General features: G+C 37.7%; 4 protein-coding genes across 9 annotated transcripts; 1 reads left to right on the top strand and 3 right to left on the bottom strand.

Annotated features, from left to right (window-relative positions):
- Window positions 1-13293: 13293 nt before the first annotated feature.
- On the bottom strand, window positions 13294-54615 carry sik2b (salt-inducible kinase 2b). 4 transcript variants are annotated; one of them, XM_089121264.1, is made up of 15 exons: window positions 54188-54615; window positions 51484-51600; window positions 48516-48579; window positions 36524-36685; window positions 32115-32239; window positions 31515-31638; window positions 27737-27957; window positions 27480-27632; window positions 27215-27373; window positions 22758-22989; window positions 21935-22219; window positions 20780-20904; window positions 17312-17422; window positions 15894-15976; window positions 13294-15814 (listed from the first exon to the last, which is right to left on the bottom strand). In XM_089121264.1, exons 1-15 carry the CDS (start codon window positions 54323-54325, stop codon window positions 15262-15264), a joined length of 2652 nt encoding a protein of 883 aa, XP_088977390.1. In that variant the 5' UTR covers window positions 54326-54615; the 3' UTR covers window positions 13294-15261. The 4 variants fall into 4 exon arrangements, with proteins under 4 accessions (XP_088977390.1, XP_088977391.1, XP_088977388.1 ...); XM_089121265.1 differs by having other exon boundaries at window positions 15894-15973; XM_089121262.1 differs by having other exon boundaries at window positions 20744-20904; window positions 54188-54614.
- A 1077-nt stretch (window positions 54616-55692) lies between these two features.
- laynb (layilin b) lies at window positions 55693-59931 on the bottom strand. Of its 3 annotated transcripts, none has more exons than XM_039671255.2 (7): window positions 59690-59931; window positions 58783-59071; window positions 58545-58702; window positions 58364-58411; window positions 57368-57454; window positions 57082-57199; window positions 55693-56978 (listed from the first exon to the last, which is right to left on the bottom strand). In XM_039671255.2, the coding sequence occupies exons 1-7, from the start codon at window positions 59763-59765 to the stop codon at window positions 56672-56674; spliced, it is 1083 nt and encodes a 360-aa protein (XP_039527189.1). In that variant the 5' UTR covers window positions 59766-59931; the 3' UTR covers window positions 55693-56671. The 3 variants fall into 3 exon arrangements, with proteins under 3 accessions (XP_039527189.1, XP_039527191.1, XP_039527192.1); XM_039671257.2 differs by having other exon boundaries at window positions 57082-57187; XM_039671258.2 differs by lacking the exon at window positions 57368-57454.
- A 4983-nt stretch (window positions 59932-64914) lies between these two features.
- LOC120478833 (zona pellucida-like domain-containing protein 1) lies at window positions 64915-68923 on the top strand. The gene is made up of 10 exons (XM_039670988.2): window positions 64915-65035; window positions 65120-65346; window positions 66050-66240; window positions 66333-66405; window positions 66493-66590; window positions 66681-66764; window positions 67012-67183; window positions 67275-67383; window positions 67504-67533; window positions 67919-68923. The coding sequence occupies exons 1-10, from the start codon at window positions 64915-64917 to the stop codon at window positions 68074-68076; spliced, it is 1263 nt and encodes a 420-aa protein (XP_039526922.2). The 3' UTR covers window positions 68077-68923.
- Window positions 68924-68966: 43 nt separating this feature from the next.
- Window positions 68967-70850, bottom strand: LOC120478834 (uncharacterized). The gene is made up of 3 exons (XM_039670989.2): window positions 70630-70850; window positions 70434-70527; window positions 68967-70022 (listed from the first exon to the last, which is right to left on the bottom strand). Exons 1-3 carry the CDS (start codon window positions 70676-70678, stop codon window positions 69230-69232), a joined length of 936 nt encoding a protein of 311 aa, XP_039526923.2. The 5' UTR covers window positions 70679-70850; the 3' UTR covers window positions 68967-69229.
- Window positions 70851-71361: the final 511 nt, after the last annotated feature.

Below are 71361 nucleotides of genomic sequence, written 5' to 3'. Positions count from 1 at the left end.
GGAAGGGTCTAGAGCCTCCATTTTTGCACTCAGGTGAAAGTCTCTTGGCCCTCTATCATAATCCAGAGTTTTGAGAAGATTGGAGAAACGTAATTTTTCACCCAAAAATGAAAAAAAAAACGAAAGGGGTAACACTGTCGTTTTTTTTTTCGGGTCGAAATTTTGAAATTTGATATCTCAGCTCTGGAAGGGTCTAGAGCCTCCATTTTTGCACTCAGGTGAAAGTCTCGTGGCCCTCTATCATAATCCAGAGTTTTGAGAAGATTGGAGAAACGTAATTTTTCGCCCAAAAATGAAAAAAAAAACGAAAGGGGTAACACTGTCGTTTTTTTTTCGGGTCGAAATTTTGAATTTTGATATCTCAGCTCTGGAAGGGTCTAGAGCCTCCATTTTTGCACTCAGGTGAAAGTCTCGTGGCCCTCTATCATAATCCAGAGTTTTGAGAAGATTGGAGAAACGTAATTTTTCGCCCAAAAATGAAAAAAAACGAAAGGGGTAACACTGTCGTTTTTTTTTCGGGTCGAAATTTTGAAATTTGATATCTCAGCTCTGGAAGGGTCTAGAGCCTCCATTTTTGCACTCAGGTGAAAGTCTCGTGGCCCTCTATCATAATCCAGAGTTTTGAGAAGATTGGAGAAACTTAATTTTTTGCCCAAAAATGAAAAAAAAACGAAAGGGGTAACACTGTCGTTTTTTTTCGGGTCGAAATTTTGAATTTTGATATCTCAGCTCTGAAAGGGTCTAGAGCCTCCATTTTTGCACTCAGGTGAAAGTCTCTTGGCCCTCTATCATAATCCAGAGTTTTGAGAAGATTGGAGAAACGTAATTTTTCACCCAAAAATGAAAAAAAAAAAACGAAAGGGGTAACACTGTCGTTTTTTTTTTCGGGTCGAAATTTTTAAATTTGATATCTCAGCTCTGGAAGGGTCTAGAGCCTCCATTTTTGCACTCAGGTGAAAGTCTCGTGGCCCTCTATCATAATTCAGAGTTTTGAGAAGATTGGAGAAACTTAATTTTTCACCCAAAAATGAAAAAAAACGAAAGGGGTAACACTGTCGTTTTTTTTTCGGGTCGAAATTTTGAATTTTGATATCTCAGCTCTGGAAGGGTCTAGAGCCTCCATTTTTACACTCAGGTGAAAGTCTCGTGGCCCTCTATCATAATCCAGAGTTTTGAGAAGATTGGAGAAACTTAATTTTTCGCCCAAAAATGAAAAAAAAAACGAAAGGGGTAACACTGTCGTTTTTTTTTTTCGGGTCGAAATTTTGAATTTTGATATCTCAGCTCTGGAAGGGTCTAGAGCCTCCATTTTTGCACTCAGGTGAAAGTCTCGTGGCCCTCTATCATAATCCAGAGTTTTGAGAAGATCGGAGAAACTTAATTTTTCGCCCAAAAATGAAAAAAAACGAAAGGGGTAACACTGTCGTTTTTTTTCGGGTCGAAATTTTGAATTTTGATATCTCAGCTCTGGAAGGGTCTAGAGCCTCCATTTTTGCACTCAGGTGAAAGTCTCTTGGCCCTCTATCATAATCCAGAGTTTTGAGAAGATTGGAGAAACGTAATTTTTCACCCAAAAATGAAAAAAAAAACGAAAGGGGTAACACTGTCGTTTTTTTTTTCGGGTCGAAATTTTTAAATTTGATATCTCAGCTCTGGAAGGGTCTAGAGCCTCCATTTTTGCACTCAGGTGAAAGTCTCGTGGCCCTCTATCATAATCCAGAGTTTTGAGAAGATCGGAGAAACTTAATTTTTCACCCAAAAATGAAAAAAAACGAAAGGGGTAACACTGTCGTTTTTTTTTTCGGGTCGAAATTTTGAAATTTGATATCTCAGCTCTGGAAGGGTCTAGAGCCTCCATTTTTGCACTCATGTGAAAGTCTCGTGGCCCTCTATCATAATCCAGAGTTTTGAGAAGATTGGAGAAACGTAATTTTTCGCCCGAAAATGAAAAAAAACGAAAGGGGTAACACTGTCGTTTTTTTTTTTTGGGTCGAAATTTTGAATTTTGATATCTCAGCTCTGGAAGGGTCTAGAGCCTCCATTTTTGCACTCAGGTCAAAGTCTCGTGGCCCTCTATCAGAATCCAGAGTTTTGGGAAGATTGGAGAAACTTAATTTTTCGCCCGAAAACGAACAAAACGAAAGGGGTAACACTGTCGTTTTTTTTTTCGGGTCGAAATTTTGAATTTTGATATCTCAGCTCTGGAAGGGTCTAGAGCCTCCATTTTTGCATTCAGATCAAAGTCTCGTGGCCCTCTATCATAATCCAGAGTTTTGAGAAGATTGGAGAAACTTAATTTTTCGCCCGAAAACGAAAAATAACGAAAGGGGTAACACTGTCGTTTTTTTTTCGGGTCGAAATTTTGAATTTTGATATCTCAGCTCTGGAAGGGTCTAGATCCTCCATTTTTGCACTCAGGTCAAAGTCTCACAGCCCTCTATCATAATCCAGAGTTTTGAGAAGATTGGAGAAACTTAATTTTTCGCCCGAAAATGAAAAAAAACGAAAGGGGTAACACTGTCGTTTTTTTTTGGGTCGAAATTTTGAATTTTGATATCTCAGCTCTGGAAGGGTCTAGATCCTCCCTTTTTGCACTCAGGTCAAAGTCTCGTGGCCCTCTATCAGAATCCAGAGTTTTGAGAAGATTGGAGAAACTTAATTTTTCGCCTGAAAATGAAAAAAAAACGAAAGGGGTAACACTGTCGTTTTTTTTTTTCGGTCGAAATTTTGAATTTTGATATCTCAGCTCTGGAAGGGTCTAGAGCCTCCATTTTTGCACTCAGGTCGAAGTCTCGTGGCCCTCTATCAGAATCCAGAGTTTTGGGAAGATTGGAGAAACTTAATTTTTCGCCCGAAAACGAAAAAAAACCAAAGGGGTAACACTGTCGTTTTTTTTTGGGTCGAAATTTTGAATTTTGATATCTCAGCTCTGGAAGGGTCTAGAGCCTCCATTTTTGCACTCAGATCAAAGTCTCGTGGCCCTCTATCATAATCCAGAGTTTTGAGAAGATTGGAGAAACTTAATTTTTCGCCCAAAAACGAAAAAAAACGAAAGGGGTAACACTGTCGTTTTTTTTTCGGGTCGAAATTTTGAAATTTGATATCTCAGCTCTGGAAGGGTCTAGAGCCTCCATTTTTGCACTCAGGTGAAAGTCTCGTGGCCCTCTATCATAATCCAGAGTTTTGAGAAGATTGGAGAAACTTAATTTTTTGCCCAAAAATGAAAAAAAACGAAAGGGGTAACACTGTCGTTTTTTTTCGGGTCGAAATTTTGAATTTTGATATCTCAGCTCTGGAAGGGTCTAGAGCCTCCATTTTTGCACTCAGGTGAAAGTCTCTTGGCCCTCTATCATAATCCAGAGTTTTGAGAAGATTGGAGAAACGTAATTTTTCACCCAAAAATGAAAAAAAAAACGAAAGGGGTAACACTGTCGTTTTTTTTTTCGGGTCGAAATTTTTAAATTTGATATCTCAGCTCTGGAAGGGTCTAGAGCCTCCATTTTTGCACTCAGGTGAAAGTCTCGTGGCCCTCTATCATAATCCAGAGTTTTGAGAAGATCGGAGAAACTTAATTTTTCGCCCAAAAATGAAAAAAAACGAAAGGGGTAACACTGTCGTTTTTTTTTTCGGGTCGAAATTTTGAAATTTGATATCTCAGCTCTGGAAGGGTCTAGAGCCTCCATTTTTGCACTCATGTGAAAGTCTCGTGGCCCTCTATCATAATCCAGAGTTTTGAGAAGATTGGAGAAACGTAATTTTTCGCCCGAAAATGAAAAAAAACGAAAGGGGTAACACTGTCGTTTTTTTTTTTTGGGTCGAAATTTTGAATTTTTTTTATATCTCAGCTCTGGAAGGGTCTAGAGCCTCCATTTTTGCACTCAGGTCAAAGTCTCGTGGCCCTCTATCAGAATCCAGAGTTTTGAGAAGATTGGAGAAACTTAATTTTTCGCCCGAAAACGAACAAAACGAAAGGGGTAACACTGTCGTTTTTTTTTTCGGGTCGAAATTTTGAATTTTGATATCTCAGCTCTGGAAGGGTCTAGAGCCTCCATTTTTGCATTCAGATCAAAGTCTCGTGGCCCTCTATCATAATCCAGAGTTTTGAGAAGATTGGAGAAACTTAATTTTTCGCCCGAAAACGAAAAATAACGAAAGGGGTAACACTGTCGTTTTTTTTTTCGGGTCGAAATTTTGAATTTTGATATCTCAGCTCTGGAAGGGTCTAGATCCTCCATTTTTGCACTCAGGTCAAAGTCTCACAGCCCTCTATCATAATCCAGAGTTTTGAGAAGATTGGAGAAACTTAATTTTTCGCCCGAAAATGAAAAAAAACGAAAGGGGTAACACTGTCGTTTTTTTTTGGGTCGAAATTTTGAATTTTGATATCTCAGCTCTGGAAGGGTCTAGATCCTCCCTTTTTGCACTCAGGTCAAAGTCTCGTGGCCCTCTATCAGAATCCAGAGTTTTGAGAAGATTGGAGAAACTTAATTTTTCGCCTGAAAATGAAAAAAAACGAAAGGGGTAACACTGTCGTTTTTTTTTTTCGGTCGAAATTTTGAATTTTGATATCTCAGCTCTGGAAGGGTCTAGAGCCTCCATTTTTGCACTCAGGTCGAAGTCTCGTGGCCCTCTATCAGAATCCAGAGTTTTGGGAAGATTGGAGAAACTTAATTTTTCGCCCGAAAACGAAAAAAAACCAAAGGGGTAACACTGTCGTTTTTTTTTGGGTCGAAATTTTGAATTTTGATATCTCAGCTCTGGAAGGGTCTAGAGCCTCCATTTTTGCACTCAGATCAAAGTCTCGTGGCCCTCTATCATAATCCAGAGTTTTGAGAAGATTGGAGAAACTTAATTTTTCGCCCGAAAATGAAAAAAAACGAAAGGGGTAACACTGTCGTTTTTTTTTTGGGTCAAAATTTTGAATTTTGATATCTCAGCTCTGGAAGGGTCTAGAGCCTCCATTTTTGCACTCAGATCAAAGTCTCGTGGCCCTCTATCATAATCCAGAGTTTTGAGAAGATTGGAGAAACTTAATTTTTCGCCCGAAAATGAAAAAAAACGAAAGGGGTAACACTGTCGTTTTTTTTTTGGGTCAAAATTTTGAATTTTGATATCTCAGCTCTGGAAGGGTCTAGAGCCTCCATTTTTGCACTCAGGTGAAAGTCTCGTGGCCCTCTATCATAATCCAGAGTTTTGAGAAGATTGGAGAAACTTAATTTTTCGCCCAAAAATGAAAAAAAACGAAAGGGGTAACACTGTCGTTTTTTTTTCGGGTCGAAATTTTGAATTTTGATATCTCAGCTCTGGAAGGGTCTAGAGCCTCCATTTTTGCACTCAGGTGAAAGTCTCGTGGCCCTCTATCATAATCCAGAGTTTTGAGAAGATTGGAGAAACTTAATTTTTCACCCAAAAATGAAAAAAAAAACCGAAAGGGGTAACACTGTCGTTTTTTTTTCGGGTCGAAATTTTGAAATTTGATATCTCAGCTCTGGAAGGGTCTAGAGCCTACATTTTTGCACTCAGGTGAAAGTCTCGTGGCCCTCTACCATAATCCAGAGTTTTGAGAAGATTGGAGAAACTTAATTCTTCGCCCAAAAATGAAAAAAAACGAAAGGGGTAACACTGTCGTTTTTTTTTCGGGTCGAAATTTTGAATTTTGATATCTCAGCTCTGGAAGGGTCTAGAGCCTCCATTTTTGCACTCAGGTGAAAGTCTCGTGGCCCTCTATCATAATCCAGAGTTTTGAGAAGATTGGAGAAACTTAATTTTTCGCCCGAAAACGAACAAAACGAAAGGGGTAACACTGTCGTTTTTTTTTTTCGGGTCGAATTTTTTTTTAATTTTGATATCTCAGCTCTGGAAGGGTCTAGAGCCTCCATTTTTGCATTCAGATCAAAGTCTCGTGGCCCTCTATCATAATCCAGAGTTTTGAGATGATTGGAGAAACTTAATTTTTCGCCCGAAAGCGAAAAATAACGAAAGGGGTAACACTGTCGTTTTTTTTCGGGTCGAAATTTTGAATTTTGATATCTCAGCTCTGGAAGGGTCTAGATCCTCCATTTTTGCACTCAGGTCAAAGTCTCACAGCCCTCTATCATAATCCAGAGTTTTGAGAAGATTGGAGAAACTTAATTTTTCGCCCGAAAATGAAAAAAAAAAACGAAAGGGGTAACACTGTCGTTTTTTTTTGGGGTCGAAATTTTGAATTTTGATATCTCAGCTCTGGAAGGGTCTAGAGCCTCCATTTTTGCACTCAGGTGAAAGTCTCGTGGCCCTCTATCATAATCCAGAGTTTTGAGAAGATTGGAGAAACTTAATTTTTCGCCCAAAAATGAAAAAAAACGAAAGGGGTAACACTGTCGTTTTTTTTTCGGGTCGAAATTTTGAATTTTGATATCTCAGCTCTGGAAGGGTCTAGAGCCTCCATTTTTGCACTCAGGTGAAAGTCTCGTGGCCCTCTATCATAATCCAGAGTTTTGAGAAGATTGGAGAAACTTAATTTTTCGCCCAAAAATGAAAAAAAAAAACGAAAGGGGTAACACTGTCGTTTTTTTTTCGGGTCGAAATTTTGAATTTTGATATCTCAGCTCTGGAAGGGTCTAGAGCCTCCATTTTTGCACTCAGGTGAAAGTCTCGTGGCCCTCTATCATAATCCAGAGTTTTGAGAAGATTGGAGAAACGTAATTTTTCGCCCAAATATGAAAAAAAAACGAAAGGGGTAACACTGTCGTTTTTTTTTTCGGGTCGAAATTTTGAAATTTGATATCTCAGCTCTGGAAGGGTCTAGAGCCTCCATTTTTGCACTCAGGTGAAAGTCTCGTGGCCCTCTATCATAATCCAGAGTTTTGAGAAGATTGGAGAAACTTAATTTTTTGCCCAAAAATGAAAAAAAAACGAAAGGGGTAACACTGTCGTTTTTTTTCGGGTCGAAATTTTGAATTTTGATATCTCAGCTCTGGAAGGGTCTAGAGCCTCCATTTTTGCACTCAGGTGAAAGTCTCGTGGCCCTCTATCACAATCCAGAGTTTTGAGAAGATTGGAGAAACTTAATTTTTCGCCCAAAAATGAAAAAAAAACGAAAGGGGTAACACTGTCGTTTTTTTTTTCGGGTCGAAATTTTGAATTTTGATATCTCAGCTCTGGAAGGGTCTAGAGCCTCCATTTTTGCACTCAGGTGAAAGTCTCGTGGCCCTCTATCATAATCCAGAGTTTTGAGAAGATTGGAGAAACTTAATTTTTCGCCCAAAAATGAAAAAAAAAACGAAAGGGGTAACACTGTCGTTTTTTTTTCGGGTTGAAATTTTTACATTTTGATATCTCAGCTCTGGAAGGGTCTAGAGCCTCCATTTTTGCACTCAGGTGAAAGTCTCGTGGCCCTCTATCATAATCCAGAGTTTTGAGAAGATTGGAGAAACTTAATTTTTCACCCAAAAATGAAAAAAAACGAAAGGGGTAACACTGTCGTTTTTTTTTCGGGTCGAAATTTTGAATTTTGATATCTCAGCTCTGGAAGGGTCTAGAGCCTCCATTTTTACACTCAGGTGAAAGTCTCGTGGCCCTCTATCATAATCCAGAGTTTTGAGAAGATTGGAGAAACTTAATTTTTCGCCCAAAAATGAAAAAAAACGAAAGGGGTAACACTGTCGTTTTTTTTTTCGGGTCGAAATTTTGAATTTTGATATCTCAGCTCTGGAAGGGTCTAGAGCCTCCATTTTTGCACTCAGGTGAAAGTCTCGTGGCCCTCTATCATAATCCAGAGTTTTGAGAAGATTGGAGAAACTTAATTTTTCGCCCAAAAATGAAAAAAAAACGAAAGGGGTAACACTGTCGTTTTTTTTTCGGGTTGAAATTTTTACATTTTGATATCTCAGCTCTGGAAGGGTCTAGAGCCTCCATTTTTGCACTCAGGTGAAAGTCTCGTGGCCCTCTATCATAATCCAGAGTTTTGAGAAGATTGGAGAAACTTAATTTTTCACCCAAAAATGAAAAAAAACGAAAGGGGTAACACTGTCGTTTTTTTTTTCGGGTCGAAATTTTGAATTTTGATATCTCAGCTCTGGAAGGGTCTAGAGCCTCCATTTTTACACTCAGGTGAAAGTCTCGTGGCCCTCTATCATAATCCAGAGTTTTGAGAAGATTGGAGAAACTTAATTTTTCGCCCAAAAATGAAAAAAAACGAAAGGGGTAACACTGTCGTTTTTTTTTCGGGTCGAAATTTTGAATTTTGATATCTCAGCTCTGGAAGGGTCTAGAGCCTCCATTTTTGCACTCAGGTGAAAGTCTCGTGGCCCTCTATCATAATCCAGAGTTTTGAGAAGATTGGAGAAACTTAATTTTTCGCCCGAAAACGAAAAATAACGAAAGGGGTAACACTGTCGTTTTTTTTTTCGGGTCGAAATTTTGAAATTTGATATCTCAGCTCTGGAAGGGTCTAGAGCCTCCATTTTTGCACTCAGGTGAAAGTCTCGTGGCCCTCTATCATAATCCAGAGTTTTGAGAAGATTGGAGAAACTTAATTTTTCGCCCAAAAATGAAAAAAAAAAACGAAAGGGGTAACACTGTCGTTTTTTTTTCGGGTCGAAATTTTGAATTTTGATATCTCAGCTCTGGAAGGGTCTAGAGCCTCCATTTTTGCACTCAGGTGAAAGTCTCGTGGCCCTCTATCATAATCCAGAGTTTTGAGAAGATTGGAGAAACTTAATTTTTTCGCCCAAAAATGAAAAAAAACGAAAGGGGTAACACTGTCGTTTTTTTTTCGGGTTGAAATTTTTAAATTTTGATATCTCAGCTCTGGAAGGGTCTAGAGCCTCCATTTTTGCACTCAGGTGAAAGTCTCGTGGCCCTCTATCATAATCCAGAGTTTTGAGAAGATTGGAGAAACTTAATTTTTCGCCCAAAAATGAAAAAAAACGAAAGGGGTAACACTGTCGTTTTTTTTTCGGGTTGAAATTTTTAAATTTTGATATCTCAGCTCTGGAAGGGTCTAGAGCCTCCATTTTTGCACTCAGGTGAAAGTCTCGTGGCCCTCTATCATAATCCAGAGTTTTGAGAAGATTGGAGAAACTTAATTTTTCACCCAAAAATGAAAAAAAAACGAAAGGGGTAACACTGTCGTTTTTTTCTCGGGTCGAAATTTTGAATTTTGATATCTCAGCTCTGGAAGGGTCTAGAGCCTCCATTTTTGCACTCAGGTGAAAGTCTCGTGGCCCTCTATCATAATCCAGAGTTTTGAGAAGATCGGAGAAACTTAATTTTTCGCCCAAAAATGAAAAAAAAACGAAAGGGGTAACACTGTCGTTTTTTTTTCGGGTTGAAATTTTTAAATTTGATATCTCAGCTCTGGAAGGGTCTAGAGCCTCCATTTTTGCACTCAGGTGAAAGTCTCGTGGCCCTCTATCATAATCCAGAGTTTTGAGAAGATTGGAGAAACTTAATTTTTCGCCCAAAAATGAAAAAAAACGAAAGGGGTAACACTGTCGTTTTTTTTCGGGTCGAAATTTTGAATTTTGATATCTCAGCTCTGGAAGGGTCTAGAGCCTCCATTTTTGCACTCAGGTGAAAGTCTCGTGGCCCTCTATCATAATCCAGAGTTTTGAGAAGATTGGAGAAACGTAATTTTTCACCCAAAAATGAAAAAAAAAAACGAAAGGGGTAACACTGTCGTTTTTTTTTTCGGGTCGAAATTTTGAAATTTGATATCTCAGCTCTGGAAGGGTCTAGAGCCTCCATTTTTGCACTCAGGTGAAAGTCTCGTGGCCCTCTATCATAATCCAGAGTTTTGAGAAGATTGGAGAAACTTAATTTTTCGCCCAAAAATGAAAAAAAAAACGAAAGGGGTAACACTGTCGTTTTTTTTTCGGGTCGAAATTTTGAATTTTGATATCTCAGCTCTGGAAGGGTCTAGAGCCTCCATTTTTGCACTCAGGTGAAAGTCTCGTGGCCCTCTATCATAATCCAGAGTTTTGAGAAGATTGGAGAAACTTAATTTTTCGCCCAAAAATGAAAAAAAACGAAAGGGGTAACACTGTCGTTTTTTTTTCGGGTTGAAATTTTTAAATTTTGATATCTCAGCTCTGGAAGGGTCTAGAGCCTCCATTTTTGCACTCAGGTGAAAGTCTCGTGGCCCTCTATCATAATCCAGAGTTTTGAGAAGATTGGAGAAACTTAATTTTTCGCCCAAAAATGAAAAAAAACGAAAGGGGTTACACTGTCGTTTTTTTTTCGGGTTGAAATTTTTAAATTTTGATATCTCAGCTCTGGAAGGGTCTAGAGCCTCCATTTTTGCACTCAGGTGAAAGTCTCGTGGCCCTCTATCATAATCCAGAGTTTTGAGAAGATTGGAGAAACTTAATTTTTCGCCCAAAAATGAAAAAAAAAAACGAAAGGGGTAACACTGTCGTTTTTTTTTTTTCGGGTCGAAATTTTGAATTTTGATATCTCAGCTCTGGAAGGGTCTAGAGCCTCCATTTTTGCATTCAGATCAAAGTCTCGTGACCCTCTATCATAATCCAGAGTTTTGAGAAGATTGGAGAAACTTAATTTTTCGCCCGAAAACGAAAAATAACGAAAGGGGTAACACTGTCGTTTTTTTTTCGGGTCGAAATTTTGAATTTTGATATCTCAGCTCTGGAAGGGTCTAGAGCCTCCATTTTTGCACTCAGGTCAAAGTCTCGTGGCCCTCTATCAGAATCCAGAGTTTTGGGAAGATTGGAGAAACTTAATTTTTCGCCCGAAAACGAAAAAAAACGAAAGGGGTAACACTGTCGTTTTTTTTTCGGGTCGAAATTTTGAATTTTGATATCTCAGCTCTGGAAGGGTCTAAAGCCTCCATTTTTGCACTCAGATCAAAGTCTTGTGGCCCTCTATCATAATCCAGAGTTTTGAGAAGATTGGAGAAACTTAATTTTTCGCCCGAAAACGAAAAAAAAACGAAAGGGGTAACACTGTCGTTTTTCTTTCGGGTCGAAATTTTGAATTTTGATATCTCAGCTCTGGAAGGGTCTAGAGCCTCCATTTTTGCACTCAGGTCAAAGTCTCACTGCCCTCTATCGTAATCCAGAGTTTTGAGAAGATTGGAGAAACGTAATTTTTCGCCCAAAAACGAAAAAAAACGAAAGGGGTAACACTGTCGTTTTTTTTTTTCGGGTCGAAATTTTGAATTTTGATATCTCAACTCTGGAAGGGTCTAGAGCCTCCATTTTTGCACTCAGATCAAAGTCTTGTGGCCCTCTATCATAATCCAGAGTTTTGAGAAGATTGGAGAAACTTAATTTTTCGCCCGAAAACGAAAAAAAACGAAAGGGGTAACACTGTCGTTTTTCTTTCGGGTCGAAATTTTGAATTTTGATATCTCAGCTCTGGAAGGGTCTAGAGCCTCCATTTTTGCACTCAGGTCAAAGTCTCACAGCACTCTATCATAATCCAGAGTTTTGAGAAGATTGGAGAAACGTAATTTTTTGCCCAAAAACGAAAAAAAACGAAAGGGGTAACACTGTCGTTTTTTTTTTTCGGGTCGAAATTTTGAATTTTGATATCTCAGCTCTGGAAGGGTCTAGAGCCTCCATTTTTGCACTCAGATCAAAGTCTTGTGGCCCTCTATCATAATCCAGAGTTTTGAGAAGATTGGAGAAACTTAATTTTTCGCCCGAAAACGAACAAAACGAAAGGGGTAACACTGTCGTTTTTTTTTTTCGGGTCGAAATTTTGAATTTTGATATCTCAGCTCTGGAAGGGTCTAGATCCTCCATTTTTGCACTCAGGTCAAAGTCTCACAGCCCTCTATCATAATCCAGAGTTTTGAGAAGATTGGAGAAACTTAATTTTTCGCTCGAAAATGAAAAAAAACGAAAGGGGTAACACTGTCGTTTTTTTTTTGGGTCGAAATTTTGAATTTTGATATCTCAGCTCTGGAAGGGTCTAGATCCTCCATTTTTGCACTCAGATCAAAGTCTCGTGGCCCTCTATCAGAATCCAGAGTTTTGAGAAGATTGGAGAAACTTAATTTTTCGCCTGAAAATGAAAAAAAACGAAAGGGGTAACACTGTCGTTTTTTTTTCGGTCGAAATTTTGAATTTTGATATCTCAGCTCTGGAAGGGTCTAGAGCCTCCATTTTTGCACTCAGGTCGAAGTCTCGTGGCCCTCTATCAGAATCCAGAGTTTTGGGAAGATTGGAGAAACTTAATTTTTCGCCCGAAAACGAAAAAAAACGAAAGGGGCAACACTGTCGTTTTTTTTTTCGGGTCGAAATTTTGAATTTTGATATCTCAGCTCTGGAAGGGTCTAGAGCCTCCATTTTTGCATTCAGATCAAAGTCTCGTGACCCTCTATCATAATCCAGAGTTTTGAGAAGATTGGAGAAACGTAATTTTTCGCCCAAAAACGAAAAAAAACGAAAGGGGTAACACTGTCATTTTTTTTTTCGGGTCGAAATTTTGAATTTTGATATCTCAGCTCTGGAAGGGTCTAGAGCCTCCATTTTTGCACTCAGATCAAAGTCTTGTGGCCCTCTATCATAATCCAGAGTTTTGAGAAGATTGGAGAAACTTAATTTTTCGCCCAAAAATGAAAAAAAAAACGAAAGGGGTAACACTGTCGTTTTTTTTTCGGGTCGAAATTTTGAATTTTGATATCTCAGCTCTGGAAGGGTCTAGAGCCTCCATTTTTGCACTCAGGTGAAAGTCTCGTGGCCCTCTATCATAATCCAGAGTTTTGAGAAGATTGGAGAAACTTAATTTTTCGCCCGAAAACGAAAAATAACGAAAGGGGTAACACTGTCGTTTTTTTTTCGGGTCAAAATTTTGAATTTTGATATCTCAGCTCTGGAAGGGTCTAGATCCTCCATTTTTGCACTCAGGTCAAAGTCTCACAGCCCTCTATCATAATCCAGAGTTTTGAGAAGATTGGAGAAACTTAATTTTTCGGACATGCTTAATGGACACAGGGTCTGAATAGGTTGATTTCTTTGTATTAATTAAACACTAGTAAACTTATGTCCAATGTTCTTTTTTATTTTTTATGAATATAGGATTTGTATTACATCTATATTCATTATAGGCAAATCGAGAATCTAATCAGGAATTGAGAATCGAATCAAATCGATCTGAGAGCTTTCGAAATGAAATCGAATCGAAATTGAACATGTGAATTGATACCCAGCCCTGAAATTGATGTCCCCGTCCCCACCAATTTCAAAATCAAACCTACGCCACTGGTGTGAATTGTGTGAACGACCAGCTCGAATGTGATTTGTGATAGTGAAAATCCCACCAGGAAATAAAGACACAAAACGCGAATTCAATAAACCTTTTTTAATCTTAATAACACATTAGCTTATGTGTGGTCAACAACCATGTTGAAGGTAAATGTAGAATAGTAGAATGTCCAAGGAATGGTGTTCGCCAGCAGGTGTGATTATGATATGGCAACACATTCACTAATATGTTCTTTCTGAACTATTCATAAGAACTATTGCTATTAATACTTTTCAACGGCATATACTGATTGACAAAAAGAAAAAGCACATTTACGAAGCAGTCCAAGAAGCTCCAAACTCCACATGGTGGGGTTATACAGGAACATTTCTGAGGGGACTTTGGTTTTGTACCTGTGTAAAACCTGGGTCTACATTATGTCCTGTAACAATACAAACAGAAACAGAATCAAACTGAAAAACAAAGTTATTAAAGAATAATTCACCCAAAAGAGAAAATGTACTCTCATTATTGTCATTACTTACTTGCCCTCTGGTCGTTCCAAACTCATATGGGCCACTTTCATGATAGTTATATGTCCTTTTTGAGGCTTTTGAATTGTTTCATGGATGAAAGTCAGCCATTCAAGTTTGGATCAAGTGAGTAGAGTATAAATGCACACAGAGCGTTAATTTTTAGGTGAACTATCCCTTGAAGATCTTAACTAAAAAGAACGAAGAAAAGGCACACGGAACACTATCACATTAAATACAATGCATTTTGAAAGCACTTCCAAAGTTTCTAACCCCTATGTTACACAAAACAATCGCCAAGTCGCGCTCTCTCGAATCCTTCTTTGAGAGAGTGCCAGCTTGTGGGGAGCAAGTTATTGGAAAGAGATGATTTTGTCTCTTATTTGACAAAACTAGCAGAGCAGGTTTATCTTACCAATCTGCCGTCTCTTCAGCTACATTTACTTTAGCTTCCATGACAAAGTGCTCCAGTATATTATCTGTTCTGTTAAAAGCCCCGAACCTTGCGATCAATTTGCGTCACGATCGTTCTCTGTAAAGTATCTGAAATCTAGGTTTAGTCACAGACTGTCATTTCAAGTAGAACAGATTTACTAAGTGCTGCTAACAAAAACAATCTTTGTTTTGTCTGTCGTAAATGCAATGAATTGGCCGAACAATCCAGTGTCTTGTGAATAAACGTGAATGCTGATGTATTCTTTAGTGTAAAGGGGTAAATACCACCAAAATAATAATTGAAATCTCTAAATCATTAAAATGCATGCCGACATCGCCCATGGAGGTGATAATGTCACATGACGCATCCCTTCACAGTGCACCAATTTGAGTGCAGATTCTGAAGAACTGCAATATTAGCGAACAAAATAACACTGTTGTGGCTTGAGTAGAACAGTTTGTTATTTTCAGGGCCTTTAGGATGAGCGTGAGGAGGAAATCCAGTGAACAAAAATAATCACAGCTTCATCCACAAGTATCTGTGGATTTAGACTTGAGCCGTTTAGAAGTTGAGAAACATCCGGTGGCAGCAGTTTTGGGTGGTGCAGTTCCTACTTTTTTTTATATTGCTTCAATATTGCCATGTGTTTAAAACTAGCATTGCACTTGTCGAGTGTCTTTCGCAATCAAAGTCAGTCGCTTCGATTGACTTTGTTCAGTACAAAACTTGTCAATATTTTGTTGTGCTGTCGATCAGGCTCTGTATTGCAGATCTAGGCTGTCTTTGTGCTACATGTGGCGCGTAGCGAGCAGCTCCTATCCTGCGGTCAGCTTGGAGGCGATGAGGCGAGCCTCCGACGCAACTGGCCCGAACACCACGCCATCCGGCACTCTATTGTGAGAGAGCAGCAGGTGGGACCACTGGAGAACGAGGAGGGAGGTAGGGAGGAGTTTCGTAAATTATAAAGATCACAGCTCGCGTTCGCAACAACCTAAATGTTGGACGTACAAAACTCGATCCGTCCCTGTGACGTCATCTCATCCGTCAGTTCATCCGTAGTGAGTCGGATATCAAGGTAATACTGGTTATTCGAGTCTCAGCCTAGTTCACCAGTACGAAACCGTGCTGGGGGTCCACGGTCTCCATTTCGCTGTCCAGAAACGGGTCGGCCAATGCCAACCCTTCGTACCCAGTCGCGCCGCCCTCCGCGGGTGGAGGCGGCTGCCCGGGATCAAGCGGATAGTCGTATTGCTCCGGGTACAGTGCTTCTCCTGAGGGGGAGTGGCTTGGATCGCAGGCTGAGTAGGTGTAGTTGAGGGGTTCGGGCTGTTGGGGCTGCAGCTGAGCGGAGAAGCTTTGTGGTAGAGGCTGCATCTGAGAGTAATGTCCCAGGTAGGGTTCATATGCTAGGGCTTCTGGGTTGGGCTCCATTAGGTGACCAAGTGGCTGTGTATGTGCAAACAGAGGTGAGGTCTGGGGGTTCTGCGGCTGCTGATGTGCTGGTGCGATCAAACCCGCTGGCTGAGGTGGGGCTCCGGGGTCCTGGTGGCCCATGGTTGCACAGGGAGCGTAAAGGTCCTCCACAATATGCATCTGGTTAAAGTATGTCTGCATTTGAGATTGTTTATGAAGATATAGACGTTTTTGTTGCAGCCTGCGTATCGAACAGAAGGGGTTTAATAGACGGATCACTTGTTTGACATAAAAAAAAAGGCCGCAGTAAAGGGTAGTACCTGTGTTCCTGCAGCTGCTGCTCCAGACTGCGAGGAGTTTCTTTGCAAAACATCTGACAACTGCTGGGGCTGTTGGCCATCTTCTGTGTGGAGATGTAAAACATCAAGGATTGTGTAATGCAGAGCTCTAACAATCGTTCAGCACTGCCATGAAAATCTTGAGAAATACTGCAGTTCATTTTTGGCCTTTTATCACTTTTATTGAGAGAGATCAAGACATGGAAAGAACAGAGCTTAGCGCCAACAGCAGAGAAGTATTAAATAATATATTTAAACATCTTTGCAAACGTCAAAACTTATTGGCCATTGGTATTGTGTGGCTGCTAACATGTTTTATGTGGTTGCAAGCATTTTGGAATATATTTGCCAGGGGTGGGAATCTTTTGGTACCTCGGTTAGATTCAGATCGATTTTTAATCAAATTTTGATATGTGCATACTGCATAGATTTGATTGTTATTTCCTGTACTTATTTCAGTGTGGTGGACAGTTTAATAGTCCAAATGAATTTAGTTTTTTGCCCCCCCCCCAATTTTTATTAAAAAAAATTCCCGTTAAGCTAACTTCAATCATTACACAGTCTTCTGTAATAAAGCAAGGCAGGGAATTTTTTTATATATATATATATATATTAAAAATAGTAACAAAGCAGCACATTACAAACAATAGGACAAATCCAATAGAAAACAATATAGAAATTAAACAAAACTTAAGTTTTCTAGGTACAGTAGCATAGATTACTACTTTGTCTTCACTGTATGAATTGTATGAATATAAATTGATTCATATTAAAGAAAAAAGTGATTCAGTCAAAAGCAGTGAGTTTTAAAAAAATTAACTTTAATGAAACTGATGGCAACAGTTTATGAGGCTGCTGTCCCTTTAAGAATGAATGCACGCATCTAATAAACTGTTACACATCCGATTCTCGTAGAAAAAATAGTCTCCGTTTACAGTGAATGCTCCACAGTCCACACAATGTGCATTTTGACATAATTATGTGTAGCTGTGAAAGAGAACTGAATGAGCCTTGTGGCTTATTGTGATTAACATCAATAACTAATTAGTAACTGTAAGTAGTACTGCAAGTCAAAGAAGTGTACCACTTTACAAGAAAAATATTTTTGACATTTGTGAATCAATGCAAATCGATTTTTTTAAATATATGAATTGATTTTTTCAGGATTTTGATTTTCTGGATGGTTGCTAGCATCTTGCCATGTTGTTCATCAAGGTTTCAGACTCAGACTACTGCTGTCTGAGCAGTAGTGATATTTATGCTGGTCTTAAACTATCATTACTAGGCAACTATTGTAGACCATGAAGCCTAAAAAAATTGCTTTGTAAGCATACACACATCTCAGATGGGCTATAATGATCATTAGCTGGATGACGTTGGCAGAAACAAAGGTGCGTCACCTGTATTCTGTGAGAGAGGTATTGCGGCTCCAGACTCTGTCTCCTTGACAACAGTGCGGGGTGTGTTCCACCTGAGCATAGAGCCATGTCATGCTGGTGACCTCTTTCCTCCTGCACAAACCATGCATACACAGAAAACATGTCAGCGCCTCAAATGACACCTCAGCTGTGCACTCAAATGCATAAATTCATTACTTGGTTATGAAAAGGCTGAATAGCTGTCCAGTGACCCAGAGGGAAAAAAATGTCAATCCTACTCAATGGCACAGGATCATATTTTTCACTGTTCTTTTTTCTACTATATTAGCTCAGTCAAATGAACATGATTTAGAGCAGATTTTTTTTTCTTGGACTTCATCTGGACACTGGCGCCTGCCCTGTGCGGTACCCCTCAGTGGCCAGGATTTTTTCATAGGGGTGGCCAGGCAGGGGCCAGCAAACAGTCTGGGTGGCACATAAATCTTAATTATTTTAACATAATAATTAGTTTAAATAATGTACTGTTTATTTGTATTCAATTGTAATTGAGAGAGTAGTGAATTAGGAATCATGGAATACTGAGTGAATTTGATTTTTCTTTATTATTATTAGCTACTTAACACCTAATAAAAGGGACACTTGCTAAAGTTCTTAAATCATATAGTAAACTTGTGCGGTTAGCTTGGTTCTGGTTCTCAAAACCCCCAACATTGTTGCACCTTCATGGATGAGACATGCAGATAACTAGTTCAACTTCAAAGATTTAACCTTCATTGAATTTTATATTTCTTTTACTTTATATCTCTTCAACTTTCTATTTTAGCGGTCAAAATCAAGAATCTAAATCGTTCTATCATACCTAATTAAAAAGGGGGGAACATCTCTTTTGAATCCCTATGTGCAAGAATGTGAACAAGGCGGAAGTCAACATGCACATAAATGGCCGAATGTAAAATTAGTTATTTTATGGATTTAAAAATTATGCATTTTATTTTGACCTTTACAAATTAACAAAAAAATACTGCCTATCTTCTAGTACAAATGCACACATTTACAAGTACAAGTGCTCACATTTATTTGTACTTAAAAAAAAACCACATAACCTATTAGTTTGTGCCTCCTATCGCCTCCTTTGATCGCCTTTTCGATTATTTCATGATTAGTTAATTGACGACAGAACTACGGCTACAGCACGCCACATTTGCGCATTATATGCAAGTAGGCCTACAGTACAACATCTGACAAGACAGTAAAAAGTTAGTTTAAAAGTAAGTTAGTAGTTACTGACATTTGTTGACCTTGCATCTTACATCAGATAGCTTACTGATTCAGGATAACAAACTTTTCTCTGCATCTGACACAAGCGTCACAAGCTTTCAACACAGATCTTTCAAAATAAAAGTACAATAAAAAAATTAAAAAAGAGAATTACGTTGTTATTTCTTAGACTGGACATCTCACTCAAAACGCTCTTACAACCCTCCAGTTGAGGAACATCGACTCTATATTTACTATGCTCCGATCACAGCTTATTCAGCACCACCTGTACTGCACTTGTTTGACTTGCGCCTGGTGCTAAGGTCTCACGTTTTTTGTGGCCTTAAAATACGGTTCTGTGTTTTAAAAAACGCAATTCTTGTAAAAATAAATAAATAAATAAGATAAAAAGAGAGAGAGAGACAGAAACAGCAGTTGTGAGAGCGGTGGCCAAGCTTTAGCCAAGTGTGGCCATGGCCACCCCCTGGCTCCGCCACTGGTACCCCAACTAGTTATTCCCATACGTGTTTATTCATTGATTCATACTAAATCTCTGTCTTCGGCTTGCATGGAGCAATGGGCACCAGCCACCAGCCTGTTACTCAACAATGGCTGCATTCAGCGGGCTTACCGGATGGACAGTAAACAACTGACAATTGGCTGCTTCTTCTCCAGTCATTACATAAGCGGGCTGTCTGTGTGTCAGTAGAGAGGTTAGAAGGGTAGCAGAGTTCAAGTAAGGGTGTTCTGGAACTTTTTAACCAATGTAACACGCAGTCTTTCTCGGAGTAATACATTTCCCAATAACGTTTTAACCCAACACTCATAGTTCAACTATTTCAACTGTGACCTTTTTACCGCCAATGGAATGCAGACAATAATTACTGAGGGTCTCTTCAAGAAAGTATATTATGTGGAAATAACATATATATATATATATATATATATATATATATATATAGAGAGAGAGAGAGAGAGAGAGAGAGAGAGAATAAAAGTGAATTAGTTTTTATGTTTTGATCAGAGATATTTCTCGTTTGCGGGAGTCCCGCAAATCATTTTATTCTCCCTCAACCCGCACACACACAGTGAGTGAGTGCATTACCTCGCACACTCCCTCTTATGTTCGAACAAACTTCTACAAAATTCGCATTTAGGAGATGTAAGTTTTGAATACTTACAGTCTCTCACTTCCACTAAAATGGATCACGGATTTTCTCTAACATATCTCAGTTAGTGAATTATTGGAGTTACTGGAGTAACATATACTCCGGGATATTGGTTTATTTTGAGTAGGAGGGACTGTCAGGAACGTACGAAAGTGAGTAACTTTAGAAAACTGTGGATCAGCGCTGACTCAAGACGCAAACTGTTTTGAACGCTTCAGTTCGATTTGGTGAACTGGTTCGACACGTTAACTAAGAAGAATGAGTAAACATTATGGGAAGCGAGTAAGCCAGACAGATTTTAAACTTTGTCGGTCTGAAGACTCAAGTTTGGTTTGAAGATGAAAAATGCACAAAGCACAATGATCTCTCACCATTCCTGATTTCTAACACCCACTCACAGCATTTGTCATGGTCTTGCGGCTGTCAGAGCATGTGTTTTTCCATTGACTCCAGGCACGTTCATATGTAAATTGCCTGAGCTTATTTTATCCATTATATCGAAATATCTGAAAAAGCCCATACATTTACCCACCCATAAACCTTCCCCTCAAAGAAATCAAGACAGAAGTGGTTGAAAGTGGACAAAATAGACAGATTCAAACACCAGGTGTAAACACCTGAACCCTTCTTAATACCAGGTGTAAACAAGGCCTTAGATGTTTCCTTGAGGGGCTACCACGTCCCTCTTCTTGCAATCTAGAAGAATGTCCAATGTCATTCTTTCTTTTTGGGGCTTTTCTAATGACAGTTCAAAACACGGTGCTTCGGTAGCCATTGTTTGTACACTCACAACACGTCAGTTGATAGTTCCTCAATCTCGATGACATTACACATGTTGTTAAAGACAGCAAGCAATAATTGGTCGGGAAGCAATGTTTTTTTGTCCACAACATGATTTTAGGAGTCAAAATTGCATATCTGACACAGTAATTATCGTGTAGTCTGAAACCAGCATTAGAGACACTACAAAAACAATTTTAGGCCAGCTCAAATCTGTTCTTTCTAGTAGCTCCCCTGGTGGACTGACCTGTAGTGCAGGGTCCAATAAGCCATGTGGATGTACCTGAGGGCTCAGCAGCCCCAGGGAAGGGGTTTCTCCAGAGCCCATCTGCTCATACACCTTATTTAGCTCCAGGATACCTTTGGTCCGTGCCAGATTCTGTAGGTGCTGTCTAAAGGCCACCAAGCCTACATGGAGAGAGGAGTAAGATTATGAATAATAGCACTATTATTTCCAAATGATTTACACATCATCAGATGATATTCCACCACCTGTGTCATCATGAATTCTTACATGGGAGTGTTAGAACAGAGGAAGTGACACATTCCCTCAAGCCCACGCCACCTCTGGCAGCTCCTGTGTGGTTCTACCATGTGACCTCTATTAAAGTTGCTAATCAGTCTATTTCAGGACAAGAAATGTTCAGTCATGGGTGCAAATGCTTTATTCATCGTTCAAGTGCACATTAAAATGCTGTTTAGTGGCTCTTGACTTCTCTGCAGCTAAACGGAAGAGGGTAGATGGTTTGAAAAAAGGGACTCTCTGGTTATTTTAGGCTTTCAAGTGATTAAGGGTAATTATTCAGGCCACAGGATGAGAGAACTCAATAGGACAGAGTTGGCCTAATCTTCAAAGCGTTCCCTGATTCACTCAATGAATCATCTGACACGGGGGTGGGGGTGAATTTAGAGGAGGAAAACAAGAGAAACAGGGAGAGAGCGTGTGAAAATAACAATAAGGGCAAGAGAAGACAAGAAAGAGCAGAGAAATATTTTAGTCTAATGCATTTACCACAGTGCGGTTCAGACGTCTGAGACCACTTTTAAAAACTTTAGTTTACTTCATATTTTAGTATGTTTTATTTTTTAAAAACATTTATTAGAAATTATATCATCAGCATAACAAATTCAAATGTCACATGGTCCTTCAGAAGTCATACTAATATGCTGATTTGATGCTCAAGAAACATTTCTTGTTATTTTCAATGTTGAAAGCAGTTGTGCTGCTCAATTTACTGGAGACTTTTGTGTAGCTTTTTTCAGGATTCTCTATGTATCAAAAGTTTTTAGTAACAATATAAAAGTCTTCACTGTCACTTCAAATCAATTTAATGTCTTTGTTGAATAAATCTATTAATTATTTCATAAAACACAAAAGTGTAGGGACAATAAGAATTTTGTTTATTTATTCTCATGGACAGCACAGGATGTTGCTCACCTTGTGTGAGTGAGGTGTCTGATGCCCTGCGGCCCTCGCGGAAGCTGATGGGAGAGCGGTTGTGTGTCTCTCTCCTCTGGGTGCTCAGCGCTTGCATGGTGGGGTTAGCGGGACGAGCGCTGACGAAGGGCGGAGTCAGGCGGGTGACGGGTGTGTTGGCCAGGACAACCTCGTTAAGAGAGGGCGCATCCTCAAGCAGACTGAAGTCACTGTGCCCAGAGCCCATGTCATACTCGGTGTCCACGCTACCCAGAGAGGGGTTATGACCCATGCTGAACAGTTTACCTGGGTAAAGAGAATGAAATGACACACATTTATATTTTTTATTTATATTAAGTCCCCTGTGGTGAAAATCAAACTTTTAATGAGGTTTATATGTCTATGCGGTGTTTTTAATATCCATTAAGACAAACCATGTGCAAATGCATAAGTCAACATAATGCATAAGACTGTCTCAAAAACGCGGTTTAAAATCGCTGGTGAATCTGACGCCACAGACTACCTTGTAACCAATTGGGACAACGTGTGATCGTCAACGAGTGGATCTCTGAGCTGGTGTGAGTGAGTGGAGGCAGAGCTAATTTGCATACTAATAGAACTGCATTTACTAAATGAGGCAAGGGTGTAGTTACATTCAAGCTATTTTAAAGCATGAAGAATTTTTTGTCGAAGAAAAATCATTTAATTATGTAATTTTTGTAATCAAAGATGAGAAATGATTAACTACAAGGGTACTTTTGAAATAGTAGATTATTTTTATTCAAATTGATTTATTGACAATGAAGAGGGGTTTGAACCTAGGTTAGCCCTAAGCCACACCCACCTCCACTGGTCACGATTCCTGGCTGATTGGTGACCTCAGACAGCGTGTGTCTGCGCTGACCAAAGCGGGCCGTCTGATAGGCGTTGAAGACATGGGTATGATCATCCTCAGTGTCCAGCTCCTCCGTCTCGATGCCTTCGTCTATAGACATCTCCATCATGTTGCTGGGGGACGAGGCGCTGGATTTGCGAACGGCCACGGGGGGCAAGGGGTCCAGCATGCAGCCGTTGACCTGGAAAACAATGTAAAGATCTCTAAATAAGATGTGGCGAACAGTATTTGAGGTGTTTTATTTTTCCAGTAGAAGTGAGAGGTTAGTGAAACAAGTGATTTAAACCATCTCTTCCAGTCCACACTGGCAACATTACATACTTGGGTATCAACATTTCCCCCAGACTGTCAGAGTTGAATAATCTTAAGTATATTCCACTTTAAAAAAAAAAAAATTGGAGATAATTTAAAACATTGGACCAACCTACCACTATCACTTATCGGTCGCATTGCTACAATTAAAATGAAAATTTTACCACAAGTCAATTATCTGTTCTCAATGCCTCCAAGAACAGTATTTGAATGATGCTACTGCCATCAGCCATGTTGGTACATCTAACACCTGGTACACATTGTAGGATTTTGTGCTGTCCCAGATGAAAGATGACCAATCGTGGTAATTTCTGTGATCGTGGCTCCTAAACAGTGGTCCAACATCTTACAGCTGCGACCTATGTCAACTGACTAGCCAATCAAAATGCAACATAAAATGGTGGTATTGGTATTAATACCACCATTGGTATTAATTATGGTGTTAAAACTTAAAAACTACTTGGCATGTCATTGTCAATTTTGCAAATGATGCTTGAGGCAAGTTGTTCTCTTTTCCCTAGCCATGACCGTGTCCATATTCTCCTCTTTCACTTCCTCCTCTTTTTTTCATCGAACATCAAAACAACAATTGCCAAAGTGCGATTCATCTGGTTATATTTGTTTACAACAGGCGTATGCTGATGATGTTTTATTCTTCTATACTAACTTGTGTTGTAGCCTACAATTCAATAGGTGTCATCATTGTACAGTCTACATACATGTCAACAACAAAAGTTTATTACATCCATGAAATCCAACAGTCTGTAGCAGGCATTATGGAAAGCCTTCCCTGAATATATTCCCTTGATATTGCAACTGGCTGGTAATTTTTTTAAATGAAAAATAAAATGTAAATGCGAAATATATTAAGCCCAATTGTGAGAAAGTTGTTTCTTTATTACTCTGAAGTGGAAGTCTAGTACATTCAACACTAAACCGACTTGAGCTGAATAATGACACTATTATCAGCTATAGCTGTTTTACAGCAGAATTAGAATCTCATATTTGATTCAGTTTGCATTATTAGTTATTTTATATTCCTGCTTATTACTGAAAAGCTGAAAAATTGTATCAAGCGCTATAAAAATAATGGCAACTTGACTAGTGTATATGCAATTTATATATTCCTTTAAAATATTTGGTAGATGACAACTTTTCAGGATGTTTCTTTCTATTACTTTGCATGAACTCTCAATTACACTGGTGTTGTAGATAAGACATTTCACCCACATGCCTCCCAGCACTGTATTTCCTGTAAACTTGTTCTAATCTCCAATCAGCCCTAACAAGTCACCCACAGTCCTGAGGCACATTTCCACTCAGTCAGCACCAAGCACATGTACTTTTACGTGCTGTACGACAGGCAGAACTTGATGAACACATTCCCTAATGATTTTGGGACTTAGTGAGAGTAAACAAAAGCTCTGCAGTCTCTCCCTTTTTGCCTCTTTTTATTGCTCCCTCTCTTTCACTCCTGCATTTCGTTCAAACGAATGAGTGAGCTGAAGAGGAGGGGGTGGAAGTCTGGAATGCAGGGACAGGAAGTGTGTTTTGGCTGAGAGGGCTGTCAGAGCCTCATGCAGACAGAGTACACTGAGAGAGACATGCCATCAAACACACACACTCAAACCAACATGGATCATCTGGATGAGTTGAGTTTCCTGCAGCATGCTGGGCTAGGAATGCTGTTATCCCAACATACAGTTAAAGACCAGCCACAGATCCTCTTTTTATTATTTCTTCTTTTTTTGCATTTCAGCCCATCTTTGTGCTCTGTTATTCACACACTAACGTGATCATTCGGACTCTGAACAAATTATGTAATCTCAGCGGTCCCCTCCCCATCAGTGGTTGTGTTGTACTTTTTGAGATCAAGCTCCAGATTTGATGATCTCGTACTGGAAAGAGTTTTCAATGCTAAAATACTGAATTCGGTCACACTTTCTCAAAAAAGTGTTAAGACAATAGCTTTTTGACAATCTCAAATAGTAAGTTTGAGTCGGGGCTATCTGTTTGTTCAGCCAATAGCACACAGGGACATGTTTAAGAAACCTGTGTGGAAACATACATTATTATTATTTTATTATTATAACACAATGCTGAAAAATGACTTTTTTGCTGATGTCACAAAAAGTTCTCCCATCTATCCTCCAATCATATGGGCTCACAGATTTTTTCTTTTATGACCTGAACAATTCTTGAACAGGGTTAATCTCATTACCTAAAACTACAACCATAAAAATTTTTTTTACTTAATAAAATGTAAAACTTATTTCCAAGAGAAAGATTTTTATGTTAATTTAGTTAACCTTAAAGTAACAAAATTACTAAAACTAAACGTAAACCATAAGAGGATTTTCTTTTACATTTTTTATCAAACACAATGTTAAAGAGAGGAATTAGCTAATAAAGTGTTCAGTATTAAAGCCATGAACGCTAAATTACTCCACATTTCCGAAGATGATAAAATAATGAAACACAGTCTATGAAAGAGTGGGATGACTAAGCCGGAGCGAATGGACAGCTGTCACGTCCAATGTGTCTCACTGCCAGAGACGTCTACAGTCTGACCCCGCTTATGTAAGCCAAACAGCTGTGGACGGCCTCAAGGGGAAACACTCACAGTGTACGTCTCACCTCACCACCAGATCCATAATGACAAAAATGACTAAGGCTACCAAAAACCATCAGTTTTTCCCTCATCGACACAGAATGCAATAAAAACAGTGCGAGTGTGAGTGAAAGAAGAGTCTATGAGAGAACAGATTACTCCTCCTCAAAGAGACAGATAAAAATGAAGACAGCATAACTAGGTCTCGAGTGAGTGAAGTAGCTACGAGTGGCAGAGCTGGTCGGCTCCTGTGCTGTTATTCCTGTTCTGTATGCCAAGCTGGCAGCCGATCTGGCCGTCTGTCAGGATGGTTCTGAACAAAAGCTCCTCGGGGAGCGGGCATGATGAGAAGGCCTGAGCAAACAGCCAGGCCCACTGCCTGACCTTGGAAGGACTAACGTTGCTTAACAGCAATGTAGGGAAGGAGTGTAAGAGCACTCAGCATACTGAAGTCAGACTCACCTCTGTAACAACAGCTGTTTGTACCAGCCTCTCAACAGCCCTGCAGCTTGTACTGACGCTGCTGTATGAGAACTGAACAGAGCTGGATGATGACATCACTGTTTTCTGCAGAACTGCTTTGTAGATGAAATTAACTAATTGAATAATTGATGATCTTCTTTACAATGGAACTGAATCAACGCTGAACTGACTTCAGCTGAACAACAGCCGAAATACATCATTTTTCTGTTCTCATTGTAAAGCTGCTTTGAAAATCCGTATTATATGAAGTGCTATATAAATAAAGGTGACTATATCTACCGCTAGCTACCTACCTACTAGGGGTGTAACAATATATCGTGCCACAATATATCGCAATACAAAAATGCAACAATACGTATCGTGAATACCGACAGTCCCCCCAAAAATAAAAATTACTGTGTGAAGTTTTCACAGTTTTAGTGTTTTAGTACTACATTGAACTAGCATATATAATGTTGATTATAATGTATAATAATGCAATGGGGGAATATTTGTGGGTTCTGAGAATGCCAAATGTCTGATGTTACCAGTAAAAAGTGGCTGACATTATTTTAAATATATCTATATGTCAGTGTAAGCATGCAAGCATATTCATCTACAATAACTCAGTATTTTCAGCTACAGAATCATGAATATTGTTATTCTGGTGTCACTATTGTCCTTGGGTTACAAGCAACAAGTCCAAGCCTATTCATTTAAACCTACAATGTAATATCAAATTTAGCGTTTTAATCAACAGTACATTTTTTGTTAACCTTTTACCATATGTCTTGGAGGATCGCAATAATATCGTATCACGAGTTCAGTATTGTGATATGTATCGTATCGTGACATGAGGGTATCGTTACACCCCTACTACCTACCTATTTATTTTAAACATTTGCTACTCTTCAGTGAAAACTCTAGTTTTCATAGGAAAATCAAAGGCCTAAACAAGCAACAGAGAGAAACACAAGGTTCCTTTCCCTATAATTGAACATTTAATCCATTTCTCACTCACTTTGGGAGTCCCAACCTCCTCCTCCATGAAACTGTGCTCAGTAGCAGAGGTGGACTGTGGGAATGTGAAGGAGTCCGCAGAGGCTTGAGGCATAGCTGGGGATCGCAGGAGACGCATGTTCTGAGGCAGGAGGCTCACCTGAGGAGCAGCGTTGCTCGTCTGCGGTGAAGAGAAACAAATACGGAGACAGTCAACAGTTTGGCCAACATCATACTTGCACTGCTGATAACAATTTTATTTTTAGAGGGAATTTGAAGAGTTTTACCTTAACGACAGTCTGCTCTGCAATCGTACTGGGGCGTCTCTGGCGGGCGTCGAGTCGGGGCTCAACTGGAAAACTGCAGCGGTGGGCCTTTAGCCTCTCAACCAGCAAATAGTAGATAGCAGCAAAATGATTGTAACTCTTATTCTGAAGAGACTGCAGAACATATGGAGAAATTATTAAAAAGAAGGGCCATTAGTCAAGCTTGTATGAACATTAAGGACGTAATTTCATTTCTTAAAATCAGAGTAATTTCTCACCTCAATGGTCTTGTGCTGGTCGATGCCTAGGCTGTGCATCAACCTGAGCACCTGTTCACTGTATTCTCCCACACCGGCCTCCCCCTCTGCAGTCTGCTGATATAACATCGGCCGCTGCACAGGCACCTCCATCAACATCCACTTGTGCTCCTTTATTTGTCCTATAGACAGGCGTTTAGAGGGGTCTAACACCAACATCCGTCTGATCAGATGCTCACAGTCTGCACATAAGAGAGGAAAATGAAAAAGATAAACATGACACGTCCTGTGCCCAGTAATTGATGGGGAACTTTTTTTTTATAAAGTTTGGGGTCAGTAATATATTTTTTTTAAAGAGATACTATAATAACAACGCAGTGATTGTGTTACAAAAAAAATGTATATTGAAAAGATATGCTTTTCTTTGAGACATTCTTTCACAAAAGATAAACATTACACGGACAGTGGTGCATGTTGTAGGGGGAAAAGTCTTGGCAGAAGAACTGTTTATCCTGATAACAGTTATAAGTAAATTATTATTATTATTGGTCAAGTAGTATCATAATTGTGGGAGCAGTTAGAAAGTTATGTGCTTGTCTCAGCAGTGAGAACAGAAGCTCTGTACAATCTCAACCTGAAAAGGTCACAGTTTGTTTGCTTCACAGTAAACACTGCTGCATCTGAGACATACGTACACTCAGCAATGGTGGCAGCCTGTACCCTCCACTGCTTAGGAAAAGATCTGTCTACAGTCCCTGCAGAAAACTGTCCAACAAATGCTGCACTGTCAGACCAACACAAACCTTAATTACATTATGTCATCCGAGAATGCACAAGGTCTTCGGTCTGTCCCTGTGTCCTTGACTATTGACCACGTCTGACTCAGCTGGGCTGAATGAAACTGACGTCACAGGGCTGGTGGTGATGCGGGCGTGCTTAATGCTCCTGTTGCTCATTGCTGACTATTTTTTTCGAGACTTGTTCATCCTGTTAATCTGTCGCATTTATGGTTGCTGGAGAGCCTGTGAGACACGAGAGCGAAGAGAGGGAGTCGCACGGCTACAGTCTGCTTGTTGGAAACATCCTCCTCCCGACGGCTCCCTCATTTTAGAATCAGTGAATCTTATTGATATATTCATGTAGAAATCATAAGCATAAATACAACTGTGAAGAACACTGGCTATACCTTGATTTTAGGATGAATGGTTCTTGAGATGCAAATTGATCTGAGATTTTTCACCATTAACTTTACTGACCATTCAATTTAAGCTAGATTTCTATACTGATATTAATAGATTTTTAATCCCTACTTGCTTTAAAGACAAAACTTAAGACAAATTGTATGAATTAAAAATTTGAATTCTGTCATTTACTTGGGAACCGGAACTGTCTAGCATCAAAAATCATCCTTAAAGTAGTCCATTTGACTCGGGCACTATAGTAAGCTTTTTAGAAAGTAAAAAATAGGTTTGTGGAAGGGATAGACAAAATTGTAGTTTTTATTCACTGAAAATTTCAACAGTTGTTGAAATAATAGTTTTATATCACACCATAGGCCCACCTAGTGGCGTTCAGTCACTTAAAGGTAGGGTAGGCAATTTCGAAAATGCTAGCAATAGCAAGCTAGCTTTGAAAGCATAAGATCCCACCCTCCCTTTAGAGCGCTTTCTAAAGCCACGCCTCCTTCAAAACACATGAACACATCCTGCCAGAACAGTCTGCAGACAAAGAGACGGCGTTAAATTGCCTCATCTCTCAAAGTACATAACATGACAATTATAATGACCGTAAACAACTTAGAGCTTTGACTTGTACCACCTGACTGCAACATTTAATTTAAGTATTGATAGTGTTGCCACAGAAATGCATAATTCCAAGTCCGAGGACGTGAACAGCTCTAAGTATGAATATCATGGGTTGACATCTCAAAACTACGTTTATGACATAGCGTGAGTGCAGCATAAGCTAGTTTTTTTATGGTTTTAATTTTTAGTTATTAACCCAGGAGTAAATTCAAAGATATAGCCTTGGTTTTGATAAGTCAGCACAGAAGACTATTTTAAAGGCAATAACAAGGAAGAATAAAATAATAAAACAATAAATTTAACACGGTATGTTGTTCAGGGAAGAAGGCGGGAACTGGCGAACATTCAAACACTTTAATTATACCAAAACAAAACGAAAGAAAAAGTGTCAGCCCCTCATGGACGACTGCCGCACACATATAAATAAACAGTAACGTTATGTCTCTTTTGTTCTTCACTGTCTTTGCTCCTCCTCTTATGGTTCAGTATCTCTTTTGTGATATTTAAGGCTGGTAGGGTGCACATGTGACGCTCATTATTAAAATCCCGCCACTGGTCTCTCTCACGGCTCTCAGCCCCACCCTTCTTGCCACAAATAATAATAATCTTAATTTAAAAAAAAAAAAAAACAAGATTTTTTTTTTAAAAGACTTTCAAATGTACTTGTGATAGAAATTCTAAAATTCTCCCTAGTGACATCTCTCTAAAAAACACATTCTCCTAATTAGTATAGTAAAAGGTACATCTTCGTCAATCATACTTTTATTTCACCTCAAAGTATCAAAGGGCAGAGAACTTGTCCTACATGCCCTAGAAGATAATGTCATTACTGTGCAAGTTCCTGAATGTTCCATGTCATCTTGTGTTCTCATTAAAGCTACCAGGATAATTCTGGAAAAGTACTTTTCCTTCACTGAGAAATAAGCCAAAGTTCCCTGTATAGCACACTAGGCTCTCGTAATCTTTCCCAACGGTGCGTATGCTGTATTCAATGTTTGACGTAGTGTGAAGCATGTTGTGTGTGGTGTGTGCAAGCAGTCTTGGCTGAGAGCAGACTGAGGTGGGGTGAAATCCTGTGTGATGAGAGCATTTGAGAAAAAAAAAATGTAAAGGAAACCCACATACTGTTCTCATTTTGGTGGGTAACAGTTTCTTTTGGGGACCCGCAAGGACATGAGTTTTAGGCTAACATTCTTAAAGTGGCTTAATTGTTTAAATGTCTTGAACAAAGTCAACTGCCCCCCCTACTACCGGCCCCCTCCCCCCAAATCAGGGGCCATCCTGGAAAGACAGGCAGGTTAACATGTGTTTGCTCTTCCTCAGGTTACCTGATCCGTGCTTAATCACAGTGAGCAAAGCTTTTGAAAAATGAACAAATGTGACATTATGACTTAAGTCAAAAGCGGACCACCCCTCCCTCTCAGAGTCTGGCATGAACTGGCTCCCTGCCATCAGAATAGTCTGAACTTTCTAGCTTCTCAAACTTTGCCCGATCACTTTATCTCTTTCTTTTCTTGCTCTCCTTTCTTTTTTACTCAAACACAATTCTGCCCTTCATGGCTCACATTAACAAATGTGACATGGGTCACATTTAAAAAAAAAATGTATTGGGTATATTTGGACAAAAACAGTAATTCCTGGTTTATCATCAATAGAATGTAAATAATTAATTGGCTTATTGGCATCAACCAGAATTGTAATATCAGTGCAACCCTACCAGTCAATCTCACTAATAGACTATGACGACTAGTTTACAAGTGGACCCTCATAACTAATTTCAAAGGGATATGTTCCACTGCTCAATGTCTCTGAGCAGTTAGAGCCATTCCTCTTTATCCAGTCCAGACACACACAAACTGTAGCCAAGCACTTATGGAATATTTTAATTGACCAGGCTTGAATTTCATGACAAAAAAAAAAAAAAAAAAAAAAAACACCACTGCCGCCAACTACCTCTCCTGGTGGCGGCTTCGTGCACTAGGAGAGTGTCTCACCTTCTGTCATGAAGTAAGGGATACGGAAACGGCCTTCCAGAACACGCTGCCTCAGGACGGGGAGAGAGGGCCCATCAAAGGGCAGGGCACCACACACCAGCACGTACAGAACCACCCCCATACTCTGCAGGAACACACACACACACACAGCGTCAGCTCAATGGTGAAAAACAAGATTATAATGTGCAAATGTACAGGTGGCATGTGGCATTACTTACTTCCCCTCATGTCGTCCCAAACCTGTATAACTTTGTATTTTGTGGAACACAAAGTGAGAATTTGTATGTGAAAATGTCACCTAGTTAAAAAGCCAAATGGGTTTGAAAACGACTTGAGGGTGAGTAACTGACTTCCAATTTTTGGGTGAACTCTTCCTTTAATGGCAGTAAAAAAGCGAGCAAGAGAGATTTCACATGATCTGATCTCTATCTCTCACATGAACCGCAGGGTGTTTGGTTTACCCTTTGACGTCAGTCGAGTTCTCAAAGGTTGCATAGGTGGTAACACAAACAACGGTCAGCTGACTCACTAATCATTTACTGTCAAACACACTGCAGTGTGAACATGCACGGATACATTGACAGTGCAGAGTGGTATTACCCAGATGTCTAGCTGAGGTCCCTCATACTGCTGCCCCTCAAACACCTCCGGGGCTGCATATGGAGGACTCCCACACCATGTGGCCAGGGGCTTTCCCGACTGGAAGAAATTTCCAAAGCCAAAATCTGCAAAAAAGGAAAAAAAAAAAGAAGAGAGAGAACAGTCAAATAAGAACGAAACTGACAGGCTTGGCTATACCCGTGGCTGTGCTCAATATTGATTGTACTATCAAGGTTCCCACACCAAGTGACCGTTGAACTTGTTTTCTAGTTAATCATGACTGGTGTGTTTAAAAAAAGCATTTAATAGAGACTAAACTCACTAAAAGAGATATCTGTAGCTTATTTTCTAACTTATTTAATTTTTTTGGTAAAATATGATTACAATTTAAAATAGCTGTTTTCAATTTAAAATAACACTCTACCTTTTTTTGAAATCGAGGTTATTCAATTTCCCCTACATTTAGATAGGTCTTAAATTTAGATATGTCTTAGTCTGGCAGCGCCACCGCTAGCTTAGCTTAGCACAATGAAAAGAATCCTATGTTGCCGGGTAGCATGTCGTCAGTAAAAGTGATAAAAAAAAAATTAATTACTTTGTGTGGCCTGCATATTCACAATGAGTACAAATAGTAATGCAGATTAAGACTAGGTGATTTCCTAGATTTGGGACTATATTGAATAGCACATTTTCATAACTTTACCAGGACTAGAAATTACAAATTTAAAATTCTTATATGGATATTTTTCTTAGTGGATAAAATTCTTAATGGATATTTTTCCACAAAGAAACGAACATTGTTATTAATATGTTTTGATTGATACCGTGAAGCTGCTTTGACGCAATCTATATTGTGAAAAGCTCTATATAAATATACTTGACTTGACATATGAATAAAATACATTTATTCATAAAACTAATGGCAAATACAGTTTCATGACAAAGAATGTTAATGGCGGTTAAATGTTCTCATTTTACCTGAATTTGGCAAGTGTGGAAAAAAGGTAAATAATGTATCCTGTAAGTGTGTGGATCATTTGTCATCAATTGTCAAGAGTTGAGAAATATAATATCATTCCAACTACATATCATAATTTCTTTGCAGATTACGTTTACTGATGAACCAGAGGTGCAAAGTTTGCCTTAAAATTACCCATGCCCCTGACAATACAGACACTGCAAAAACATCCTTCTCCAATATCCTAAGCCAAAAACACATTTCCTCCGAGTCCACACATCCTCAAAGCTCACAGAATTATGCTTTTGCTGCCCACTTCTTTCTACTTCGATGACTAATATTAGTGTTGTACTTACTGAGTGGCTATTACCCAAAAAAAAAAAATTCATTCCCACACAAACTTTGCTGTAAGAGTGTAAATTGCCCGTAGTACAGTCAGACAGGATTTTTTAAAATATATTTTTAGATCCCATTAAATCAAAAATAGAGTTTTGTGACTTAGCCCATGTGTGTTATGAGATCATCTAGATACAGGTGAAAATTAGGTAAAGCATTTACAGCATTAGAAACAGATGACTCATTCTGCACTACACAGATTTTTGTCCAATCAAATGCCATCTAGAAGGAATATATCAGTTTAACTAGAAAATAGTAAATTATGTTCATGGCTGTGACTTAACTAATACCTAGTGCCTATTTTGTAAAAGCGGCAAGCCCTTTAAAATGTTGCATATGAACTTCCTCTTTCAATAGGAAATACATCAACACAGAAACAAAAACTGAACTCAAACAATTTCTTGATGAAAGGAACAAAACATGATTCTGTGATTTGATTTACACTTTGCCTAACAAGCTGGAACACTGTCTGAATGACCAGAAAATCAGACTGCACTACATAAGATCACTTAAATTTTCTAAGCGACTAAGTTGACATGATACCACACTACGTCTACTGACAAATTTGTTTAACCAGGTATGCTGACAACATTTAATGAAGGAATAGAAGGATGCTAAGCCATCACACAGGCTGAGCAGCAACTGTAACAGGGCTTAGTGGATCATGCTGTGCAAACCTTGTAGACAGAAACCGTCATCACCACCTCACCCTTGCTTTAATGGGCTGGAAAAGCTTTATAAAGTGCTCTGAGATTAGATACAATGGCCAAAACTGCCAGAAATCTAAGACAGTGGTGCAAGATGGCCAAATATGGCTTCAAATGTGGCTCTAAGAAAAATCTGATACTGCTTGTGTATAATGGTCAAAGTTCCTTTGCATAGATTACAAGTCAGTATTTGTTCAAAACATTGTGCAAATACAAAAGCACAAACCCGAGTATGTTGTTTATAACAAATAAGCTTATAAACAGAATAACAGATCTAACTTAAAACCGGGAGAAAAAAACAATCATAATTGTATTATGATAAAATCACCCTGAATTACTAAGTCCACCCTTATAATTATCTAACACAGCAAACAGTCTTAATGTACGTGTATGCAGGTGTGTGTGTGTGTGTGTGTGTGTGTGTGTGTATAATACAATTATATACAATAATTATATATAACCTTGCATTTATAAAAATGTCATTTTTTACTGTGTAGGATGTCAAATCATCTGATTTAATTCAAATTCCGGTGAGTATTGAGAGTTTGTCTACAATCTGAGCTTCAGAGACCTCATAAAATGAAAATGAGAACCTTAAGGAGAGATAAAAAGCAGCTGTGGTTACATTACACTGTGACTGATGTAAGAAGCCGGTATGAGTCCATATCAGTTGAGCTGACCCACTTCATGAGTTGAATGCTGAGCAGAAGGAATTGACGTCAATGCTCTAGGCAGTACAGCGGCAGACATTGCAGGAGTGAGCCTCAACATTCAATACAGGAATCACTCAATATCATCCGGCCCCAGAGCTTAACTCCTGCAGCTTGGAAAACAGTGGCTAGTGCCATATTTACAGGCAGGCAGACCCAATCTTTTTGTTACTTTAAATAAAAGCTTTTTTTGAGGTCAATAGCTCTGGCTCTCATAATTTCGTTAAGCAGTGGATGTGTAACACACTGTGCATTGGATTTGTGCTGGAGGTTGATTGTGTAAAGGTCTCTAGGGATCCAATCCTAACCATTTTTTATCCGGTTTCCCAATCATTGGCCAACCCCAGAAAGTCTCCCACTCCCACAGGTTTTCTCATTCAACACAAATTAACAGAAAAACAGATCTTTTCTTGCTTCAAGCATTGAGATTTTAATCTGTCATATAAATCACAATGCAAAAACACTGTGAAGTGAAATGTATATATTGCTCAGTGTATCTACAGTATCGGTTTTCATGGTTAAAAGATTAGAGTGTCTTCTGCTTTATCAAAACCTCTTTTTTTTAGTCATGATGACACGGGTAAAAAAATGTTTGAAGTGGAACATAAAAGGCCGATGACCTTTCTTTGAGTGACCCAGCCCTGGCCATCTTCTAAGAGGCTGACTGTGCATCAGTGTGAGGGCTAAAGGAAAAAGGACCTTTAACAAAACCTTGTGGGACACCCCTCTGTGACTGGCCACTGCATTACTTGTTGTACAAAACATCACAATCTACCATCATGACAGTGGAGCTTGGGCAGAAAGCAGGTTGAGGTGTCAGGAAAACTGAGTGTTTGAATATGTGATTGTGTGTACATGTGTGTGGGAAGCTCTCCTTTCACAGAGAGCCTTGGATAGCTGCGATACTCAGCGTCTGGCTCACTTTATATTGCAAATTGCAAATGAACCTTGGTCTGCACGTATGGCTCATCACAGAATGCACCTGTGTCCTCTTGATGCAAGTCATAGCTTTGCCAACTGAGCAGTACCTGAGTCATCATCCTGAGCATTACAGCTTTGATTATATAAACTGTCCATCACACCCTATAATTAACTATAATTAACTAACAAATATGTAGGTGACATTTTTGTTACGGCAAGGAAAACTCCCCCCAAAAAAGTACCAAACCATTGGATGAAAAATTTCAGCTGTTTTGTGGTGCTACAAAACTAAATGTACTATATTTAATTTGTGCATTTATTATATTGTATAAAATTATACATTATATAGTAAAATATAATTGATTATAGTGGTTAAAAAAATAAAATTATATAATTATTATTATTTTTTTATTTTAATATATATATTAGGTATTCATTATGTATCTCATGTACACTGTGTTATTTATCTAATGTAGGATGTTATAATGTATAATGTTTTCGTTACTATATGTGGCCTCATTAATTGCCCCTTGGGGACAAATAAAGTGTTTTTAAATTGAAATTGAAATATATATATATATATATATATATATATATATATATATATATATATATATATATATATATATACACATATATACACAAACACAGACATTATGCATCTGACTAGTAATGTTCCAAACCCACATTTTGGATAGTGTAACAATGAACTATTACCAGCAATCTTGATGTTCATGTGTCCGTCTAATAGTAGGTTCTCCGCCTTTAAGTCCCGGTGAACGATGTTACGATTGTGGCAGTACTCAACAGCAGACAGAATTTGCCAGAACTTGCGTCGTGCCTCTGGTTCGCTCAGCCGTCCATGCTTGGCTAGGTAGTCTAAATAAAGAGGAAGTGGGGTTAACTAAAGATCACAAAATACACAATCAATTAAACATTCTGCATGGGTACTGTAGTGTAATATGGGTTATAATAAAATGTGACTGGACAAAAAAACCAAAAAAAATAATAATAATTTGAAAACCCTGACCACACGTTGTACCGGGAAAGGCTCTGGTGGTGTGGTGTGGCTAGTGGCAGAGATTGATGAGCCACAATAAGGAGACTCTGTGGTGTGTGAGTAGGGTAAACATCCCCTGGATGGTGTAATCATGTGGTCACCACACCCTAGAGTGCTGGGTCAGCCCCTGGGCCTTGGCCCGTGGCCAAACCTACAGTCCTCACACATTCCATTCCATACTCGCCCTGGGATTATGGGTTGGCAGAGTGACTGTGTGTACATGGCAACATGTTTAAGGTGTCATTCTCTGCATAAGTTGTTTTTCTAATAGCAGGGGCAAAAACAATTATCAAAAACAGAATTATTAATGATTGCAGAATTACCTTGTATAACCTAGTCTAAAGAATAGAGAAGAAAAACATGCGAAACTAAAAAAAGCCACATTGTGTCCACACGTCATTTAAATAGGCTAAGCCTATTTATTTCATGAATTTGCTGTGTGATGCATGCATTTTAATGAATTTATTTTGTGCAAAGAATGCATATTAGCTACTAACTACTAACTTATTGAATTTGTAAAGGGTTCATATATATATATATATATATATATATATATATATATTATGTTCATATATATATATTATATATGAACATAATATATATATATATATATATTATGTTCATATATATATATTATATACACACACATAATTAATGATATATGATATTTGTATAATATACTTATAATAATATAATACTATTAATAATGATATAATAATATGGAACCATTTTATTTTAAGAGGGCGTAGTTAGATATTACTACATGCACTGACTAAAGTAATAACAGTAAATTGTGCATACAAGTAACCAAACCCTAACCGTAATTCTATTGTAAGTACATGTAGTTCAGAAACTCATTAATTACAATGTAAATACTGTACGTCACCTTAAAATTACGTGTAACCTAATAATATATCTAATTTATTATATACATTGTAATTTTACTACAATAATAATACCTTTACAGTAATACCAAATGTAAAATTCATTGAGCAAACCAATTAGATAACAGATGCAACATTCTGAAATTGTGATCCGTTTAAAAAGAATTTTTTAGGAGTATGTTGCTAATCAAAAAGCACACCTGACATAGGAATGTCTCATATTTATGTCAACTGGCCGGTGGGAATCTACTCCGAGATAAGGTGTACATACACTCTGCTCTATACCCCTCAACCGTCTGTAATCAACCCCACTAAAACTGTGGACTTTGGCCAACAGAACACAATATCAGTCTGGTGCCAGCATACCAGGTACATTGGTGCTTGATATCCTTGTATTTCTCTTCTTCTGATTAGCATGAACAAGACAGACCTGAAAGAGCCTGAGTTGGCCAGCTGACCTAATAAAAGTTGCTTCAACTTTATAAGTTGTACAACTGAATTTTCTCTCCACTGATCTTTACAAACCAGAGCAGCAGTCACACCACAGTTGCATGGACTGACTAACTGAAGAGGCACACGAAGAGGAGAAAAAGCATTTCCTCTTCCCAGCAAGAGCATTATCTGAAGGACTTGTGTACTACTAGGGGTTTTATAACATGAACTAGCTGAACCTTGTCCTAGCAGTATTGTCACTTACAGATAGGGAATATAAGGTTCAACATCTTTAATTCACTGAAATAAAATATCTAAAAATATTTTAATAATCACAACAACGTGTTAGTTTAATAAACAAGGTATTTTAATAATAAAAATCGAATATTTCATAGTCTGCATGCCATATAGGTTTAAAATATTTAGAAAAAAACTCAAAGAAGATTACCATGATATTTTCTAATTCTTCTTTACTTAGATTTCCATTTATTTTAAGCTTTTTACCATCTTTAAGCTTTTCGCCATCTTTCTTTTGCTGTGTGACGTTTTTTTAAATATAAAAAAAATCTATAAACTTCTTTAAAAAAAGATTTCAAACAGTCTCTCAATTAATGAGGTCATACTAACTACATATATAATAATACTGTGGTATTACTACTACGGTGAGTGGATTTCTGCACAAATATTAAACCAAATTAGACTTTTTACAACATAAAAATACATTTCTTCTGGTCTTGAAACAAAAGTATACTATTTATGAATTTTCCTATACCACAATTACTAATGCTAAAACCTAAAATTGACAGATTAGGAATAGAGCCTATTACCCATACTACACATATTGAGGGTAAAAGGCAGGGATTGGGACGCTAAGGACACGGGTGTCAAGACTGATCAGCTCCCATGTTGAAAAATAACCTTTTCTACAGCTCTGTATTTTTCTAAAATATGCATGGCCTACATTTCTCCTCTCCACTTCCAAAATTCAAATCAATGTCCCTTAGCTTTTCCTCTCTCTCCTGCTTTGCCTGTGCGTTTTGCAGCTCCTGCTTATTCGAAGTTGACCCAGTTTCCAGGTCCCTCTAAAGCTTCGGCACTGATCTGCGGTGCTGGTGGAGCAGACAGGCTCTCGTGGTGGGCTTCTGCACTGCTAAGCTCCACCACAGGGGATCGAACCCAGCACTTCACACAACACCAAATGCTGCTCTATCTCTCTCCTCTCTTTTATCCCTGTGAAGATTATCTGATGGAAGTGAGTGCCTGTGTTATGTTAGGATAGCTTAGGTTTAGTGTGAACTAATCACTAATGGGTTTCCGTTTTGTGGGATGCAAGCAAAAAAAAAATGTTTCTTTCATAACTTTGTCTTTATAGGAATGGAACATGCTGTAAATAATTTGCATAATTATATTGTATATTGTATATTAAATTATATTTATATTATATCAATCAGAGAATCACTAAAGCTGGACAACATGGCCTCTCAGTACCACCAGTAACTATAGGGTAATCTCTACAAAAACTGTCATGCAAGTATTTGTCATGCTATGTTGACAGATCATTTTATGTGTTTTTAGTTCTTTTATTTGCTTGACCTCTGCAATCTCATTTCAAGTCTCTGTGGGAGTTTTGGATGTTATCTCACCCTGTAGCACACTTGGGCAGGAACAAGTCATTTGGTTTGCTTCAGCCACGACATTCCTCTTTATATCGCTTTCAAAACAGACGCTGTTGTCACATCCAACACCAGGGTCATGGTGTCCACCACACAACGTACACCACAACCGCGAGATGGATTTAGCATCACGCTAAATGTCTGTTTGTTGTCTAGTAATAAAGCACTTTGCTGGTACAACGTACTGATTGGTGGCTGGACAAGCAGAACTGTCATGACAAATAAGTTTATAAAAAAACAACATGTATCCAAAGAAAGTAGTGTTAAGTAATTTGTTAAGCGTGTTGCACAATGCAGAACAACAGCCAATGTGAATATATTTGTTGAATATTGATGTTGAATATATAGTTTTGGACCAATAGGATTTAGCTTTGGGTGGGGCTATATTATATAGTATTATTATATATATATATATATACACACACACACATACAGGATATTTCCTGTAAAGCGCATCAAAACTCTAGCCGCTAATTTCATTTCGCTCCTGTAGTCATTCTGAGATAGCAGCCTATCTTTCAGTTTTCCAGCGGCCTTCGGACGGCCGGCCAATCAACGAACAGAAGTAGATGCTAAGCACCGAGTTTTATATTGTAGGTTAGAGAAATTGAATGGGAAACGAGACACGGGATGTTAAGGAAAACATGGAGAACATTTCGGGGTTTTTCAAACTGAAGCCAGAACAAGAAGAGCGTTTGATAAACCTTTTAAATGAAGGTGATGTTGTGGCCCTACTCCCGACTGGTTTTGGGAAAAGTTTAATTTATCAATTGTTACCGTTGGTTACGTCCGTCTACGAAGTAAAGTGAAGTACTGTAGCAGAGTCTGGTATTACTAGGCTAGAGGAACAAAGCACTGTGTTTAAAAGATCTAATCATAAATTAGAGAGTTGGCTACAAATATTTTCTTGTTTCACTCAGGCAAAAATAAGTTTAGAGGCCATGATTGTACTGTGGATGCGTAATTTAACTTCGCATAATTTTCAAAAGTCGTTTACAGCCATGTCTGTGGTTCGATGCGACTGTGAAGGCGCATAACATATGTCATAAATAAACTTATCTGATTTTTATAAACTTATCTGATTTTAAACATCAGACAAGCGCCTCCTAGCGAGAGAGAAAACACTTCTCTATTATGCCATTCCAGACTCTGTCTACGAAGCAAAGAAGTAGGAGAGGCTATCAAAACTCTAAATGCACGTAAAAAAATTCTGAATCCTTAGGGTAGGAATAATTTCTTGGTAGCTTCATAGGTAGGTTTCTTCATATCACATTGCCATGTACTGTGAAACAGACACTGTTACGTAAGAATAATGTGTGAGGATTGTGTGAGTTTTCACAGGTGGTAAACAGCAACTGCTGCTACAAAGTCAAAAGGATCAGTCAGTGCAAGTGACGTAGTCTACTCTTAATGCACATTCAAAAGTCACCAACAAGGGATTTTTAAATAGTTCAACTAAAAATTAAAATTCTGCAATCATTTACATCCATGTTGTTCCAAACCCATATCACCCTCTTCTGCATGAACAGGATTCTGCCTACTCTTCAATATAATAAATATGAATCACTACAGTGGTGACAATCACTATTTGCTGATTATTATCTCTAACAGACAAACCACGTCATTTTAATCACAATCTAAACAAAGATGCTACATTCATGTAGCATGAGCAGTTGTTTTTGATCTAGAACAAAAACAGAATGGTCTAAATATTTTTGAAATTGACTAAACTAAAACAGCAGACAGATTGAATGAAAACAAATTCACTCTCTGACAGTAGGTTGGGCTTATGGAACAACAGCTGTTTCTTATAAACACTACTTTATACAGAGGTAAGAGGAAAACAATGACAATCAGTTCACTTTTATGTTGTTCTGTCGGATTACTCGATTTCACTGAATAGGACCAAAAAAAAAAATGTTGCCGACGGCAGCTTTAAGCTTTGTAGAGAACCTGTTTTTTAGTAGAAAACCTGCCGTATTTTCAAATTACCATGCTTTCCACCCTCATATCCCCCTGAGATGAGAGATTTATGTATTTTTTGTCTGGAAAATATCCTCGGATGACGCAAAAATCGTCATTTTGCGTTATCTGAGGATTTTTTGGTCAGAGGCTAAAGACAACAGTCAGTAGTAGGGACAGTCCCGCATGTTTTTAACCCACCCATAGAGGGTGGGATCTCACTCACAGAATGTACATATAGTGTCAGCCATCTTTTTTTGTAAGCTAAGCTACAGAGTAGAAGGGGTTACCATCTACCTTTTTCCCGGACATGTCCGGCCGTCTTCAAACAACACTGTCTTGCTCCCTCTCCCTCGCGCATATTAATCAAATCAATTGACACGATGGTAAACGGTTGGAAAACTGCAGTTTAACGTGAAGCATTTGGAGATTTTCAGAGATTAGAGACTCAATTAACAACACTAAATTATAAAGGCCGGTCTCATATAGACACCCGTCTCAAATACAAACCGGTGCATTTCGACGATTTGGGGGGGGGGGGGGAAACCCGGGCTATTATTTGAAATTTTATGGTACATTCATTTAACCCCCCCAATTCGATATTTATATATTATATTTTTTTTCTTCCTAGATTTCAAGCATCACGAACTGTAAGCTTGCAGTATCTGGAACAGTATTTTCTCTGCTGGCGCGTCTGCGTTCTCCTCTTTGCGTCTGTCTTCAGAGTCCCGTCTCTGGCATGTGTTAACGTCCTGTTTACAGATTTCTTAATATTTCCACACAAATTGCATTTTGGGAAATTATTGCAATGCAGTTTGTGTGCAAGTCCGGAATAGAATTCGGCCAAAATAAAACTAAAAACCGGTTGCCGATCATGTGTTTGGAGCAAAAACGGTCCGGTTCTGATTTATAGCGGGTCGTAGGCCATGGCTACACTAAACAATATCATAAAGTGATCTATATAACTCCTTCCCTGTTTTCTAAAGTCTTCTAAACATCCTATAATAGTTTTGTAGGACTTTTGTCCTACTTCTGTTCATTGGCATGTTCATAAGAGAAACCGCAATGTCCGATTTGTGAACAAACTGTTCATTTAAAATGATATTTCTTCCATTTTTCCTATGATACGGCATTAGAAGCAGTGACAGGAAGTGATATGAAAGAGTGGAACAGTATTGAAAAAGAACCATGAGCCACTTCCCACAAGGCTATGTTCTTTTCATATCAGATATTTTCAAAGATTCGGTTGATCTAAGTTACCTAACTGACTCAATGATCGGAATGATCGGTAAAGATGATAGAGTGAGGATCATAAAGGTTGTCTGGAAGAAATGAATGTGGAAAACTCTGCCAGGAGCGAACAGAACAAACGGAATACAAGGTCAAAGTCAAAGATAAAGTTGAACGCACAGGAACAAGTAACCCCGATAAGAGTTATGACTGGAGTTGATAAACAAGAACTGTCGGAGTTGATCCGCTCGATTATGAAGGAGGAAATTGCTGTAGTGCTGACCACACTTCAACCACAATTGAATTCTCTTAAAGTACAAATGGAGGAATGTGGTCGGAAACTGGATGACGTGGAGAAAGGTCTGGGTTCCATGAATGAGCGTGTTTCTGTACTGGAGGAGAATATGGAGAAATGCGATATGGATGTAAAACAATTGTACAAAGAGAACATTGAATTTCGTGATAAAGTGGAACGACTGGAGGCGTATAGTCGGAAATTCAATTTAAGAGTACATGGTTTGCCGGTCGGTGTGGAAAAAGGGAATCCGACAGCCTACATGAACAATCTGGTGAAGGAGTTGTTTAAAGGGAAGATTGGGACTGAGCCTGTGGTTGAAATTGCCCACCGCGTTGGCCCTGCGAACAAAACAATGATTATGAGGATGCAACGTTACATGGCAAAGGAAGAGATATTGGTGCTGGCTAAAAAGGAACGTATATTTAGATATGGGGAGACAAGGCTTCAGTTCTTCCCTGATCTAACGACAGATATGGCCAAGCGGAGGGCAAAATTCGGCGAAATAAGGGAAAAACTCAGAGCTGCTGGTGTAAAACATGGAATTATTCATCCAGCCACTTTAATCATTACCCATGGAAATGAGACGCGGAAATTCACGGATCATCAGAAGGCGGAAGCTTACTGGGAAGCTGTGGACAAACATCTGAAATGAACTAAACCGTAAGAGGACTATGGGTTACAATAGTTTCATGAAAGTCACACAGAGACATTGAATTTTTGATTAGTTGGAGATGGCGTTAAGTATATTACATTTTTATTGGGATATTATGTTGGTTGTGTGTGTGTATGTGTGTGTGGGTGTGATTGTGGTGTGGTTGAATGGATGTATGGTGAGTGGGAGGGAAATGGGTAGGGGGGAGTGTTTGTGTTATGTGTTGATGGGACTTTGTGTAGAAGACGGCTTTATTTTTAATGCAATGTTATGTTGGTTAACTGATAGCCCACTGAAGTAGGATGTATGGTCCAATATTACCACAAAAGGGATTGAGGTTGGGTCATTTGAATATTTGTAGTTTACGTAATAAAGTTGTTGATGTTGCTGAGATATTGACTGAATATAAATTACATATGCTTGCAATATCAGAAACACACCTGAGTTCAGAAATAAATAGTGATGTATTGAAAATAGAAGGTTATAATTTGTTTAGACTGGATAGAGGTGCAATCAAGGGAGGTGGGGTAGCCGTTTATTGTCAAGAGCATATACCAGTTAAAATTAGAAGTGATCTAGGATGTAAAGAGGTGGAAGTTTTGTGGCTGGAAATAAAACTTCCTTATATAAAATCAATATTGATGGGATGTTGCTATAGACCCCCAAGTGCTACCATATTGTACTTGGATAATATATGTAAAATGCTGGACAAAGTATGTGATACAAATTATGAATTGTTTTTTTTAGGAGACTTTAACATAGATTGGAGTGTGAGAGACTGTCCACTTAAGGCGAGACTACTTTCTCTAGCGAATACATGTAATTTATCACAAGTAGTTAAGAAGCCTACTAGAATATGTAGAAGAGGGGATGGAGTTATATCTGCAACTTGTATTGATCTGATATTTACAAATATTTCTGAGCTGTGTTCCAGTGTAGCTTCCATTCCAGTGGGTTGTAGTGATCACAACCTTATTGTTATTGGAAGGAAAACAAAAATACCAAAAACGGGTCAGAAAATTGTTTTCAAGAGAGTTTTTAAAAACTTTAATGAAAACAATTATTGTAATGAAGTAAGAGGGGTGGACTGGTCTGAAGTTTTACGAAAAGAAGATCCGGATCTTGCTTTGGGTGAGTTTGATAATGTATTACTCCCCATTGTAAATAAATTTGCACCAATTAAGAAGTTTAATGTGCGGAATTTTGTGTCTCCGTGGTTGGATCAGGAATTAAAAACACATATGATTGAGAGAGATAGAGCTAAGGCAGATGCTGTAAAATCAGGTAGTGAAAGAGAATGGGGTAAATATCGTAAATTAAGAAACTTTGTTACAATGTTGAATAAAGTCAAAAAGAAAAAGTATTATTATAATAGAATTAGTAGTAATAATATTGACAGTAAGACAATTTGGAAGGTTCTTAATCAGCTTATGGGCAAAAGTGGTAGATCGACACCTTCTTTTTTAGAGGCTGAGGGAAAATTCATTACTAAACCAAGTGAAATTGCTAATTATCTGAGTGGTTATTTTAGTGATAAAATTCAGAAATTACAAAATAATATGATGACAATTGATAACTATGTAGAGCATTCATCTGAGCTTATTACTGAAAAGCTGATGGTGAATAAATCATGTAGTTTTCATTTTGAAAACGTCACTATGTCTACAGTAGAAAGATTAATAAGATCAAGCAAGGATAAACCAGCAGGTATTGATAATTTGGATGTAAGATTGCTTAAACCTGTGGCAGATGTCTTGGCCCTACCTATCTCACATATTATTAATTTAAGTTTGAAGAAATCAGTATGCCCAGCTCAGTGGAAAGTTGCAAAGATAATCCCATTGCCTAAAAATCACAATAAGAATTTTTCAGGGAAGAATAGTAGACCGATAAGTATATTACCCACCCTAAGTAAAATTATGGAAAGAATAGTATATGCTCAAATTCAAAACTATTTTAGTATAAATGACTTGAACACAGCTCATCAACATGCCTATAGGAAGGGATATTCTACAGCTACAGCGTTAACACAAATGACTGATGAATGGCTGAAAGAAATTGATGCAGGAAAGATAGTGGGCTCTGTTTTACTAGATTTCAGTGCTGCTTTTGATATTCTGGATCATAAATTGTTAACTAAAAAATTGCACTGTTATGGTTTTGACAGGGATTCTGTTGCATGGATTGACAGTTATCTTACCAATAGAAAATATTGTGTATATTTCAATGGAGGTTTCTCAAAAATGAGAGTTATGAGTTGTGGAGTGCCACAGGGGAGTTGTTTGGGGCCGCTTTTATTTTCAATATTTACTAATGATTTACCTTTAGTTTTAACCAATGCATCCATTGCTATGTATGCAGATGATTCCACCATATATTCATCAGCGTCTACATCAAGAGAGCTTGAAGAGACTCTAAATGAAGAGTTAGTGCGTATTAGGAGATGGGTTAATGTAAATAAATTGGTACTTAATATAGAAAAAACAAAATGTAGTGTATTATGTTCTAAGAGGGTAGGCAGAGTAGAGCCATTATTACAATTAAAACTAGATGATATAGAAATAGAACAGGTTACAGAAGTTAAGTTACTTGGTGTATTGATTGATAGCCGTATATCCTGGGCAAATCAGATTGATGAAATGTTAAAAAAAATGGGGAGAGCGATGGCTGCAATTAGGTATTGTAAAATATATTTACCAAGACATTTGATTAAACAATTAATGGAAAGTTTGGTTCTCTCTCAGTTAGATTATTGCTCAGTTATATGGTCCAATACATCAGAATATAATCTTAATCGATTACAGGTGGCACAAAACAAAGCTGCCCGTATAGTGCTTAATTGTTCATATAGGACCAGAGTTTGTGATATGTTGAATATGTTAAACTGGTTACCAGTGAAAAGTAGGTTACATTATTCTCTTCTTGGTTTTGCAAGAAATGTTATAACAACAAGGACTCCTGGTATTTTATTTAATAATTTTAAGTTTTTCCAGGATGGACATGATTATGTTACACGTCAGTCATCAGCAGGAAAATTTATCTTGCCTGGTTATAAAACAGGAGCTGGTCAGAGAACATTACACTATAGGGCCATGGTAGCATGGAATTCATTACCTAGTTTTTTGGTGAATGAAGCTAGTAAGAGGGTCTTTAAAATTAAACTGAAATTGTATGTATTTACTCAAGTTTGTATATGATTTCTTATTTTTTATTTATTTATTTTTTTCTGCTTTGTTAAAGAATTTGTTATGTAAGTGAAAGACTGTGAACCTAAGTATAAGTGGGCTCTTAGTTCATGATGTTGATTTAAATTTAACCAACTTAAATTAAGGAATATTTTATAGTTCATCTCTACTCAATGTTTTTTGTTTATGGATGTTTGTTGTATGGTTTATGGTCAGTTTGTTGTATGAATGTATGTTTAATTTGTAAAAAAAAAAATATATAATAGTGATTTTTGACCACAGGAAGAACAGCACTCATATGAGTATGAGATAGCTGATTGTTGGATCAATAAACAAATCAAATCAAATGATTGATACTAACAACAGTTAACAGGTAACTTGGAATAGAACAGTGAATAATGACCTAAATTTCAGTGTGTTTATCACACAAATAATCATAGGACTTTGAATATAGCAGATATGGACTGTTTTTTAGTTGGGCTTTTGCATCTTTTTTTGAAGCATTAACACTTCAGTCCCCATTCACGGTAAAAGAAAACGTGAACCAGTACCTTCATATTTTGCATGAAAAATTTTCCTTTAATTTTTCTTTGACCTTCAGTTTTGCTCTTAGCTTCCAGCTTGTGTGTCAGACAGGACAGACAGCTGACCCGTCAGAATATGATCATCATTCACTGACACATTTGTTGCTTGTGACCATGATGGTTATTCACACAGTCTGTGTTTGTCACGCCTGAGCTAATCTCAGCCTGACCTTTGTCACTATCATCTGAAATCAAGATGTTAGCATGAATACACACTCTCCATGTCAGTGATATGTGGAATTAGATCATTTCACTGAAATAAGGGGTAGATCTGGCTGCCATCCTCAATCAACAACACCACCACCACTGAGTAGTTATGCCCATCCCAAAGTGATAGTCAGCTTTGTGCAAAAAAACAACCAAATAAAAACATAAATCGTACAGATTGTAAATTATGTAAATGATCAATGCTTTGCTAACCATCTTATATACAACATTCAGCCAATAATTTATAGATACTGTGAGTGTTATGAACAATTATTCATAATAAAATATTCAATGCATTTGATTTTTTTTCTCAAATCATGCATTATTGCACTTGTGTACTTTACTTTCACACTTCACGCCACTGAAATTTGCAAAACAGTTGTATTGTACCATTGTAAATGTTTGGTACCACAACATTTTTGTGCCAATATACCATGTTACTCCCAATACGAACAAACAACTTTTACAAACGAAATAACACACAAATCAACTGTAATTTGGTCAGTGAAGGCTGGTGTGTCATTAAAACTAAAAACACTTACCAAAGATTTCCCCATTCTTGGCATATTCCGTCACTAGGTACAGCATATTCTTGGTCTCCATGACCTGCATAAGGATGAAAAATATAATGCATGTTACATGTAAAATCCTCGTCTTTGACAATATGGTAGATGGCCTACATTACTCCAAAATATACATGAAGCACTTAGAGAGTGCAAAAAACCATTGAGTGATAAAATGACTGCTACATTAATATGAAATCTGAAGTATCCAACTTGGTTCACAGTATTATAATGAAACACACATGAATCAGAGTGGGACGCTAGTTTACTCGTAGCCTCGATTCATAGTGCAGTGTCAGAGCCAGCGATGTGTGGGAGGACTCCAGATATAGCCAAAGCAAACAAAAAGATGAATAGACCTAAATGTAGTGAAGAGAAGTGGAATGCTATAATTCAGAAACATTCAAAGAGTCCCACATAAACACTACCGTCGGCCAATTAAACAGTCAGTTAGTTTAGGGTTTACTGATACATCAGCCTCATCTGTACCAAGAGGCTTTTGTGTAAATCAGCCTTATCTGGGCTCAACTTGTAGGGGATTTTTTTGCTCTTACCATTTAAAGGCATTATAGGGTTGACTAATAAAATCAGCAACTAGGCCAAAATATGAATCATCTTTTAAACCCCCCCAACTAATTCTCCTTTCCAGAAACTTGTTTTAATGGAAGCTGTGATCTCAGAGCTGTTCAGAACACAATGATCACAAAGCACGTCTTATCCCAATCAGCTGCCAAATAAGCAAATAACTGGAAAGAACTCAAATTATCTCATGCGAATAGTTGATTCTATACTAGTTGGCTGTCGGTTTATGTGACAAACCTCAACACTAAATGAGTCACATTAAGTCAAGGGATGGGTCACGCTGTGGTCAAATAAACCGCAAACCAAGTAGGACTATCAATCAATTAGAAATTACATAATATGAATGTAATGCGTGTAGATTTCGTGCAGTTTGTTTAATTAATTGCACTACATTTATGCATCAACTATTTATCTAATAATAATAAAGAAATCACAGTGTAGAATACTACAAAATTATATGTTTTTGTCTCATTCTGTGATGTGAAGCCACATAGGATCACAGAAGTTATTTCAAACACTCGAACTGACGTTAAGCAGTCACTTGAGATAAAACATGATATTTAATCTCATACGTTTTGATGCTATGCTAAGATAACATTATAAATGTAGAAAAATGGTATTCAATAAATATGAAGTATTCCGTATTAGTGTATATTTTAATGTATTCGATATCTAGTGCATTTAATTAAATGCACAACATTTGCACATTAATAATTCTATTATGTTTAGTAATAAAACAATATGCATGTTCATATAAACTGCAATATATGTGCAAATTGAAAGAAAATGTTCACACTAAATTTCCATGTTAAATTGACACTCCTTAAAGTTTCAACCAATTATGATATTAAGAAACCTACATGAATGATGTTTGAAGAATTGATGGCCGAGTGTTTGAAATGCATGTGCACTGCATCTGATAGGTCCAAAGAAAAAGCTGACATGTAATGCTGCTGATGAATGACGTGTGAATAGAGGCGGATTACCGCAGTAAATATGGACCATTCGCGGCTGCGTTACATGTACGTGAGGGTGCGTGTGCGGAGCAGCTGCTTGGTGTTAGGACCCTGAGCCGTGGCAGATGGGGCAGAGGGAAACCGGGGGTTAGAGATGAGATGGCAGGGCCTGCAGAGCTGCCCTCTGTTTATGATGACTGAAAGGAAATGACTAATTGACCCATGCAGTTTGAATGGAGTAACCGTTGGAAATAATGATACACTATGATTACACGGCAAGGGGCTTGGACTGGTGCCGGTACGTTCTATAATAAGGAAGCTCAATTCACATTCCCAAAAGCCAAAGTGACCTAAAGTCTTACATAACGCTGTAGTGAAGTCACATTGAGGGAGAAGTTATCTCATCATCTAAGTGTCTGTGTGACTTTGACTCCAGGGTGTGAATGATCTCCTGTTAAAAACAGGCTTTTTCCAGCCGGACAACTTTAATGTTGGTCATGTGAAAGTGCACAGTGAAAGTAGTTAGCCATTAACTTTAGACAAATAGCTAGAGGTAATCTGGCGAAATTTGCTCAGGTAAAATGAGAGAAGTGCATGATATATTATATAATATATGATATATCATGTTCCTCTTAGACCGTTTCAAATGATGTATGACCAAAAATGACGAGTATTTTAAGTCGTTTCCACTGTTGTCAGGAAAAAATGAAAGTGATCGAGTCTGTGCTCCATGTCTGCCTCCGCTATACTTTTTTACACTCGGCAGAAAAAACTTGAGCTGCAAATTTCAAAGACTACGTCCTCCGCAGCTTGCATTTGTCGGCCGCACATGCCAATCAAGGATGTCTTATTTCACAATGGTAACAATTATAAAATTGATTGTTATTCCTAGTGAAGCATAAATTGTTGTACTTTCTTAATGACATTGGAATGTAGTGGTCAGTATACCGACATATGCAGGAGGCAGGCGAACGTTTGGATTTCCTCTCCGACATACTGTAATTACGCTACGGTCAACTATTAGGGGGCAGCTCTAAAATAAATAAACGCTTTGTTTATAATGAGGAGGATATTTTGCGCTATGAAACTTGCAGGATGTTTTAATGATACAAAGACCTCTTAAATGTCAGCAGATCAAGGCAAATTTGATTTCTCATGTCATGATGACCCCTTTAAAGTAAAATCATTGGTCATTGTACCAGCTGTTGATTGTCGGCCATCAGCCCAGAAATCCCATATCCGTACATCCTTCTTAAAACCATACTATTATATCAAGCATTTTATACATTAGAAAGTACTTTTATCCAAATCCACTTACAAATGTCAAAAGTCAAGTTCATATAATATCAACTTCGAAAATCATATAAGAGCCAACAATAATGGAAGCAAACGGCCTGGGAATGCATTACCTGGTACAGTTTAATGATGTGCGGATGGTCAAGCATTTTCATGATCTGTACTTCACGATAGATCTTCTCCAGGTTTACAGCATCTAGCTGGGTCTTGTCAATGATCTTTATAGCCACCTGTTGAATTAAGGGCAAAGAGACACACTTTCATTGGTATGGAGCCAAATGCCTGAAGCTACTCAGAGAAATTCATTAGTCTTGTTGCTGTCAGCAGTTTAAGTTGATCCAGTCTTCACAAGCCCCAGCGCTGATCAAAGGTGAAATACACGCGACGCGAGCAAAGCTAATTCACATTTGAGTGTCTTTCTTTTTAACAGCTTAACTACTAAAGCAGGCTAATGATCCAAATAATCATTTTCATATTTTGCCAGACAAATGAGAGAAGAACAAGTAATTCACCATTTCATAACCACTCATACTTTAATCCTCCTTTTGACTGTGTAGCAATAATATGTTCAGCTAAGTACACAGAAGCAGAGAAACCAGAACATTTATTCCACAGTTAAAGACTTTGACCTTTGTTTTATATTATTACATTGATATAATAAAAAAAAATTGTTTTGAAGATTTACAGTACTGTGATGCTTTAGCATGCTTCCTGCAGTTAGTGATATTTACAATGCCAAAGTAAGACACAAACAAAATTACGTGAATATATAATCTACAATAATTTAACAAACGTTGTAATCAAAAGTTCATTAACACTTGAAAAGATGGCATATGGTGCCAATATATATATATATATATATATATATATATATATATATATATGAAGAGTTCAGATGCAAAAGCCTCTAAATGCCATTTGAAATTTTCTTCTTTAATGATGATTTTTATCAAACTTGTATATTTAAGTTCAGTAATTTCACTTAAATAACAATTAATAGGTAATTATCATTGCCATTTAAGTAAAATCACTGAACTTAAATATACAAGCTTGATAAAAATGATCATTCTAGAAGAAAATTTCAAATGGCAATTAGAGGCTTTTGCATCTGAACTCTTCATATATATATATATATATATATATATAAAACTGTTAGTCAGCTACATTATCTTAGTGAGATCAGCATCAGCAGAACTTGCAAAACAACAATCAGTATTTCACAGAAATCCAAATATTTATGTTTGCAAGGCATTAAAACATATGCATGTAGGAAAATGTATGTATTGGACAAGGGACAGTTCTGTCTAATGTCCTGAAACACTGACTCTGGGCCAAGAAAGAGATAATGGTAACTGACTGAAAACATTACAGCACATCACCCCCTATGAATCAGCTGTCATATGCGAATGTGGTTAGTCATTCTCATTGGCAGTAACAGTAAACCAACTGTCCGTTGAAACCATGAACAATACAGGCAACTGAGGCAAGAGGCAATACTGGAGCAAAAACACAAAGCGGTAGACACTTGGTACCAGAGCATGTGTGTTTGGATGAGAGCTCAGAGGGTGAACAGAGAAATCATTAAACACAAGAGAGGCTGATAAGAAGCAATGGGAGCCGAGACGGTGTCGTCCCCACAGAAATGAAGCCGCCTCAAGGCAGCCACTGCAGAGATGCATCAACTCTGTACAACGTAATCCGGTTACATATCTTAATACCCTCACATTCTGCTCCAATGCTCAACTCTACATCTGCAGACTTGCAGACAGTTAGACAACCACAGCTCTCAGAGCAAGAGCAAATTACAGCTAGACGCTTCACACTTATAACATCCTGGAGCAAAACAACACATTCACAGTGACACAGGTCACTGAGGTCATGAACCTTGGATTTTTACAAATCATTTGATAAAGACTCCACTCAAAGAGCAAACATTTTAGAGCTTAGTGTAACTAGGAAAATGCTAAATCATTTTTAAAAAATAATTTTCTTGACATTTCCCTGATGCATTTGATGCTCAGCAGGTTTTCTTTGCAAGGAATGCGAGACTAACATCAGCTCAGGTTTTGTCTTGAGACGACATCCATTATCACAAAATCACCCATGTTGCTTATGCAACCACTGCACAACAGCATGGCCCATAAAAGGGCACTAAACCAGGATGATTTCTTGCTATTGTACACACCCTTTGACTTTATCTTTTTTTGACAACTAGTTTCAGACACAATTAGAGCTGACAATGCTTGAATACTCAGCATATTTCCATTGAGGCATTAATGTAAAAGGATGTGCATTTGTCGGTGCATGCAAAGCTCCACAAAGGTGTCACCTAAGTGTAGACCGTAACACTTTGGATCAGAAAAAAAAAAACGAAATTTTAACTGAAAATGACAAAAATGGACCATATACTTTATTTAAATGTTATAAACATTTATATTTTATAGATATAGGTTTTTGATGATGATTTTATCATGAAAAACAAATAATAAATCATTTTAATTAATTGAATTATTTTACATTCATGTTGACAAAATGTTTTAAAATATTTAAAATAAAATAAAAATCAGCCCAGAAGTTATAAAACATTCCAGGTGGTTCCTTTAGCAAAACAATGCTGACAGCTTCAGTCAAACAGGTTGTTTGTTTATTACCCACAAATAATAAGTTCTCACATAACGTTAACTAGGTTCGACCATAACATGATATTATCAAGCCAGTGTGAGTAAAGCGTCAGAGATTGTAACTTTGTATCCAGTAGTTTTCGGTTAGGGTAAGTTCGTATATGTAGGTTAGCTAGCTCATAGATTCTCAACTCACCTCTGTCTTGGTTATACGATGTCTTGCTAGTTTTACAACAGCGAAATTCCCCTTTCCAAGAGTTCGCTCGATATCGTAGAAGCCCACTCGGACAGGACCCCTGAGCACTGGCTTTTGGTGACAGTCAGCCATGACCATGCTGTTTGTAAAACACTAGGGTTTGGGGTGAGAAGATAGAGACCTGCCACTTGAGCCTCAAGATAACGAGGTCGGCAGAGGCTAACGCGTGTAGAAATGCCAGTGTGCCGGCCACGGTGCTCGCTGACGGTCCGCTCCAGTCTTACCAGGAGAAGCAGAGTGTTTCGGAGCGCGGCGAAGTGTCACGCCACCTCCTCCAATACAATAGAGCTCTAATATTTCATCTGTGTTTGCGAGAGTACACGAGTTGACTGGCAGGAGGCATCATGTTCTCTGGTTGACGTACATTGACGTCAGAGCCTATGGGGGTATTTGTACAGGGGGCGGGGCTTCGAAGCGCTTTCACACGGTGCCAATTCGTTTCCAAGACGACCAGACCCACCTCTTACGTCAAAGGCCAGAGCGTCGCTCTCTTTGCTCGAGCGCTGCCTGTGAGTGAGTGTGTGAGCATTGAGCAACTTTGATAAAGTCTCTCGAGTACTTCAATTCAGTCGAGGAATGAGAGCCTACTAGGGAGGACGTGCTCGGTATTTGAAGGCTGTGCGTTTTGTTTTTCTCTCTTTATTGTACCTTAATAAAGATGCACGGCAGGGGTTTCAATCTTTTAGACTGTGTCGCAACCCCCAATGTGACGATCCTCGTGCGAGGGAGTTTCTATAAATACTGAAAAATCTATATTATCATAAACAAGTCAAAATTACATAATTGGGAACATATTTGGTTTCTGTTTAGTTGAAAAATGTTCTACCCATTGTGCTGTACTGTAAGTTGGATTATTTTTTATTCACTAGATTATTTACCTGTATTTATTTAACATATTAATTTAAAGCTAACATAATATTTATTTTAATCTTCATATTTAATGTTTTCAATGCTCCAAAATGTTCATGAAGAAATCGTAAAACTAATCCATGAGTTGAGCGGTTTAGTCCAACTTTTCTAATGAGGTCGCTTTATGTGATGAACAGTTTTACAATCTTGGAAATTACAGAAAGCTCTCAGATTTCACCAAAAAAGCTTTTGTGTTCCGAAGATGAACGAAAGTCTTACTGTGACCTGAGGGTGAGAAATAAATGACTTTTTATTTTTAGGGGAACTGTCCCTTTAAATAATCACATTTTGAAACATGGACATGACATCTAGGACAAGTCAAGGGTTTGCAACTCGGCCCTGTAGACATCAAAGCAGTCGCAGCCTACCACGTATTTGGACAATTACGTCATCATATAGGCCTAAAGCAGATTCTCGTTACAAACCTTAAATGTGTCTAGAATCAGATGAGCGAGACTGGTACATGTATTACACTGAACATTTTAAACAACAATTCAATAAACAGGTTAATGTCAAGCACTACAGACAGCGTACGATTTGTATTGAAATGTTTATTTTTTTAACAACAAATGTATCAACGCTGCAAGCGATTCAGCCTATCATATGGCGACATCTCCTGGACAAATGCTGTACTGCAGTACTAAAAATACTTCACTGCTCCTGCAGGTCTGACGTCGGAGAATTCAGCAGAATAATAATGCATTTCCAAACAGGGTCAGACCTTTTAATCAATCCATTTCTATATCTTTTGTTGTCATTGCGATTTTATAGAGTTTTAGTTGTCGTAATGAAATATTTTATAATTAAGTATAAGAAGAAAAAGGTATATTCACTACTCTCCTTTTCAATGCCTGATTTAAAAATGACCAGTTATTTCCATAAGTGTGGAAACAGCTATTCTGTTTGAGAAAAAGACTAAATAATGTGACAGAGTTATTATTATTATTATATGGACAGAGAGAACATATAATCCTTTACAATCCAAATACAGCAAAAACTTTTCTTTTTTTCCTCACAATTCCATTCCTACCCAAAAGAAATATACATAATCAATAATTACGTTACAATAATGTTTTATGCATAGAAATCATTTAGCTAATACCTTTTGTTTTTACACAAAGAAGCTTACAAAGCAACCACATAACCTTCAAAAACAAAGGAACATCAGTAGATATCCTTTAGAGAGGCCATTTTCAGAGACAGAAGGATGTTTTTGAGATGGGCTGAGAGGTCAGCGTGTTTTGTGGATTTCCAAAAAGGGAAGGTCCTGTTCCAGGATACCAGTTTCCACAGAGGAAGCTCTCACAAGCCGATGACACCTTTATGCTTCTTTGTATAGTCCAGTTATGGGAATTTGAGCTTCATTGTACTGTACACCCCTGCATTAGACCCCACTGACTTCCCAATCCTTCACACTAGGTCACAGAGGGCACATCAAAGAGCAGGCATACAGACTGGGGAAGAGATCAAACATGGTGCCACACTAGTGGGATAGAGATCAGTATATACTGTGTTTTAGTATCCATATATGTCATTGTCCACCCATCCGGCCCCTCCTGCCGAGGGGCTCCGGCAGGTCTCGTAGATGTCATTAGTGACAAAACCACACCGTGTGGGGCGGCTCGGAACGTTCTCGTAGTCCTCAAACTGACTGTTTGTGGACGTCACGCTAAATGTTCTGTCAATTTCAGAGCTCATGTACTCCAGGTGAGCTCCAGGCTGGTTGAATTTGTTGGTGTGTTCATAACTATTTTGACTTTTTGGAGCTACTGGACGCACCCACTGTCCTGGCACGGCATAGATTTCATTCTGTTCTTTTCTCCTTCAAAGACAGTCACAAAGTATATTATATGGCAGGGTGACAAAACAATAGTTTGTGAAAAGATAATCAAAGTATGAATTGATGAATTAAAAGTATGACACACCTCCTTGACATGACTCTGAAACAGAACACCCCTGACACCACCAATATCAACAGCAGCATCACAGGTAGAATGGCCAGGAGGATGTAGTAAATATTAATTGTGTCATCTGAAATAGAAACTAAGACAGGCTTTAGTTATTGAATGTTAAAAATATAATTATTAAAAAATATATTATAAAATAATAATCATAAAAACAAATTATATATGTTGAATATAATTATTTTTTCCTTTAAAAAATTGGGATCATGAATTGTAAGGGTTTTTGCTGTATTTATTCCTGTATTACCAGATGACTCTGAGAGTTCAGTTTTTATCCTGTCATTGTCCACAGTAATGGGCGGGTGCTTTGGCACCGGAGTCAGGTCATCAATACCTAAAAACAAGAATGACAGCAAATGAGGAATAAGTGCTTATCATATTTGTACTTAAAGAGATAATTCACCCATTCAATAGTATGGGAAAACATACTATGGAATTCAATGGGGCCTAACAACTGTTTGGTTACCCATATTTATCCAAATATCTTCTTTTGTTTTCAGCAGAAATAAGAAATCCATACAGATTTGGAAACAACTTGAGGCTGAGTAAAAGATGACAGATTTTTTGGGTGAACTATCCCTTTAAAGATGATGACTGACCTATTATGTATGTGAAAGTATTATTCCACTTCCACCTCTAGAGGTCATCATCAGCATTATTATCCATATAAAGTTGGAATGTCTTTTTCAAGGAAGAATTCAACAAAAATCATATTCTGTCCTTTTATTGTGTCCACATTTACACACACTTGTGTCGTTTTAAACCTATATAATTTTCTTTCCTCAATGTGGAGCACCAAAGAATTTTAGCAGAATGTTAACACTGCTTTTTTTCAATTAAAGTGAACGTGTGAGTAAATATATTTTAGTATTTTTATTAATACTATTACAGCATGGATTATTTAAAAAAAAAAAATTATTTTTACTTTTAAGTTTTGGTCATTTTGTTATGTCCTTTTGTCATTTTTATGAATTTATGTTTTTAATTAAATATTTTTATAATATATTTAATTTCAGTTTTTAACCAGCACTGTTAATGAGACAATATTCTTTTTTTTTTTTTGAGGAACTATCCCATTAATCTACTTTTATCTGAGATTAAATGTACTATAAAAATGCAAATATCTCACAGTAATATAGACGCTTTCACTTATTAATATACTGTATATTATTAATAAGTAAAATATATTTAAAAAAATATTAGACACACCAGATAAAACTTATGGATTTGTTTATAGGCCTACCTGTATGTGTGGTGATATTTCCTGCTGGAGTGGGGACAGGATGCTTTTCTAAACACATACAGGAGTTTATATTTGAAGTCCTTTTACATAATATGTTTACACCAAAAGATGCTGGACTGATATTTGTTCCCTATTAAACATCTTAATGTGACAGCTAACATTAACATAAGCAAAAGCTTACCATCTGAGTACTTGCAGATGAAGTTATTCTTGGAATTGCAATTGAAGTCCGTCCACTTGAACATGTTGCGTTTCTTCAGGACAGCAGAAGACGAGGGCCGGTAGAATAACGCCACACACTGATCAAGGCCACAAGAAGGCTCCGTCACCAGCCAGTTCCTAAACACACCACACATTCACTGAAAATTCATCATCGGTCATCAGAAAATTTCAGGATGTTGTTACTCCAAATACCTTACCTAAATGTGGCCTGACTGTAATCCAGCCAGTAATACTGTGCTGAACAATCAACATTATATTGTGGACTCCTTCGTAGCCCAATCCAGAAGTCTCCATCCGAGGCCCTGAGCTCCTGAACAATCTTCTCCACCAGACGCTGCTCATTCTCGGTCTCAATACTGAGCAGCTCCCCTTCATCCTCCCTGCATTTCTCTCTGGCTGCCTCAAAGCTCGCTCTGAGCCTGCTGTCCTGGAAGCTTGTGATCTTATAGCAGGGCTTCTCTGTCCCTCTCCGGCATATCCTGTGTTCTGCAAACCACATCACCAAAAAACACTGATGAGAGTGTCGAACCTAAAGCACTATTATGGAAACATTGTAGGAACCGTTAGGAAAGTTGGCGGAGGGAATTCAGTGAGCTAAGTGAGGAAGAAACCAGGAGAACTTCCACAAACTGTCAGGCGGAAAATCCTCTCAAGCAAAGTCATGTGTGCGACAGCCATCAGCCATATCGTCTCGTACTAAAAAACAGCCGTGCCCGTGACCCAAATTTAAAACGCTCCTTGGCCGAAAACTGAACATAAACACGCCACTTTAGCAGAAAAAGAACACTCAATGAAGCTGTAATTGAACGTTTTGTTGTATTATCAGAAGTATATCCGTTTTAAATGGTTCTGCCAAAACGCTTCAGAAATCTTTATTTGAAAACACTGCAGTTCGTCACCCGAAACTATCGTATTGTTTTGACTGTCAGTGTTAAATATTTTGCACTCGAACTGGACACTATGTTTATTTCAACGCATGGAAGAGGCAACCAAAATCTAGCGGAGTCCTATCGTTTGAATATCACCAAAGTCCTTTATAAATAGTCTCTGATATCACTATGCATGAACCGACATTTTATATAAATAACTTAAGCACAAACTCACCACCGAACGCGCTTGATGCGCAGCTGGGATGGAAACAAACTGCCAAAACAGTTCCGATCAGTTTCATGAACTCCATCTCTACATAGTTTAAAAAAGGCGTGTGATTGCCACGACACGACTGTTTCTAGATCCAAAACGTCCCGCTGTCAGACGAAACAAACACAGGCAAAGTTTTCGCCTTACCCAAGAAAGGCTGCTCGGGTCTCCGAATGAATGTGCTGGCCAGCAGAAACTGTTGAAGCTGTTTTTGTGTGCTGACACTCTTTGTGTAAATGTAGCTAAACAGTGTTCCGAAGAATTTTCCCACGATATAGTTTCTTGTTTGTCAGCTACTTTTTAAATAAATAAGCTAATAATAAATTTTTTTTAAATAATTTTTGAATGTAGGCTATTCTGATTGAATACCTTTTTTACTGTTTCGATGCTTTAAACTTTTAGTCACCATAACATCAAAATGAACAATTTTTATATATTTTTGTGCAATATTGCAGTAGTATAATAAATTATTTATGGACATCATTATTTTATTGATTCAAATTATTATTATTTTTTTTTTTTTGATTTTTTTTTTTTAAGTTGTAGTGGTTTTATGTGTTAAATATGTTGCAGGAGATAAGTGATAAGTAACCATGTACTTCATCTTTTAGCACAAATTTCTACTTTTTCTAAACAATGCTGGGTTGTTTGAACCCAAAATTGGGTAAAATAGCATGGACAAACCCAACTTGTTGGGTTAAAATGTAATTTAAAATTTTAACCCAACTTAAACTTTCGCTTTCAACTGTACATTTTTTAAATGCATTTTTAACCCAACATTTGGGTTTGTCCATTTGACCCAACTTTGGTTCGAAACAACCCAGCATTTTTTTTTAGAGTATAGGCATCAATCACTGTAGTTTCCAATTCACATAAAATCAGTTCGGAGACATGTGCAGGGGAACCAGTGTTGTTTGGCTCACAAGCAAACTGACAGAGGAAGTAAGATGGGTGACTGGTTTGTGCAAGTCAAAGGAGCTCAGTCACTGCTGCTGACCCTGCCAGCTCACAGTCAGACACACACCATCCCCAGGAATAGGAAGCCAGTCAGGAAAGAAAGCACACAGTTTTTCAACAGGCAGTTTCCTCTTCATCTTAGTGGGGTTTTTTTTTTTTTTTTTTTTTTTTGTTGTTGTTGTCCTTTTTCATTTCCAGACATTTTCCCCTTGCCCTGACAAAGAAAATAAATTCATTTTACAGAGCTTAAGGGAAATATGAACTGTAAAACATATCCTGTTGTTCGTGACAAGAATCCCAGTTAAGCCTGGGTTAAATTCATGGAAAGGGGGAAAACTCCTACTGTGTATAATCATATATGCAGAGAAATCTGGTATTATGAACAGATCCTGTAGATGTCATGAGGTTTCGGAGAAGAAAGGGAGAGGCCATTAGACCAGTGGCAGTGCATGTGCAGTTTGTTTGTGCTGATCTCTGGCCGGCTGCCCGGACTCATTGCCCCTCCTCTGTCATGTCTCTTTTATTAGGCTCAAGTCACATCTTTTGGGAACCACTAACCACTGAATTTATGCTATAGACATTTGTGTTGAAAGTGTTTGAAAACAGCATGATTTTGAGTGTCATTGCTTTAATTTTTTGTTATATTTACATTATTGATGGTTTAAATGATTTACATTATTATTTATATTCTATTGAGCAACTTATATTTTAGACACATTCCATGCTCCACCACAAACAAAGCCACAGCACAATCCCTGTGTTCCTGAATAATTAATTTGTAAGTTAATGATGACTAACTCATAAAGACGGAGGTTCGGAATAAAATACTCGTCATTAAAAGATATTGAAGAAATAAGAAGTATGCTAGTGTGCTATTCCAGTGCCGTAGATAGGGTATACGGGGCCTTGGTGCGGGTTGTTGATGGGGGCCCCCTCGGTTGAAATCACCTGGGCCCTCTAGACCCTGTGTTAGTCTGTGTTTTTGAATGAATCGAATAAATGAATTATTCAATGTTTCATTCATAAAGACTTAGGCTGCTTCTGAAATCACACTCTCTTAAGTAGGTACTTATTTTAAATAATTCACTTCTCTCTGCAGTATAGTTCAGAATTAATGCTTACACGTTTCTGAGTAGGCTACTGTGAATTTTGACATTTTGTCACAGTCACATACCGTTTTTTTGTCTAGTAGGCTATAGGCCATAGCAGGGAAGCATTCTATTTCAGATGCTGCCAAAGTAACCGGTGTTGTCGGCACATTGGCACTCCGGTAGGCTTATAGGCTACATCAGCACTCCTGGGCTATGTCCTAAAGCTTAGGCTGAAGCAGCTTTTCCACATGAAGGTATAGCCTATCTCGCAAAACTAACTTTGCACAGGTTTCTGAGGCAGAATAATGCTTTATTGATCAACAACAATAGAGAGCGCGTTGGTGATGATAGGCCTAACTAAGCAAATATTTAATTACTAGCCTACTATAGCCTACTTTTCACGCTAGAAGTTACATCAAAAATTAAGAAAATTGGTCACGTTTGCACACAAACCGACCACTTGTGCAAGTTGTTTAGGCTTGTTCTGCTTATGTCACCTTGTGTGGATGGTTGCCGTATTTTTATTGCACATGCATATAGAATGGACATTAAAGTTTATCTCACTGAATGCAATGCATTTCCTATAACCTGGATGCAGGAAAGTATTTAGGAAGATAGCCTATGCATACTTAAGAAGTACAGACTGACATCTGTAACTGCCACTACTTTCAATGTCATCATGGACAGACACACCATGAGAATAGATTGAAAGTCAATATAATTGTTTTGAGATCGGATGCTCATGGATTATTTGGGTTTTATTATTCTGCCTGCTTGTTTTGTGCTTGAACCATTGGCAATAGTAAGATAATAAATTTTTTGGTATTAAAGCAGAACGGAACATGATTAGGCTACTCTATAATGCTGGGTTATTTTAACCCAATTTTGGGTCAAATATGGACAAACCCAGACATTGTTACGTTTTTAAATGACATTTTATTGTTTGAGTTTGACCATATTTGACCCAAAATGGGGTTAAAACAACACAGGATTTTTTAGAGTGTATTATCTAGTATTAAGACGACTGCCGAAAATCATTGCTCAGTTACTGCCAAACCAGCAGGTGGCAGTGTTGTACTATTATTGTTTTGGTTTAAACCTTCTCCATTGTTCCTTGGGTCTGTTCTGATGTTAGGTACCCTAGCTACTGTCACAATTGTCATCCTTTATTTTTTAAAAAAAAGAAATGTAATTGTATCTAACAGGCCATTAAGCATGAAAGAGTCATAAATCATGATTTGACAACAGAGTTCTGTTCTTCAAAATGGCGAATTGTATATATTTTTACAGAATCTAACAGGGATGTTAAATTAGAATCTAATAACCATTCCACAAAAATATGATTAAATTAATATTAGTATTGCTGGCACATGAAATAGGAAACAACACACAATGACAAATTGTTTTGTTTTATTCTAGTTACAGGATCTGAATGTGAAGTTGTGGGAAATTCTTATTTCTAGAGATGTTGGCATGCAAATGTATGAATGTTGCCTTATAAATAAACAATACAATCCAAAATAACCTCACTGTGCAGGTGGTTTGACTTCTTGAACAAGTAGTTCTCATACTTCATACTATGCATTTTACCTCCTCTCTGAATCTCCTCTCTCTGTGAATAAAATGGAAGAATAACACATGGATTTAGATATATATCACTGTTAAGTTGTTTTGTCCAGTGGAAAAAAACTGAAAATCATCAAGGTGTGACACATTGAAGCATAATATGTGAAATATGTTCTCTGACCAAGGGGCTTTTTGGCACAAACAAGTGTACCTGCTTCATTCAAAGTTCTTTGTCATATTACCATCACTCAGTCAAAACCGACCCTTTAGCCTTTAGCAGGGGTGTTTGAGCTGAGATAACTGCTCTTAGAATACAATAGATGATGCTTGCATGCGAGCCAGACGAACAAAAGCTATTTTTGGCATCCTGTGTTTCATACCTTATGGCAAATGATCACATTTCTCATATTCTCGTCATATATTCCCTGGAGGAGATGATGCAACATTTTCATGTTTCAAATGATTTATAATAGACTCTTAATTTATTTTACAAAGCTTTGAGATTCAATACTGTTGTAACAGTAATACAGATAGAAAAAAAATAATACAAATTATTTTGAATAAAATCCATCTGAATGCAAGAATACAGAACTGTTTTTTATTGCTGGTTCACCCAGACAACAACACATTTAAAAGTTTGAAGATATGGTTTGTTATGTTCATTTACAACAGTATAATAATAACATCAGTCTTACAATAACTCTGTATTGATTTGTATACATTGTTTAAAATATTTACTCCTAATCAAACCTATTTAAAATTAATATATTGGCCAACATGATTTTATTTTTTTAGATTGTGTGCTATTCAAGACTTTATTTTATTAAAAGAAAATATCAGTGAACTGATTAGCTGAATGCATTTCATGTTATATTCATACAAAATGATAGATATCAATATCCTTTCCAGCTTATACAAAGTCAATCATAAAACCAATTCTAATTTCAACAATATAGTGGATAAAATTTAGTAAGAAAAGTAAGATACTTTGTTGTTATTGAGGTACAACAACAACCTTTAGAATGGCAGCTCTTGGAGGCAAGAAACATTTACCCATAAAATATTAACATACACTGTAAAAAAATGTATTTGATTATAAAACTATATATATATATATATATATATATATATAGACCTAATTGCATCTACATATTATATTCATGGTCATTATCACAGTTTTATTAGGATTCATGACTTATCTGAAAAGTGTCTATTGGATGTGTGTCAAATCCTGCTGTCACTGTCATTGTTAACCAGAGCCAGAGCATTAATGTTATAATCTGTGAAGGAACTGTTCGGTAATATAGTAGGAGGGATGAGACAGAGACACTCCCTGCACCTATTGAATCAAGTCTGGGCTCTAACGCTATATATGAGAAGCATCATCTCATCAAACAGTGTCCATTCAACTCCCTGGAAGTTAAACAGGTATGCTGTACTGTTTCTTTGCACTGATATCTACTGCTTTTCCCCTAAACTACTATAAAATAATTACCTTCACTGTTATTGTAAGTGTTACAGCGGTTAAGGTTGTGTTGTTGGATGACTTGGCTTTTAAATAGGTGACTTTTGGTCATGTTCTGCCTTTGCTCTACAGCGGGAATGATGCTTTGCCTCTGCTTATGTGCACTGGCTCTCGTCTTGCAGCCCATTCACGCGGCCTATAACTGCTCCTCGGTGTATAACAGGGTTCCAGGTGAGTCTGTGACCTTTCCGAATTTACGACAGTCTTCAATTCTCTGCAGTTTGCTTGACAGTAAGACCTCCCTTTTCTGTTTAGACAACAATGATCTGATGGTACAATGTGGCACCAGCATCATTACTCTGGAGGTAAACCTGTGCACCGCTGAGTGGGCAGGCTTTGACCCCAATGGCCTGGCTCTTAACGGGGAGCGGAATAACGCCCAGTGCAAAGGCACCATTGACACCACTGTGGACCCACCTGTCATCCGCTACCTGCTGGCAGTCAATCACAGCCAGGAGAACCCATGTAGACAGTCTCTACAGGTGCAAAGAAAAAACTATATTTGTTATCTTTCTCAAGAACAATTTTTCTCCTCATTTCTTAAATCACAGTTGGCAAATACAAACTAAAACATTATTAAAAGCTGCATACATATAGCTACATTTAAAAAAATGGAGGAAGATGTGTAAAAATTATATATTTGAAACCATTTTTATACCACTTGCATAGTGAATAAATGGTGTTACTAAATGTAATTAAAATAAAAAAAATGAATAATCTAATATTATAAAAAAAAATAGTAAGATGTACAAAAATTGAAAATGCTAAAATGTAATATATAAAATATGTATTATAGTAAAAAAATATGTAAAAAAGTTCATGTATAGCGTTTGTGTGTAGCATTTTATTGAAAAAAATAATAAGGTCATATGTAATACTTTATATTGTAATTATAAAAATGTATTATGAATAGGTGACAAAAGCTGAATACATACGTTTACTAATCATAAAAATGGTCAAATGTAAAAATGTATTTAAAAAACACACACACTGGTTAACATCAGTTAACTACTTTAGTTAAAGTCAGCATGAAACAGTAGTTGTTATCATCTTTTCTTCCCTATTGTGATGAAATGGTTTCTCAAACAAGAAGAAAAAAATAGCCTATAATTTATATATATATAAATTTATATATATATATATATATATATATATATATATATATATCCCCTTGTGCATTTTTAGATTGTGGATGAGGTGCCCAGCTCCTCTGGTCCATTCAGCATGTTCTCCAGCATTCAGGCTGTAATTATCACAGGATATATTGATACGCCCAGCTCAGCGGAGGGCATCATCAGTTACTCCACAGATCTCTACTATCACTTCTCTTGTCGTTATCCACTGGAATACCTCATCAACAACACTCAGATCGTAGCGTGAGCATTAAGACATTCACAATCCACTGCATACTTCACCAACTACAGTGTGACAACAAGAGGATTGACTTGATTTATATTTTTTCATGCAGGTCATCAGTGTCAGTGGCCACTAGTGACAACAATGGAACTTTCATTGACACTCTCAGCATGAGTGTCTTCAATGTAAGTGCAGATTTGTGTTAATATTCTTTACTCCGAATTCAAAATATGCCACTTTTTTAAAGATATTTTTGATTATTTTCATGTCAGAACTCAGATTATACCAGCCCTTTGGTGGTTCCACCAACTGGATTAGATCTGCGCACTAAAGTCTATGTTGAAGTAAAGGCTGTAAATCTCACTGGAAAGTAAGACAACTGCAGTTTCACTGACAGTGAATAGCATGTTTCTCAAGGGCTTTATTGAGGAATAAAAAATCATTTTCTGCCTTTATTTAGTTTTAATCTATTGTTGGACCACTGTTTTGCAACCCCATCTCCCTATAATCACACCAACACCAACCAGTACAACTTTTTCACAGGGTGAGTTACTCCTAATTTCATGGTAACACTTTACAATAAGGTTCCATTTGTTAACATCAGTTAACTACTTTAGTTGCTATCATCTTTTCTTCCCAAATAAGAAGAAAAAAATGTAGGGCGGGACTTGATTGAATTGACTGGATCGTTGGTTGTTGTTTGCTATTGCTGTGGTGTCATGTGAGTGACAGGTTGTCCCGCCCTCACGCCAGTGCGACTACATCAATGTCTCTCTATTTTTTCATCACAGATGTGTTGTAGAGAATCCGACAACGGTGCTTTATAATGGGCTTTCCAAGTTTTCACGATTTTCATTTGAAGCCTTCCGCTTCGTGGAGCACCGTAATCAAGAAAAGTCTTCTATATACCTGCACTGTATACTGCGACTTTGTGAGCCAAACAAGTGCCAAGAATTAGTTAACGTAGGAGACTTTTATACTATTTGAATAGAATTTATTGAATAGAGTACCATACTGGCAATGTCTGCCATTTAACATGTCACTTTATTTGCAGTCTTGCAACTCTAATAGAACACGACGGCGAAGGGCCCAAGAACCATACGGATCCCAAGCCAGAGAATCTGCCACGGTGTCTGTGGGTCCTCTGTACACCACAGCCCTGAGTGAGTCAGTCACGATCACACATGAATCCAGAATGAAACCGATCTGAAACCCAGCTTGTCGTCAAACACACTGAATTCCAAATGAGAGCCATGCATAACTGTTTCTTTTTTATCCTGTAGAAAATGATGTTCCCACTGCATCGGCCTATGGTATGAAACTCTTTTTGAAAACTTTATTTCAATCAAAATATTCAGCCCGGTCTCATCCCAAGGCGTCATATACTGACACTTTTGACATTTCGTCTACATCCAATGCACATGGCACCCTTTAGCCTTAATTTGAGACGCAGATAGATATAGGCCAGAAGTACCCCAGACGTAAACATACCCATAACCGAAGCGTGTTATATTTACGCTAAAGGGTGCCATGTGCGTTGAATTTAGACAAAATGTCAAAAGCATCACTATATGACAGCCTAGGGTGAGAATGCTTTGAAATATCACACTTTGATGTGTCTGAAATTTAGATTAAAGTGCTTATAAATGAATAAAAGCTAGACAGTCACAGCACAGGTTGTTTTCTGTTGTGAATCAGGAGGCAGTGAGCCATTGAAAAAGGACAATATGAACGTGGCTGGAGTGGTGGTGGGGGTCATTTTTGCCACCGGCGGTGCTGTGTTGATGGTTATGGCTGGATGGTTTGTGCTGAAGAAGTTTTTCTGGGCCAGTGGTCTGCCTCGGGCTTTCCACTAAGAGATCCATCAACTCGCCATCTGTTTTGCATTGAATGAAGCTTAATTTGATATGCCCGATAAGACGTCTGATCACATCAAGGCATCTGCACAAACCAGCAAAGAACCACTTTCCATAATGCGTATTTAGCATATTTTAATCTATTTCGACAGAACTGTGTAGACCAGTCACCAAGTGCTTGGAAGAAAATGCGAATGCTTAATTGTTTGATGTAAATGCAAATACTGCATTGTCTCATGTGTTTTAAATGTTCACTGCCTGAGTTATAGTGTATACTGTATTATTGAACTGGATGTAATCGTTTTCTAATGTTTTGATCAAATGTTGCTTCTTATACACATTGCTTGTATATAACCCAGGGGTTTTCAAACATTTAAAAAAATAAAGGCAGCTATTTTGTCATGTTTAAAGACCTGTTTAAATTGAATGAAATGTTGTTTTCTGAATTAAATAATTGACTTTTAATTTGCATATTAAAAGTAAATCAATTATTAAAATGTTATGTGGAAATATTTGTAAAGTTTTCTACCTACCTATATTTAGATGTATGAAATTAATAACAAGAAATGTTTTCAATTAAATTCAGATTTGTTTGTAAAGCACTTTCTTTAATATTTTGTGTTAAATATTTATACATATTTTATACATAAGGCAGCCCTAAAAAAAAACATTTTTGTCAAATAGTTTTCTTTTTTTTACAGTTTCTTTGTGTATAATTCCTCAAATTTTCTACAGAACCCTTTGCGGGCCCGAAACAGTTTGAAAACCCCTGTATTAGCCAATGACTTGCTGCTTCTCTATAATTTAATATGATATAACAATTATCTAGATGTGAGGAATAATTGTATTAATATACTGTAGTTGATGCAATAATCAATGAACAACAAAAATTAATTTCAAATTTGTACAATTTGTTTTATTTACATGTCTGTTTATGAAACAGTATATCCACACATTACACAACATTAATAAAAGGAATAAAGGCATCGTATTCTGTCTTTCACTTCAATAGAATGCGCAGTACATAATATAAAGTTATTTTTGAAAACTGTACAAACAACAATATTGTTCTACAAAAGTCACAATGTACAATCCAAACATAAGAGCAGTTATTTACATTACAGTTGTATTTCTGATAGGACTGGAGGTGTGTTTAGTTGAGAGTGTGTACGATGTCTTGTAACAGGGCTGTGAGTCTAGTGGAGAAATCCTCCTGTATGGAGTCTAGGTTTGTCTGATGGAAACCAGATGACTCACCATGGTTCTGGTTTTCTTGAAGAGCTATCATCTGTAGGTCTAAGTTAGAAATAAACTGTTGATTCCGAGCTGAGGAATTCTGGCAGAACTGATCCACTTTTGATGCCATCACATCCCTTGGAGGCTGTGGTGAGGCAAGATGGCCCGCCAAGGCTATCTTCAGTGCTGCCACCTTCCCTTGTACCTCTAAACTGAAGGTACACAATTCCTGTCCCAGTCTGGCAGTGACTTCCTCCCAAAGTTCCTTTCCACTGCTGTCTCTTTCCTCCTCTACCGCCTCAAACGCTTTTGTCTTAAAGTCCTCAAAGGCCGCCGTCCTTTTCTGGTGGCTTTCATCCAGAGCTTGTGTGATCCTCTGCACTGCCTCCTGGTAGAGTGTGACTTCCTCTGGGTTCAGTTCCTGGAGGTTCAGATTGAGTTTCTCACAGAGTTCCTGAGTATTCGACTGGAGGGCGGTCTGGAGCTGCTTAGTGAAGGGAGCCAGGAACTCCTTGACACTGGCCATGGTGTGTTTTGGGTGGCTGGGGTAAGGAGAGAGTCTCTCCCTCAACTCAGCAAGCTCCTGCTTTAGACGAGCCCTCAGCCGCTCAGACTCCATGCTCAGCTTGTGTCTCAGTTCAGCTGCCATGGGGTTGTAAGAGTCCTGGGTGTAAAGGTCACTGCTTACCACATGGTTCTTCCACATACCACTGCAAAACAGTATCAGGGGTCAATGACTTACAAGACCCTCAAAGATGAAGAACTCTTTGTATTCATGTTAATAAAATTAAAACATAATATATATATATATATATATATATTCCTTACACCATCAAAACATATGAGAGTACACATCTTAATAATTACTTTGAAAAATGTGTTTTTTTTATGTTTCAATGCAAAAAGCATGTTTTAAATAATAATTCTTATAAATATAATTATTACATTTATTTTAGTTATTTTTTGGTGAGGGGAGGCATGAAAACTGTATTTTATGAAATAATCATTTTTATTAAGACTTTTTAAAATTTTAGACCAGGCTTTTTGACTATATGTCCCTGCCCAAAATTCTGTTTTTAATAAATGAAAGTAAACAAAATATCTTATGAGAGTAAACTTACTTTGAGTCTTTGCCAACATTTTTCTTGTCAGTGGCCTGATTTTCTCTCTTTAAACTAAATGCTTCTTGACTGACCTCATCGTTGAGTGGAAATGCTAAAAATGAGGAAAGTTGCATTAGATCAATGTAATAAAAGTTCAAAATAACCATTTTAGATTGAATTGAATTTGAAAATAGAAATTGGAGAGGCAACAAACCTGTTGTGGTAGCAAAAGCCAAAGCCAATGTAACAAACTGCAGATTCATTTTCTTTTCTTTCTTTTTTTTACTAATGAAGGTTATTCTCTGTAAAAAAAATAATAATTATGCAATCAGATACATTTATTTAAATGTTATTGGATATCAACATATTAAACAGGACAACTCAAATGCCATTATTATTAATCTATGCAAGTGGACATCTGGCCCTTACCTGTTGAAGACAAAAAATGCGAAATTCTTCAACTGAGTCCTCATTTAAAGCAGTTCCTTATCAGATGTTGTCGTGCTTTTCACCTGTGTCAACACAAACCACGTGGAGGGTCAGTTTGATAACGATAGGCGTCAGGAACATATAGGGATTTTGCTGATCGCCTCTTCAAAGCTACTCTTTTCCAACAACGCAGATTCAGAGTAGTGATGTCACACCAAGGCCAATTTTGACGTCATTTTCGAGGTCAATACTGGGATGTGTTTACTACTAACCAGAAGTGTTTGGTCAGGTCTTACTTGGTGAACAGGGTTGAAAACTTAATAAATGACCAATAGTTACAAAAGAGCATAATATTACGATATGGGCTTCATTCTTGATACTCTCTATCCCAGGACTCATGTTGCCTGAAATTCACTCAGTGAACTGAGCATGAAATTTGGCTTAGTTTTACGATATGGACTTCATACTTGATACTCTCTGTCCCAGGACTTAATATGTTGCCTGTGAAGTTCACACA

The sequence above is a fragment of the Pimephales promelas genome, chromosome 16 (genome assembly GCF_988280905.1).
Source record: "Pimephales promelas chromosome 16, fPimPro1.hap1.1, whole genome shotgun sequence".
NCBI classification, from domain to species: Eukaryota; Metazoa; Chordata; class Actinopteri; order Cypriniformes; family Leuciscidae; genus Pimephales; species Pimephales promelas.
This window is presented reverse-complemented; position numbering and strand designations above follow the sequence as displayed.

What these genes read in the sequence shown, in the direction of transcription:
- LOC120478833 (XM_039670988.2), top strand. Translation starts at nt 64,915, where the DNA reads ATGTTCTGCCTTTGCTCTACAGCGGGAATGATGCTTTGCCTCTGCTTA. An exon ending in GGTGTATAACAGGGTTCCAG is followed by an intron (nt 65,036 to 65,119) that starts GTGAGTCTGTGA and finishes TTTTCTGTTTAG; the next exon opens with ACAACAATGATCTGATGGTA. An exon ending in AGTGCCAAGAATTAGTTAAC is followed by an intron (nt 67,184 to 67,274) that starts GTAGGAGACTTT and finishes CTTTATTTGCAG; the next exon opens with TCTTGCAACTCTAATAGAAC.
- LOC120478834 (XM_039670989.2), bottom strand. Translation starts at nt 70,678, where the DNA reads ATGAATCTGCAGTTTGTTACATTGGCTTTGGCTTTTGCTACCACAACA. An exon ending in GGCTTTTGCTACCACAACAG is followed by an intron (nt 70,528 to 70,629) that starts GTTTGTTGCCTC and finishes CCTCATTTTTAG; the next exon opens with CATTTCCACTCAACGATGAG. An exon ending in AATGTTGGCAAAGACTCAAA is followed by an intron (nt 70,023 to 70,433) that starts GTAAGTTTACTC and finishes ACTGTTTTGCAG; the next exon opens with TGGTATGTGGAAGAACCATG.
- sik2b (XM_089121262.1), bottom strand. Translation starts at nt 54,325, where the DNA reads ATGGTCATGGCTGACTGTCACCAAAAGCCAGTGCTCAGGGGTCCTGTC. An exon ending in CATGAACATCAAGATTGCTG is followed by an intron (nt 32,240 to 36,523) that starts GTAATAGTTCAT and finishes CCTTTTTTGCAG; the next exon opens with ATTTTGGCTTTGGAAATTTC. An exon ending in CAGCAGCTGCAGGAACACAG is followed by an intron (nt 15,815 to 15,893) that starts GTACTACCCTTT and finishes TTCGATACGCAG; the next exon opens with GCTGCAACAAAAACGTCTAT.
- laynb (XM_039671255.2), bottom strand. Translation starts at nt 59,765, where the DNA reads ATGGAGTTCATGAAACTGATCGGAACTGTTTTGGCAGTTTGTTTCCAT. An exon ending in TACAGTCAGGCCACATTTAG is followed by an intron (nt 58,703 to 58,782) that starts GTAAGGTATTTG and finishes TGGTGTGTTTAG; the next exon opens with GAACTGGCTGGTGACGGAGC. An exon ending in AAATATCACCACACATACAG is followed by an intron (nt 57,455 to 58,363) that starts GTAGGCCTATAA and finishes TCTTGTTTTTAG; the next exon opens with GTATTGATGACCTGACTCCG.